We start from the raw sequence: 72,089 nt of genomic DNA, 5'->3' as shown, positions 1-72,089 counted from the left end.
CCGCCATCGCTTCTTCATAGTTCGAAGGTTCACCGTTGTCTAACAACATGATTTCCAAGACAGGGTTACCGTACCACTCTGGTGCGGAACGTGTCCTTGTGGACCTACGAAGTTCAGTAGCAACCTGATCTGAAGTTTCATGATCACCATCATCAACTTCCTCTCTAGTCGGTGCAGGCACCTCAGGAACATTTTCTTGAGCTGCGCCACTTACCGGTTCAAGAGGTAATACTTCATCAAGTTCTACCTTCCTCCCACTTATTTCTTTCGAGAGAAACTCTTTCTCTAGAAGGGACCCATTCTTGGCAACAAATATCTTGCCCTCGGATCTGAGGTAGAAGGTATACCCAATAGTTTCTTTAGGGTATCCTATGAAGATGCATTTTTCCGATTTGGGTTCGAGCTTTTCAGGTTGAAGTTTCTTGACATAAGCATCGCATCCCCAAACTTTTAGAAACGACAGCTTAGGTTTCTTCCCAAACCATAATTCATACGGTGTCGTCGCAACGGATTTCGACGGAGCCCTATTTAAAGTGAATGCGGCAGTCTCTAAAGCATAGCCCCAAATTGATAGCGGTAAATCGGTAAGAGACATCATAGATCGCACCATATCTAATAGAGTGCGATTACGACGTTCGGACACACCATTACGCTGAGGTGTTCCAGGCGGCGTTAGTTGTGAAACTATTCCACATTTTCTTAAGTGTGTGCCAAATTCGTGACTCAAGTATTCTCCCCCACGATCTGATCGCAAGAACTTGATTTTCCTGTCACATTGATTCTCAACCTCACTCTGAAATTCCTTGAACTTTTCAAAGGTCTCAGACTTGTGTTTCATTAAGTAGACATAGCCATATCTACTCAAGTCATCAGTGAGGTGAGAACATAACGATAGCCACCGCGAGCCTCAACACTCATTGGACCGCACACATCAGTATGTATGATTTCCAATAAGTTGGTTGCTCGCTCCATTGTTCCTGAGAACGGAGTCTTGGTCATTTTACCCATGAGGCATGGTTCGCACGTGTCAAATGATTCGTAATCAAGAGACTCTAAAAGTCCATCTGGATGGAGCTTCTTCATGCGTTTGACGCCTATGTGACCAAGGCGGCAGTGCCACAAGTATGTGGGACTATCATTATCAACCTTACATCTTTTGGTATTCACACTATGAATATGTGTAGCATTACGCTCGAGATTCATTAAGAATAAACCATTCACCATCGGAGCATGACCATAAAACATATCTCTCATATAAATAGAACAACCATTATTCTCGGATTTAAATGAGTAGCCATCTCGTATTAAACGAGATCCTGATACAATGTTCATGCTCAAAGCTGGCACTAAATAACAATTATTGAGATTTAAAACTAATCCCGAAGGTAAATGTAGAGGTAGCATGCCGACGGCGATCACATCGACCTTGGAACCATTCCCGACGCGCATCGTCACCTCGTCCTTCGCCAGTCTCCGCTTATTCCGCAGCTCCTGCTTTGAGTTACAAATGTGAGCAATCGCACCGGTATCAAATACCCAGGAGCTACTACGAGTACTGGTAAGGTACACATCAATTACATGTATATCACATATACCTTTTGTGATGCCAGCCTTCTTGTCCGCTAAGTATTTGGGGCAGTTCCGCTTCCAGTGACCACTTCCCTTGCAATAAAAGCACTCAGTCTCGGGCTTGGGTCCATTCTTTGGCTTCTTCCCGGTAGCTTTCTTACCGGGCGCGGCAACTCCCTTGCCGTCCTTCTTGAAGTTCTTCTTACCCTTGCCTTTCTTGAACTTAGTGGTTTTATTCACCAACAACACTTGATGTTCCTTTTTGACTTCCACCTCTGCTGATTTCAGCATTGAATATACCTCAGGAATGGTCTTTTACATCCCCTGCATATTGAAGTTCATCACAAAGCTCTTGTAGCTTGGTGGAAGCGACTGAAGGATTCTGTCAATGACCGCGTCATCCGGGAGATTAACTCCCAGCTGAGTCAAGCAGTTATGCAACCCAGACATTTTGAGTATGTGCTCACTGACAGAACTATTTTCCTCCATCTTACAGCTGAAGAACTTGTCGGAGACTTCATATCTCTCGACCCGGGCATGAGCTTGGAAAACCATTTTCATCTCTTCGAACATCTCATATGCTCCGTGTCGCTCAAAACGCTTTTGGAGCCCCGGTTCTAAGCTGTAAAGCATTCCGCACTGAACGAGAGAGTAATCATCAGCACGTGTCTGCCAAGCGTTCATAATGTCTTGGTTCTGTGGGACGGGAGCGTCACCTAGCGGTGCTTCTAGGACATAATCTTTCTTGGCAGCTATGAGGATGATCCTCAGGTTCCAGACCCAGTCCGTATAGTTGCTGCCATCGTCTTTCAGCTTGGTTTTCTCTAGGAACGCGTTAAAGTTGAGGACAACGTTGGCCATTTGATCTACAAGACATATTGTAAAGATTTTAGACTAAGTTCATGATAATTAAGTTCATCTAATCAAATTATTCAATGAACTCCCACTTAGATAGACATCCCTCCAGTCATCTAAGTATAACATGATCCGAGTTGACTAGGCCGTGTCCGATCATCACGTGAGATGGACTAGTCAACATCGGTGAACATCTTCATGTTGATCGTATCTTCTATACGACTCATGCTCGACCTTTCGGTCTTCTGTGTTCTGAGGCCAGGCCATGTCTGTACATGCTAGGCTCGTCAAGTCAACCTAAGTGTATTTGCGTGTAAATCTGTCTTACACCCGTTGTATGTGAACGTTGGAATCTATCACACCCGATCATCACGTGGTGCTTCGAAACAACGAACTGTCGCAATGGCGCACAGTTAGGGGGAACACTTTCTTGAAATTATTATGAGGGATCATCTTATTTACTACCATCGTTAGTAAACAAGATGCAAAAACATGTAAACATCACATAACATGCAATCAAATAATAGTGACATGATATGGCCAATATCATTTAGCTCCTTTGATCTCCATCTTGGGGCTCCATGATCATCTTGTCACCGGCATGACACCATGATCTCCATCATCGTGTCTCCATGAAGTTGTTCGCCAACTATTACTTCTACTGCTATGGCTAACATGTTTAGCAATAAAGTAAAGTAATTTACATGGCGTTTCTCAATGACATGCAGGTCATACAAAAAATAAAGACAACTCCTATGGCTCCTGCCGGTTGTCATACTCATCACCGTGCAAGTCGTGATTCCTATTACAAGAACATGATCAATCTAATACATCACATATATCATTCATCATTCATCTCAACCTTTGGCCATATCACATCACAAAACACTTGCTGCAAAAACAAATTAGACGTCCTCTAATTGTTGTTGCAAGTTTTTACGTGGCTGCTATAGGTTTCTAGCAAGAACGTTTCTTACCTACGCCAAAACCACAACGTGAATTGCCAATTTCTATTTACCCTTCATAAGGACCCTGTTCATCGAATCCGATCCGACTAAAGTGGGAGAGACAGACACCCGTCAGCCACCTTATGCCCACAACCGGTCTCACGTAAGCGTATGTGTAAGGTTGGTCCGGGACGCTTCATCCCACGATGCCGTCGAATCAAGATAAGACTAGTAACGGCAAGCAAATTGACAATATCGACGCCCACAACTACTTTGTGTTCTACTCGTGCATAGTAACTACGCATAGACCTAGCTCATGATGCCACTATTGGGGAACGTTGCAGAAAACAAAAAAATTTCCTACGTTTCACCAAGATCAATCTATGGAGTCAACTAGCAACGAGAGGAGAGTGCATCTACATACCCTTATAGATCGCGAGCGGAAGCGTTCAAGAGAACGGGGATGATGGAGTCGTACTCGCCGTGATCCAAATCACCGATGACCAAGTGCCGAACGGACGGCACCTCCGCGTTCAACACACGTACGGAGCGGATGACGTCTCCTCCTTCTTGATCCAGCAAGGGGGAAGGAGAGGTTGATGAAGATCCAGCAGCACGACGGCGTGGTGGTGGATGCAGCAGTGATCGCAGCAGGGCTTCGCCGAGCTTCTGCGAGAGGGGGAGGTGTAGCAGGGGAGAGGGAGGCGCCAAGACTTGAGGTGCGGCTGCCCTCCCTCCCCCCTTTATATAGGCCCCCTAGGGGGGGCGGCCCTAGGAGATGGGATCTCCTTGGGGGGCGGCGGCCAAGGGGGTGGAGTGCCCCCCAAGGCAAGTGGAGGCGCCCCCACCCTAGGGTTTCCAACCCTAGGCGCAGGGGGCCCAAAGGGGGGGGCGCACCAGCCCACTATGGGCTGGTTCCCCTACCCACTTCAGCCCATGGGGCCCTCCGGGATGGGTGGCCCCACCCGGTGGACCCCCGGGACCCATCCGGTGGTCCCGGTACAATACCGGTGACCCCGAATCTTTCCCGATGGCCGAAACTACACTTCCTATATATAATTCTTCACCTCCGGACCATTCCGGAACTCCTCGTGACGTCCAGGATCTCATCCGGGACTCCGAACAACTTTCGGATTACTGCATACTCATATCTCTGCAACCCTAGCGTCACCGAACCTTAAGTGTATAGACCCTACGGGTTTGGGAGACACATAGACATGACCGAGACGGCTCTCCGGCCAATAACCGACAGCGGGATCTGGATACCCATGTTGGCTCCCACATGCTCCTCGATGATGTCATCGGATGAACCATGATGTCGAGGACTTAATCAATCCCGTATTCAATTCCCTTTGTCAATCGGTACGTTACTTGCCCGAGACTCGATCGTCGGTATCCCAATACCTTGTTCAGTCTCGTTACTGGCAAGTCACTTTACTCGTACCGTAATGCATGATCCTGTGATCAACCACTTGATCACATTGATCTCATTATGATGATGCATTACCGAGTGGGTCCAGAGATACCTCTTCGTCATACGGAGTGACAAATCCCAGTCTTGATTCGTGCCAACCCAACAGACACTTTCAGAGACACCTGTAATGTACCTTTATAGTCACCCAGTTACGTTGTGACGTTTGGCACGCCCAAAGCACTCCTACGGTATCCGGGAGTTGCACAATCTCATGGTCTAAGGAAATGATACTTGACATTCAGAAAAGCTACAGCAAACGAACTACACGATCTTTGAGCTAAGCTTAGGATTGGGTCTTGTCCATCACATCATTCTCCTAATGATGTGATCCCGTTATCAATGACATCCCCATGTCCATAGCCAGGAAACCATGACTATCTGTTGATCAACGAGCTAGTCAACTAGAGGCTCACTAGGGACACATTGTGGTCTATGTATTCACACATGTATTATGATTTCCGGATAATACAATTATAGCATGAATAATAGACAATTATCATGAACAAGGAAATATAATAATCATTTTATTATTGCCTCTAGGGCATATTTCCAACAGCTGGTGGCTGCTCGGGCGCGCCAGCGCAGGCGGAGAAGGAGACGAAGTGCCGCCACGCGCCGGAGAAGGAGGCTGAGTGCCCTGATCACTCGCTGAAGGAGGAGGCGGTGGAGGAGGCAGAGTGCCCTGACTCGCCGGAGGAGCAGGAGGAGGCGGAGTGCCCTGACTCACCGGAGGAGGAGGAGGAGGCGGAGGCGTCCACTTCGGAAGGTTGATGAGCTCCTTCCGCCATAGGCATGGAGTCTTCAGACAAGAACCCAGCCGAGTCTCCCCGTCACCCGTAGGGTGGTCAAGCTGGAGGTCCTCAAATCCTTCTGTGATTTCATCCACCATCACCCTAGCATATCCTTCTGGAATCGGCCGGCGGTGAAAAGTTGCGCCAGGTTCAGGAGGTGCAACAGAGACAATAGCCGCCTTGACTTTCAATTCAATCCACTGCGTCATAAGGTGGCAATGCTGAGACTCCGTGACAGCATCCACGGGGTAGCTAGCAGGAGCCGTGAAGACAGGCTCCTGAAGCAGCTCCGTGGAAGCCACACTGCTTCTCCGCTGAGATGGCGGGGTAGCTTAGAGTGTAGCTTTGGCAGGTCGCGTGTTGCGAACTACGTCGCGTTCCTCTAGCACTTGTACCCTTGCGTCCAGCGCCTGTAGTTGGGTCAACTCCTTTTTCTTATTCCTCTCCTGGCGTTTGTAACCGCCTGCTCGGGAAATCCAGCCTTCCACGACAGTGAGCCTGGCGTGCCTCGTGTCCGTCCGGGGTGCTCAGGACTCCCAAGGGCCTCTGTGAGCTCGTCGTTCTCTCTGTCAAGAATGAACGTCCCTTGCTGCGCCTTTTCGATATACTCTTGAAGCTTCTCGATGGGTGTGTTCAGCTGCTCGTTGGTCCAAACGCACTTCCCTGTTACAGGGTCCAATTTTCCCCCAACCCTGAAGAACCAAGTCCTACGACGGTCTGGCCAGCGTCGTGTCTCTGGTTCGATCCCTTTATCAATGAGGTCATTCTCAGACTTGTCCCACAACGGTCGGGTTTTCAGGTAGCCACCTGACCCTGTGCGATGGTGATGCTTCTTCTTTGCATCATTTTTCTTGTTTGTCGCTGACATCTTCGCTGCTCTCTCAGATTTATTTTTGGTGACAAATGCGGGCCACTGATCTTTGATCTTCTCAAACCGGCCGATGAATTCTGGAGTCTTGTCTTGGTCGACAAACGATGATTTCAGCTCATTCTTCCACCTCCTAAATAGCTCAACCATCTTCTTAAGAGCATAAGCCTTGATCATTGGCTTTTTAACTGGATTCTCCGGATCCTCCTCTGGCGGGAAGGTGAAATTTTTCTGTAGTGCGGTCCAACGATTAGCTTTCTGCCTATCACTGACATAAGACACCTGAGAGTCTTTGTCCTTAGGCTTCAACCATTGCTCGATGCTGATCGGGATCATGTCCGTCACTAGAACCCCGCATTGAGCATTAAATTTTTGCTTGGTCTGGAGGGGTTCAATCGGTTGGCCATCGCGATCAATTTCGATGATCGTGTACCTTTCATCCGCGCGCAACTTTCTCTCCGGGCCTCGTCTCGTTACCGAAGTGTTGCTCGATCCGGAGGGCTAGAAAAGAAGAAAAAGAAGAGAGTTAATATGTGTACATACCAAAAATAATTAATGCATCAATTAGCTATAGTCAGCACATGCTTAATTAATTAATATATATACCTGGCCGGACTCCATTCGGTCACCAGAGCCGTCATCACGGTGTCCTTCCCCCTCCATTCGGTCACCGGAGCCCTCATCACGGTGTCCTTCCCCCTCCATTCGGTCACCGGAGCCGTCATCACGGTGTCCTTCCCCCTCCATTCGGTCACCGGAGCCGTCATCACAGTGTCCTTCCTCCTCCATTGTTTGATCATCTTCGTAGCCTGCTTCTTCATCCTATCTTTCCAGACCATCAGTGCATGTGTCGTTGAGAAACGACAAGACGGCATCACTTTCATGTGCGATTATCTCCCCCAACACCGCTTCTTTTGCTTCGTCTCAGGGGTGCGGATCCATAGTTTCTGCAAATATTTAAAACATGGCAATTATTATTCAAACATGACAGATGGATATATTAGTGGCAAACGTTGAACTAGCTAGCTAAGCACAATAAGGAATCATATTAGTGGCCTGGCCTCGACGCTTCTCTAGGGTTTGGGGTGGCCTCGACAACGCTTCAAGGGTTTGGGGTGGCCTCGACGACAACGCTCTTTTAACTTGGTAAATTTGGGTGGCCTCAAGAGAGTTTGTCGATCGGGTAGGGGCACGGCGGGAGGGGGTAGGAGACTGGCATCGTTTTTTCTAGGGTTTGGGTGTCCTCGAGAGTTTTGGTCGAGCGAGAGGGTCGGGGGGTGCTCCGGATGTCCCCCCTCACTTTAACAAAGAACTACCTTAAAAAAAGACTTGCTTCGCCGCGAGTCCTTCATTTTTTCCTTTGTTTTTTCTTATATGTTTGTTTTCGTTTTCATTCTACATTTCCGTACATATGAAAAAAAAATAAAGTTTCTATACAAAAGTGCACAATTTTTATGAACAAATTACAACATCTAAATTAACTATACATCTAAATAAATATAACTATGCATCTAAAAATTTCCTAATCTTAAAACTAAACTAAACATAAACTAAAATAATCTAAAAAACATCTAAAAACATCTAAAAATAGCATCTAAAAATCTAATAGCTAGCACGGCGCAGGGGCGGAGGGGCACGGCGCAGGGGCCGACGCCGGCGGGGCAGGGTAGGGGTGTAGGGGTGCGGGAGCAGGCTAGTGCTCACAGGGGGCAGCGGGGCACGATGGGCGGCGCGTCAGGGCCGGCAGGGGCGCGAGGGTCGACGCCGTCGTCGGGGCAGAGGGCGTCAGCAGCGACGGCGACGACGTTGAGCAGCCTGACGGTGTCGGTGGCGGCGGCGACGGCGATGGTGACGTCGAGCAGCCTGACGGCGTTGGTGGCGGCAGCGACAGCAAGGTGGAGCAGGGGTGTCGGGCGGCGACGGCGAGGAGGAGCAGGGGCGTCGGGGGAAGAAGTGATGGATTTGGTCGAAACTGCTAAGTGTTTTTCTTATATACCCAGGGCATTGGTACCGGTTCGTGGCACCAACCGGGACCAATGCCCCCTTTAGTCCCGGTTGGTGCCACCAACCGGGACCAAAGGTCTCTTTTCAGCAGCCCAAAGGGCGGGAAGCGGCGGCCATTGGTCCCGGTTGGTGGCACCAACCGGGACTAAAGGGGGGGGCATTGGTTCCGGTTGGTGCCACAAACCGGTACCAATGCACCCCTTTAGTTCCGGTTGGTGCCACCAACCGGGACCAAAGGCCTTGCACACCGGGGTGGTGATGGGAGTTTAGTCCCACCTCGCTAGTTGAGAGGGGCGGCCATTGATTTATAAGCCCCACTGCTGCACCCCTCTCGAGCTCCTCTCCATTGCAGGTTTACGGGCCTAATTGTGACTGCTATGCCTGATGGGCCTACTGGGCCTTCTGCGGGTCTGAATCCTGGCCCATGGATGGGTTTCTAGTCGTATTCACGCCGTGGTGGCCTAGTAGGTGGCAATTTTTTTATTTTTTCCCAGTTTTTTGTTTTCTTTTTTGTTTTGTTTCTACTTACAACAAAATACTTATTTATTTTATTTTATTTTGTTTATAATTACTTATTTATTTTATTTTATGATAATTCCTTTTGCTATTAAAGTTTCTAACAAAAAAATTCTTTATAAAAATTATTTTTGCTTTTAATGATTTTGAACAGAAAATACTTTTGATAATTTTAGTTGCATCAATTTTATATAATTTTAGTTTCATAAATTTTAGAGGTTGCTTATAATGTTTTGAACAGAAAATACTTTGATAATTTTAGTTTCATAAATTTTACTTATGTTATTAGAGTTTATTTTATTTTATTTTATTTTATTTTATTTTGTTTCTACTTATATATTTTAATAAATTTTATATTATTTTGTTTCAAATTACTTATTTATTTTATTTTACGATAATTCTTTTTGCTATTAAATTTTCATGCATTTACTGATTATTTTGAGCTATAAGACCCTGAAATTGAAAAGCATTTCAAATGAACTCTGAAAAGGTTAAAAGTTGGCATGGTATCATCATTTCACCCACGTAGCATGTGCAAGAAAGTAGATAGTGTTACGGCAAAAACTGGATGCACTTCGTGTACAAAACGAACAATCTCTTTCGGAGTATCAGGGTTTCATACGGAAACTCATCTGTTACAAAGGGATTTCATTTTTTTGAACTTATTTGAACTCCATACTTTTTCTGTGTTCAAAACGCACCATTCAAAGCCACATCATCAATTTTCAACCCTTTCTGACTTCATTTGTTATTTTTCATGCATTTATTGATTTTTTTTTCACCTATAAGACCCTGAAATTGAAAAGCACTACAAATGAACTCTAAAAAGGTTGAAAGTTGGCATGGTATCATCATTTCACCCACACAACATGTGCAAGAAAGTAGAGAGGCTTACGGAAAAAACTGGATGCACTTCGTGTACAAAACGGACAATCTCTTTCGAAGTATCAGGGTTTCATACGGAAACTCGTCTGTTACAAAGGGATTTCATTTTTTTTCAACTTATTTGAACTCCATAGTTTTTCTGTTTTCAAAATGCACCATTCAAAGCCACATCATCAATTTTGAACCCTTTCTGACTTCATTTGTTATTTTTCATGCATTTACTGATTTTTTCAGCTATAAGACCCTGAAATTGAAAAGCACGACAAATGAACTCTGAAAAGGTTGAAAGTTGGCATGGTATCATCATTTCACCCACATAGCATGTGCAAGAAAGTAGAGAGGCTTACGGCAAAAACTGGATGCACTTCGTGTACAAAATGGGCAATCTCTTTCGAAGTATCAGGGTTTCATACGGAAACTCGTATGTTACAAAGGGATTTCATTGTTTTGAACTTATTTGAACTCCATACTTTTTCTGTGTTCAAAATGCACCATTCAAAGCCACATCATCAATTTTGAACCCTTTCTGACTTCATTTGTTATTTTTCATGCATTTATTGATTTTTTCAGCTATTAGACCCTGAAATTGAAAAGCACTACAAATGAACTCTGAAAAGGTTGAAAGTTGGCATAGTATCATCATTTCAACCACATAGCATGTGCAAGAAAGTAGAGAGGGTTACGGCAAAAACTGGATGCACTTCGTGTACAAAACGGACAATCTCTTTCAAAGTATGAGGGTTTCATACGGAAACTCGTATGTTACAAAGTGATTTCATTTTTGTAACTTGTTTGAACTCCATAGTTTTTCTGTGTTCAAAATGCACCATTCAAAGCCACATCATCAATTTAGTACATATAGCTCTCATGAATAGATAAGTGACCAAATTAATAGAAGTTCATCATCACATTAAAAACAAAGTACATACATAGTTCTCATTGAACAACATATAGCTCTCCGGAGCATCTAGTTAAACCATACGTTGAAACTATGTAAAACCCTTTCAATGCAACAACAAATGCGATCATAATCACAACCAAGGTAAAAATTGATCCAATGGCATAATGATACCAAGCCTCGGTATGAATGGCATATTTTCTAATCTTTCTAATATTCAACCGCATTGCATCCATCTTGATCTTGTGATCATCGACGACATCCGCAACATTCAACTCCAATATCATATTCTCCTCCTCATTTTTTATTTTTTTCTTTCTAGTAATTGTTTTCTTCTTCAACTAAATTTAACCTCTCGACAATAGGGTCGGTTGGAATTTCCGGTTCAACTACCTCCTACATAAATAAAATCTATGTCAACTTGATGGGCATAATTTTCATAAACAATAAATGAACCAAATAGTTATGAAAGATAATATATACCACATCCGAATCATAGCCAGGACGAGGGTCGACGGGGGCGGATACCAAAACCATCGCACTATATAATAACAAGAAATAATAAAAGTAAGAAAATTAGACAAGTATCTATCTAAAGTAAGATTTTTTTTCTTTCAGAAGAAGATAAGAACAAGAGGCTCACCATGGTGGTGCAGGCGACGAGATCGGCGCGGGCGATCGACGGCGGTGAAGACGGGGACGGGACGTGACGGACCGCTAAACGTAGACAAATCTCGGGGAAAATGGAGCTTGGAGGTCGAGCTTCGAGAGGAGAAAGCTTAACTAGCGTGGCTCGGGCATTTCATCGAACACCTCATGTGCATAGGAGGTGATCTAGAGCACCCAAATGCCCTCCCCTCGCCGGCCAGAAAAAACAGAGCACTGTGGAGTGCTCTGCTGCGGCGACGGGGTATATATAGGCAACTCATTTGTCCCGGTTCATGGCTGGAACCGGGACTAAAGCCCAGCCTTCTGTCCCGGTTCGAGCCAAGAACCGGGACCAATGTTTGTGGGCCAGGAGCGAGGCCCCACGAACCGGGACAAATGGGTCCATACGAACCGGGACCAATGCCCACGAGGCCCCGGCCGCCCCCCTGGGCTAAAGAACCGGGACGAATGCCCCCATGGGTCCCAGTTTGTGACTGAACCGGGACTAATGGGCTTTCCCTGCCCGAACCAAAGCCATGTTTTCTACTAGTCTCAATATCTTTGGGCATGCGTCAAGTCTGAACATCAACTTCTTCAAATCTGCAGCTATTCTTATTCATGGAGAGGAGACAGATCAAGGGTTAGTGGTTGTTGCTCTACCATGGAAGATGGATGCATTCCCCTACAAATACTTGGGATTAATTACATCTCTCGATTAACAACTTGCAAGATTTGAATGACAATTGATCGTCGATAAAAGTGCTGAAACTGCTGCCGGGTGGTAAAGGGGGTTGATGGAGCGTAGTGGTCGCCTAACGCTGGTTCAATCGGTGATACGCGCTAGGCCAAGTCATCAACTGTCGGTGGCCGAAACTCCTAAGTGGGCGCTTGATCGCGTGGACAAAGGTTGCAAGGCATTTTTCTACACAGCTTCTAAAGAAATTCATGTGTGACAGTGTTTCGTGGCATGGAGCAAAGTTTGTAAGCTGAAAGGCCTTAGGGTTAGAGCATCTCCAGCCGCGGCCCCAACAGGCCCTTCCCAGGCGGTTTTGCCGCGCCGGCGCCCAAAATTTGGTCCAGTCGCGCCCCTAGGAACACGTTTTTCGTCGTCTTGGGCCGAAATCGGCGCCGGCGGCCCTAGGCCGAACCCGATGCGCTGGGGGTGCTCGGGGGCGCTAGGGCGAGGGGTTTTGGCGCGAAAACTCGGCGGGCCCACCGAGTCAGCGGCACGCGCCTCGTCCTTCCCAAAACACCTCGGTTTCCCGCAGTGAATCAATGGCAAGGCTGCCTCTGGTCAGCCTTGCCATTGATTCCTCACGGGCGGGCAGGCGCGGCGACGCCTCCACTTCTGTCACGCGTTCACACGGCCTGGGGCTATATAAACAAAGGCTTCCCTCGCCGCTGGCCACACCAGCCGCTGTCCCTCCCTTCCACCATCGAGCCCAAACCAGCCGCCGTCCCTTCCTTCCACCGCCGAGCTCTGCCGCTCTCCCTTCCCTCCCCTTCCCCTTCTCTCTCCATGGTCGAACGCTTCCCGGTGACGCCGCGGCGGCCCACAGCTTCGGCCGCCGCTCGCTCCAGCAGGGCGAGGCGTGGCTTCTCTTCGAGGCCAACATCCTGTCGCCGCCGAACATGCGCGCCGGGCCGACGGGGTGGAGTCTCAGCAACGGCGGTGTCCCCATCCCCCCGGTGCCCGACGTCGACGCGTGCCCCGGCCTCTTCGCCGCCGAGGTATACCGCGTGCGGTCGTCCCTGACGGAGGAGCACTGCGCCCTCCCTCAGTTCATCGCCGGCAACCACGTGGCATGGGCGGATGATACGTCTCCAACGTATCTATAACTTTTGATTGCTCCATGCTATATTATCTACTGTTTTGGACTATATTGGGCTTTATTTTCCACTTTTATATTATTTTTGGGACTAACCTATTAACCGGAGGCCCAGCCCAGAATTGCTGTTTTTTGCCTATTTTAGTGTTTCGAAGAAACAGAATATCAAACGGAGTCCAAACGGAATAAAACCTTTGAGAACATGATTTTCTCACCGAATGTGATCCAGGAGACTTGGACCCTGATCCAAGGAACAAAAGAGGCGGTCACGAGGGTGGGGGGCGCCCCCCCCCTAGGGCGTGCCCCCTGCCTCGTAGGCCCCTCGTTGCTCCTCCGGCGTACTTCTTCCTCCTATATATACACACGTACCGCCAAACGATCAGAATAGGAGCCAAAAACCTAATCCCACCGCCGCAACTTTCTGTATCCACGAGATCCCATCTTGGGGCCTGTTCCGGAGCTCCGCCAGAAGAGGGCCGTCATCACGGAGGGCTTCTACATCATCCTAGCCTCTCCGATGAAGTGTGAGTAGTTCACCTCAAACCTTCGGGTCCATAGTTAGTAGCTAGATGGCTTCTTCTCTCTCTTTGAATCTCAATACAAATTTCTCCCCCTCTCTTGTGGAGATCTATTCGATGTAATCTTCTTTTTGCGGTGTGTTTGTTGAGATCGATGAATTGTGGGTTTATGATCAAGTCTATCTATGAATAATATTTCAATCTTCTCTGAATTCTTTTATGTATGATTAGTTATCTTTGCAAGTCTCTTTGAATTATCCATTTGGTTTGGCCAACTAGATTGGTAGTTCTTGCCATGGGAGAAGTGCTTAGCTTTGGGTTCGATCTTGCGGTGTCCTTACCCAGTGACAGAAGGGGCAGCAAGGCACGTATTGTATCGTTGCCATCGAGGATAACAAGATGGGGTTTATTTCATATTGCATGAATGTATCTCTCTACATCATGTCATCTTGCTTAAGGCGTTACTCTGTTTTTAACTTAATACTCTAGATGCATGCTGGATAGCGGTCGATGAGTGGAGTAATAGTAGTAGATGCAGAATCGTTTCGATCAACTTGTCTCGGACGTGATGCCTATATACATGATCATACCTAGATTCTCTCATAACTATGCTCAATTTTGTCAATTGCTCAACAGTAATTTGTTCACCCACCATAGAATACTTATGCTCTTGAGAGAAGCCACTAGTGAAACCTATGGCCCCCGGGTCTATTCTCATCATATCAATCTCCATCACTTTAATCTTGCTTTGCTTTTACTTTTTACTTTGCATCTTTATACCAAAAATACCAAAAATATTATATCTATCAGATCTCACTCTCGTTAGTGACCGTGAAGGGTTTGACAACCCCTAATCGCGTTGGTTGCGAGTAGCTATCGTTTTGTGCAGGTACGAGGGACTTGAGCGTGGCCTCCTACTGGATTGATACCTTGGTTCTCAAAAACTGAGGGAAATACTTACGCTACTCTGCTGCATCATCCCTTCCTCTTCGGGGAAAACCAACGCAAGCTCAAGACATAGCAAGAAGGATTTCTGGCGCCGTTGCCGGGGAGTCTACGCAAAAAGTCAACATACCAAGTACCCATCGCAATCCCTATCTCTCACATTACATTATTTTCCATTTGCCTCTCGTTTTCCTCTCCCCCCAATTCACCCTTGTCGTTTTATTCGCCCTCTCTCTCTCTCTATCCTCCCTCTCTATTTGCCTCTTTTTGCCCGCTTGATTTTTTGTTTGCTTGTGTGCTAGTTTGTTTGCTTGTCGTCATGACTAGTCTCATATCTTCTCCGTTGTCTCCCGAGAGTGAAGTTCTAAATTTTAAACAAAGGGAGGGAGAAAATCTAAAAGATGCTTGGTATAGAATTTGCAATGCTTAAAATAGATCTACCAGGAAGCAATCTACCTTAGTTCTTCTCCGCAATTTTTATGTAGGTGTTAATCCTTGGTATAGATATATCCTCGATACCATTACCGGAGGGAACTTCTTGGGTAGCCATACTTTTGATTCTTATAATGCTATGCTAAATTTATTTGGCTCACCACCTCTTTTGGTTAATGGAACCATGTTAACTTTGGAGCATGTTATGAAAAGACTTGAAATTATTGAAAATAAAGTTGCTAGTATTGAATCAATTGAAAATCTAGATAAAAAGATCCACAATCAAATTACTCAATAAGGATCTAAGGTAGGAATGACTTTGAAAAATATTAAGGAAAAAGAACCCATAGTTAATGAGAAAATGAACTTAGATTCTACTAGAATTGATAAACTTGAGGATATCATTACAAACTTGGGAACCACTTTTTCTTCCGTAAAGAATACTCCAAGTCCTACTACTAAAATTGCCAAGCTTATGTATGTTCCTAAAAATAAGGGTGAATCATCTAAGGAAACTGCGGATCTTAAATCTATAAGTATTCATCCCAATCTTTTTGATATCATTAAGGAACCAATTGCTACACATGAATTTTTTGATCTTGTGCCTAAAAGTTTAATAATCACTAGAAAGAAAGAAATTCCTAAGGGAAACAGATGCCTCATCGAAGAATTGCCTACCAAAGATGGCAATACCTAGATCTATCCTCGCTTTTATGCCTAGCTAGGGGCGTTAAACGATAGCGCTTGTTGGGAGGCAACCCAATTTTATTTTTATTCCTTGCTTTTTGCTCCTGCTTAGTAATAAATAAATTATTTAGCCTCTGTTTTGGTTGTGTTTTTTGTGTTTAATTAGTGTTTGTGCCAAGTAGAACCGTTGGGAAGACTTGGGGAAAGTCTTGTTGAACTTGCTGTAAAAAACAGAAACTTTAGCGCTCACGAGAACTGCTGTCATTTTTATTTGAAGAGTGCTATTTAGTTAATTATTTTTGCAGATGATTAATAGATAAATTCCTCACGTCCAGAAATTTATTTTAGAATTGTTTGGGTTCCAGATCTTGCGCTAGCTACAGATTACTACAGACTGTTCTGTTTTTGACAGATTCTGTTTTTCGTGTGTTGTTTGCTTATTTTGATGAATCTATGGCTAGTAAAATAGTTTATAATCCATGGAGAAGTTTGAATACAGTAGGTTTAACACCAATATAAATAAATAATGAGTTCATTACAGTACCTTGAAGTGGTTTTTTGTTTTCTTTCGCTAACGGAGCTCACGAGTTTTCTATTTTGAGTTTTGTGTTGTGAAGTTTTCAAGTTCTGGGCGAATTCTTTTGATGGATCATGGAACAAGGAGTGGCAAGAGTCTAAGCTTGGGGATGCCCATGGCACCCCCAATATAATCCAAGGACACCAAAAAGTCAAATCTTGGGGATGCCCCGGAAGGCATCCCCTCTTTCGTCCACTTCCATCGGTAATTTACTTGGAGCTATATTTTTATTCACCAACATGATATGTGTTTTGCTTGGAGCGTATTGTATTATTTGTGTATTTGTGTCTTAGTATGCCACAATCATCCTTGCTGTACACACCTTTCGAGAGAGCCATACATGAATTAAAATTTGATAGAATACTCTATGTGCTTCACTTATATCTTTTGAGCTAAGTAGTTTTGCTCTATGTGCTTCACTTATATATTTTGAGCTAGATAATTTTGCTCTATGTGCTTCACTTATATCTTTTGAGTTTTATAATTTTGCTCTATGTGCTTCACTTAGATCTTTTAGAGCACGGTGGTAGATTTGTTTTAAAGAAACTATTGATCTCTCATGCTTCACTTACATTATTTTGAGAGTCTCTTAATAGCATGGTAATTTGCTTAATAATAATATGCTTGGTATTCAAGATTTGTGAAACTTTCTTTTGAGTGTGTTGAATACTAAGAAAAGATTGAAGCATGATAATTGTTTTGAGATATGGAGGTGATAATATTAAAGTCATGCTAGTTGAGTAGTTGTGAATTTAAAGAATACTTGTGTTAAAGTTTGTGATTCCCGTAGCATGCACGTATCGTGAACCGTTATGTGATGAAGTCGGAGCATGATTTATTTATTGATTGTCTTCCTTATGAGTGGCGGTCGGGGACGAGTGATGGTCTTTTCCTACCAATCTATCCCCCTAGGAGCATGCGCGTAATACTTTGCTTTGATAACTTCTAGATTTTTGCAATAAGTATATGAGTTCTTTATGACTAATGTTGAGTCCATGGATTATACGCACTCTCACCCTTCCACCCTTGCTAGCCTCTCTAATACCGCGCACCTTTCGACGGTATCATACACCTACCATATACCTTCCTCAAAACAGCCACCATACCTACCTATTATGGCATTTCCATAGCCATTCCGAGATATATTGCCATGCAACTTTCCACCATCTAGTTCATCATGACACACTCCATCATTGTCATATTGCATATCCCGGTACACCGCCGGATGCATTCATATAGAGTCATATTTTGTTCTAAGTATTGAGTTGTAAGAAAAATAAAAGTGTGATGATCATCATTATTAGAGCATTGTCCCAGTGAGGAAAGAATGATGGAGACTATGATTCCCCCATAAGTCGGGATGAGACTCCAGACGAAAAATAAATAAAATAAAAATAAATAAAAGAGGCCAAAGAAGCCCAAATAAAAAGAGGCCATAAAAAAGAGAAAAGGCCCAAACAAAAAAATATAAATAAAAAAATGAGAGAAAAAGAGAGAAGGGACAATGTTACTATCCTTTTACCACACTTGTGCTTAAAAGTAGCACCATGATCTTCATAGTAGAGAGTCTCTCATGTTATCACTTTCATATACTAGTGGGAATTTTTCATTATAGAACTTGGCTTGTATATTCCAATGATGGGCTTCCTCAAATTGCCCTAGGTCTTCATGAGCAAGCAAGTTGGATGCACACCCACTTAGTTTCTTTTTGAGCTTTGATATACTTATAGCTCTAGTGCATCTGTTGCATGGCAATCCCTACTCACTCACATTGATATCTATTGATGGGCATCTCCATAACCCGTTGATATGCCTAGTTGATGTGAGACTATCTTCTCCTTTTTGTCTTCTCCACAACCACCATTCTATTCCACCTATAGTGCTATATCCATGGCTCACGCTCATGTATTGCGTGAAGATTGAAAAAGTTTTGAAAATGTTAGAGTATGAAACAATTGCTTGGCTTGTCATCGGGGTTGTGCATGATTTAAATACTTTGTGTGGTGAAGATGGAGCATAGCCAGACTATATGATTTTGTAGGGATAACTTTCCTTGGCCATGTTATTTTGAGAAGACATAATTGCTTTATTAGTATGCTTGAAGTATTGTTATTTTTTATGTCAATATAAACTTTTGTCTTGAATCTTTCTAATCTGAATATTCATACCACAATTAAGAAGATTTGCATTGAAATTATGCCAAGTAGCACTCCGCATCAAAAATTCTCTTTTTATCACTTACCTACTCAAGGACGAGCAGGAATTAAGCTTGGGGATGCCTGATACGTCTCCAACGTATCTATAATTTTTGATTGCTCCATGCTATATTATCTACTGTTTTGGACTATATTGGGCTTTATTTTCCACTTTTATATTATTTTTGGGACTAACCTATTAACCGGAGGCCCATCCCAGAATTGCTGTTTTTTTGCCTATTTCAGTGTTTCGAAGAAACAGAATATCAAACGGAGTCCAAACGGAATAAAACCTTCGGGAACGTGATTTTCACACCGAACGTGATCTAGGAGACATGGACCCTGCTCCAAGGAACAAAAGAGGCGGTCACGAGGTTGGGGGCGCCCCCCCTAGGGCGCGCCCCCTGCCTTGTGGGCCCCTCGTTGCTCCTTCGGCGTACTTCTTCCTCCTATATATATACACACGTACCCCCAAACAATCAGAACATGAGCCAAAAACCTAATTCCACCGCCGCAACTTTCTGTATCCACGAGATCCCATCTTGGGGCCTGTTCCGGAGCACCGCCGGAAGAGGGCCGTCATCACGGAGGGCTTCTACATCATCCGAGCCTCTCCGATGAAGTGTGAGTAGTTCACCTCAGACCTTCAGGCCCATAGTTAGTAGCTAGATGGCTTCTTCTCTCTCTTTGAATCTCAATACAAAGTTCTCCCCCTCTCTTGTGGAGATCTATTCGATGTAATCTTCTTTTTGCGGTGTGTTTGTTGAGACCGATGATTTGTGGGTTTATGATCAAGTCTATCTATGAATAATATTTGAATCTTCTCTGAATTATTTTATGTATGATTGGTTATCTTTGCAAGTCTCTTCGAATTATCCGTTTGGTTTGGCCAACTAGATTGGTAGTTCTTGCCACGGGAGAAGTGCCTAGCTTTGGGTTCGATCTTGCGGTGTCCTTACCCAGTGACAGAAGGGGCAGCAAGGCACGTATTGTATCGTTGCCATCGAGGATAACAAGATGGGGTTTATTTCATATTGCATGAATTTATCTCTCTACATCATGTCATCTTGCTTAAGGCGTTACTCTGTTTTTAACTTAATACTCTAGATGCATGCTGGATAGCGGTCGATGAGTGGAGTAATAGTAGTAGATGCAGAATCGTTTCGATCTACTTGTCACGGACGTGATGCCTATATACATGATCATGCCTAGATATTCTCATAACTATGCTCAATTTTGTCAATTTCTCAACAGTAATTTGTTCACCCACCGTAGAATACTTATGCTCTTGAGAGAAGCCACTAGTGAAACCTATGGCCCCCGGGTCTATTCTCATCATATCAATCTCCATCACTTTAATCTTGCTTTGCTTTTACTTTTTACTTTGCATCTTTATACCAAAAACACCAAAAATATTATATCTATCAGATCTCACTCTCGTAAGTGACCGTGAACGGATTGACAACCCCTAATCTCGTTGGTTGCGAGTAGCTATCGTTTTGTGCAGGTAGGACTTGAGCGTGGCCTCCTACTGGATTGATACCTTGGTTCTCAAAAACTGCGGGAAATACTTACGCTACTCTGCTGTATCATCCCTTCCTCTTCGGGGAAAACCAACGCAAGCTCAAGACGTAGCAGCGGACTATTTCCAGCGGCGGCAGGCGCATAGGCTGGCGTTGACGAACGGGGCGACGGTGGTCGGCGGCCCGAAGAACAGCGACAGCCGCCGCGTCTAGTGGGGGGTCCCCGGCCGCACCCTACACGAGGTGATCGCACACCTCGAGGGCGTCAACAACCCGCCGCTGGCGTACCCCGCCGCGGTGGCCGTGCCGGACCCTCGCCAGAGCGCCGGGCCGTCGGTGCCCAGGAGGTTCACCGCCTCTTACTCCTCCCACTCTTCCTCCTCCTCCCACTCTTCCGGCTCGCCGGCAATCTTCGGCGTCAAGGCAGAGCCCGCCGCGGAGACGCCGCTTGGCCGGCGCACCCGCAGCGCCAGCATCGTCATCAACGAGGGCGGCCGGCGTGCCACGTCCTCGGCTCCTCCGTGTTTCGTCAAGTTGAAGACGGAGCCGGGGCTCGCCGCCATCAAGCCGGATCCAGGGCTCCCCGTCGTGAAGACGGAGCCCGTCAAGGAGGAGGCGCTCGACGACGAAGCGGCCCTCAAATGGGCGCGCGATGATTGGGTGCATACGGAGAGGGAGAGCCATGAAGGAAATATGCCCTAGAGGCAATAATAAAGTTATTATTTATTTCCTTATATCATGATAAATGTTTATTATTCATGCTAGAATTGTATTAACCGGAAACATGATACATGTGTGAATACATAGACAAACAGAGTGTCACTAGTATGCCTCTACTTGACTAGCTCGTTAATCAAAGATGGTTATGTTTCCTAGCCATAGACATGAGTTGTCATTTGATTAACGGGATCACATCATTAGGAGAATGATGTGATTGACTTGACCCATTCCGTTAGCTTAGCACTTGATCGTTTAGTATGTTGCTATTGCTTTCTTCATGACTTATACATGTTCCTATGACTATGAGATTATGCAACTCCCGTTTACCGGAGGAACACTTTGTGTGTTACCAAACGTCACAATGTAACTGGGTGATTATAATGGTGCTCTACAGGTGTCTCCAAAGGTACTTGTTGGGTTGGCGTATTTCGAGATTAGGATTTGTCACTCCGATTGTCGGAGAGGTATCCCTGGGCCCACTCGGTAATGCACATCACTATAAGCCTTGCAAGCATTGTAACTAATGAGTTAGTTGCGGATGATGTGTTACAGAACGAGTAAAGAGACTTGCTGGTAATGAGATTGAACTAGGTATTAAGATACCGACGATCGAATCTCGGGCAAGTAACATACCGATGACAAAGGGAACAACGTCTGTTGTTATGTGGTTTGACCGATAAAGATCTTCGTAGAATATGTAGGAGCCAATATGAGCATCTAGGTTCCGCTATTGGTTATTGACCGGAGACATGTCTCGTTCATGTCTACATAGTTCTCGAACCCGTAGGGTCCGCACGCTTAAAGTTTCGGTGACGATTGTATTATGAGTTTTTGTGTTTTGATGTACCGAAGGTAGTTCGGAGTCCCGGATGTGATCATGGACATGATGAGGAGTCTCGAAATGGTCGAGACATAAAGATCGATATATTGGACGACTATGTTCGGACACCGAAATGGTTTCGGGGAGTTTCGGACATATACCGGAGTACCGGGGGTTACCGGAACCCTCCGGGGAGTTTAATGGGCCAGGATGGGCCTTACTGGAGAAGAGGAGGGGCGGCTAGGGCAGGCCGCGCGCCCCCTTCCCCTCTAGTCCGAATTGGACAAGGAGGGGGGGCGACGCCCCCCTTTCCTTCTTCTCTCTCCTTCCCTTCCTTTCCCCTCCTCCAACTAGGAAAAGAAGGGAGTCCTACTCCCGGTGGGAGTAGGACTCCTCCCTGGCGCGCCCTCCCCTGGCCGGCCGCCTCCTACCCCTGGTCCTTTATATACGGGGGCAGGGGGCACCTCTAGACAGAACAGTTGATCTCTTGATCTCTTAGCCGTGTGCGGTTCCCCCGTCCACCATATTCCACCTCGATCATATTGTAGCAGTGCTTAGGCGAAGCCCTGCGTCGGTAGCAATATCATCACCGTCATCACACTATCGTGCTGACGGAACTCTCCCGAGAAGCTCTGCTGGATCGGAGTTCGCGGGACGTCATCGAGCTGAACGCGTGCTGAACTCGGAGGTGTCGTACGTTCGGTACTTGGATCGGTCGGATCATGAAGACGTAGGACTACATCAACCACGTTGTGCTAACGCTTCCGCTTCCGGTCTACGAGGGCACGTAGACAACACATCTCCCCTCTTGTTGCTATGCATCACCATGATCCTGTGTGTGCGTATGATTTTTTTTTGAAATTACTACATTCCCCAACAGTGGCATCCGAGCCTGGTTTTATGCGTAGATGTTATATGCACGAGTAGAACAGAAGTGAGTTGTGGGCGATATAAGTCATACTGCTTACCAGCATGTCATACTTTGGTTCGGCAGTATTGTTGGATGAAGCGGCCCAGACCGACATTACGCGTACGCTTACGCGAGACTAGTTCGACCGACGTGCTTTGCACATAGGTGGCTGGCGGGTGTCAGTTTCTCAAACTTTAGTTGAACCGAGTGTGGATACGCCTGGTCCTTGAGAAGGTTAAAACAACACTAACTTGACGAATTATCGTTGTGGTTTTGATGCGTAGGTAAGAACGGTTCTTGCTCAGCCCGTAGCAGCCACGTAAAAACTTGCAACAACAAAGTAGAGGACATCTAACTTGTTTTTGCAGGGCATGTTGTCATTTGATATGGTCAAGGCATGATGCTAAATTTTATTGTATGAGATGATCATGTTTTGTAACCGAGTTATCGGCAACTGGCAGGAGCCATATGGTTGTCGCTTTATTGTATGCAATGCAATCGCCCTATAATTGCTTTACTTTATCACTAAGTGGTAACAATAGTCGTAGAAGCAATAGTTGGCGAGACGACAACGATGCTACGATGGAGATCAAGGTGTCGCGCCGGTGACGATGGTGATCATGATGGTGCTTCGGAGATGGAGATCACAAGCACAAGATGATGATGGCCATATCATATCACTTATAGCATGTGATCTTTATCTTTTATGCATCTTATTTTGCTTAGATCGACGGTAGCATTATAAGATGATCTCTCACTAAATTTCAAGGTATAAGTGTTCTCCCTGAGTATGCACCATTGCGAAAGTTCTTCGTGCTGAGACACCACGTGATGATCGGGTGTGATAAGCTCTGCATTCAAATACAACGGGTGCAAAACAGTTGCACACGCAGAATACTCAGGTTAAACTTGACGAGCCTAGCATATGCAGATATGGCCTCGGAACACTGAGACCGAAAGGTCGAGCGTGAATCATATAGTAGATATGATCAATAAAGTGATGTTCACCATTGAAACTACTCCATCTCACGTGATGATCAGACATGGTTTAGTTGATATGGATCGCGTGATCACTTAGAGGATTAGAGGGATGTCTATCTAAGTGGGAGTTCTTTAAATAATTTGATTAACTGAACTTTAATTTATCATGAACTTAGTACCTGATAGTATTTTGCATGTCTATGTTGTTGTAGATAGATGGCCCGTGCTATTGTTCCGTTGAATTTTAATGCATTCCTTGAGAAAACAAAGTTGAAAGATGATGGTAGCAATTACAAGGACTGGGTCTGTAACTTGAGGATTATTCTCATTTCTGCACAGAAGAATTACGTCCTGGAAGCACCGCTAGGTGCCAAACCTGCTGCAAGAGCAACACCAGATGTTATGAACGTCTGGCAGAGCAAAGCTGATGACTGCTCGATAGTTCAGTGTGCCATGCTTTACGGCTTAGAACCGGGACTTCAACGACGTTTTGAACGTCATGGAGCATATGAGATGTTCTAGGAGTTGAAGTTAACATTTCAAGCAAATGCTCGGATTGAGAGATATGAAGTCTCCAATAAGTTCTATAGCTTCAAAATGGAGGAGAATAGTTCTGTCAGTGAACATATACTCAGAATGTCTGGGTATAACAATCACTTGATTCAACTGGGAGTTAATCTTCCGGATGATAGTGTCATTGACAGAATTCTTCAATCACTGCCACCAAGCTACAAGAGCTTCGTGATGAACTATAATATGCAAGGGATGGATAAGACAATTCTCGAGCTCTTCGCAATGCTAAAGGCTGCGGAGGTAGAAATCAAGAAGGGGCATCAAGTGTTGATGGTCAACAAGACCACTAGTTTCAAGAAAAAGGGCAAAGGGAAGAAGAAGGGGAGCTTCAAGAAGAACAACAAACAAGTCGTTGCTCAAGAGAAGAAACCCAAGTCTGGACCTAAGCCTGAGACTGAGTGCTTCTACTGCAAGCGGATGATACGTCTCCAACGTATCTATACTTTTTGATTGCTCCATGCTATATTATCTTATGTTTTGGACATTATTGGGATTTATTATCCACTTTTATATTATTTTTGGGACTAACCTATTAACCGGAGGCCCAGCCCAGAACTACTGTTTTTTTGCCTATTTTAGGGTTTCGAAGAAAAGGAATATCAAACGGAGTCCAAACAGAATGAAACCTTCGGGAACATGATTTTTGGAACAAACAAGACCCAGGAGACTTGGACCCTACGTCAAGCAACCATCAGGGAGGCCACGAGGTAGGGGGCGCGCCTACCCCTCCCAGGTGCGCCCTCCACCCTCGTGGGCCCCCTGTTGCTCCACCGATGTACTTCTTCCTCCTATATATACCTACGTACCCCCAAACGATCAGATACGGAGCCAAAACCCTAATTCCACCGCCGTAACTTTCTGTATCCACGATATCCCATCTTGGGGCCTGTTCCGGAGCTCCGCCGGAGGGGGCATCGATCACGGAGGGCTTCTACATCAACACCATAGCCTCTCCGATGAAGTGTGAGTAGTTTACCTCAGACCTTCGGGTCCATAGTTATTAGCTAGATGGCTTCTTCTCTCTTTTTGGATCTCAATACAAAGTTCTCCCCCTCTCTTGTGGAGATCTATTCGATGTAATCTTCTTTTGCGGTGTGTTTATTGAGACCGATGAATTGTGGGTTTATGATCAAGTTTATCTATGAACAATATTTGAATCTTCTCTGAATTCTTTTATGTATGGTTGGTTATCTTTGCAAGTCTCTTCGAATTATCAGTTTGGTTTGGCCTACTAGATTGATCTTCCTTGCAATGGGAGAAGTGCTTAGCTTTGGGTTAAATCTTGCGGTGTCCTTTCCCAGTGATAGTAGGGGCAGCAAGGCACGTGTTGTATTGTTGCCATCGAGGATAACAAGATGGGGTTTTCATCATATTGCATGAGTTCATCCCTCTACATCATGTCATCTTGATTAAAGTGTTACTCTGTTCTCTTGAACTTAATACTCTAGATGCATGCTGGATAGTGGTCGATGTGTGGAGTAATAGTAGTAGATGCAGGCAGGAGTCGGTCTACTTGTCTCGGACGTGATGCCTATATACATGATCATACCTAGATTCTCTCATAACTATGCTCAATTTTGTCAATTGATCAACAGTAATTTGTTCACCCACCGTAAAATACTTATGCTCTTGAGAGAAGCCACTAGTGAAACCTATGGCCCCCGGGTCTATCTTCATCATATTAAATCTTCCAATACTTAGTTATTTTCTTTGCTTTTATTTTACTTTGCATCTTTATCATAAAAATACCAAAAATATTATCTTATCATATCTATCAGATCTCACTCTCGTAAGTGACCGTGTAGGGATTGACAACCCCTTATCGCGTTGGTTGCGATGATTTATTTGTTTTGTGTAGGTGCGAGGGACTCGCGCGTAGCCTCCTACTGGATTGATACCTTGGTTCTCAAAAACTGAGGGAAATACTTACGCTACTTTGCTGCACCACCCTCTCCTCTTCAAGGGAAAACCAACGCAAGTGCTCAAGAGGTAGCAAGAAGGGTTTCTGGCGCCGTTGCCGGGGAGGTCTACGCAAAAGTCAACATACCAAGTACCCATCACAAACCCTTATCTCCCGCATTACATTATTTTCCATTTGCCTCTCGTTTTCCTCTCCGCACTTCACCCTTGCCGTTTTATTCGCCCTCTCTCTCTATCCTCCCTCTCTTTCTCTATTTGCCTCTTTTGCCCATTCCCCATTTGCTTGTCGTTATGGCGAGTCCTCTATCTTCTCCGTTGTCTCCCGAGAATGAAGTTGTAAATTTTAAACAAAGGGAGGGAGAAAATCTAAAATACGCTTGGTATAGAATTTGAAATGCTCAAAATAGATCTACCAGGAAGCAATGAACTTCCGTTCTTCTTCGCAATTTTTATGTAGGCACTACTCCTTGGCATAGATATATCCTGGATACCATTACCGGAGGGAACTTCTTGGGTAGCCATACTTTTGATTCTTATAATGCTTTGATAGATTTGTTTGGCTCACCACCTCTTTTGGTTAATGGAACTATGTTAACTTTGGAGCATGTAATGCAAAAACTTGAAATTATTGAAAATAAAGTTGCTACCGTTGAGTTAATTGAAAATTTCGATAAAAAGATCCACAACCAAATTACCCAATATGGATCTAAAGTAGGAGTAACTTTGAAAAATATTAAAGAGAAGGAACCTATAGTTAATGAAAGAATAAATCATGATTCCACTAGATTCGATAAACTTGAGGGTATCATTACCAACTTGGGAACCACTTTTCTTCCGTAAATATACTCCAAGTCCTCCAACTAAAATTGCCAAGATTATGTATATTCCTAAAAATAAAGGTGAATCCTCTAGCAAAGAAACTGCGGATCTCAAATCTATAAGTGTTCATCCTAATCTTTTTGCTATCATTAAGGAACCATTTGCTGCTAATGATTTTTTCGATCTTGTGCCTAAAAGTTTGATAATCAATAAAAAGAAATAAATTCCTAAGGACGATAGATGCCTCATTGAAGAATTACCTACCAAAGATAGCAATACCTAGATCTATCCTTGCTTTTTATGCCTAGCTAGGGGCGTTAAACGATAGCGCTTGTTGGGAGGCAACCCAATTTTATTTTTATTCCTTACTTTTTGCTCATGTTTAGTAATAAATAATTTATATAGGCTCTGTTTTGGTTGTGTTTTTTGTGTTTAATTAGTGTTTGTGCCAAGTAGAACCGTTGGGAAGACTTGGGGAAAGTCTTGGTAATCTTGCTGTAAAAAACAGAAACTTTAGCGCTCACGAGAACTGCTGCCAGTTTTATTTGGAAAGTGCTATTTAGTTAATTCTTTTTGAAGATGATTAATAGATAAAGTCCTCACGTCCAGAAATTTATTTTAGAATTTTTGGGGTTCCAGATCTTCGGCTAGCTACAGATTACTACATACTGTTCTGTTTTTGACAGATTCTGTTTTTCGTGTGTTGTTTTCTTATTTTGATGAATCTATGGCTAGTAAAATAGTTTATAAACCATAGATAAGTTGGAATACAGTAGGTTTAACACCAATATAAATAAAGAATGATTTAATTACAGTACCTTGAAGTGGTCTTTTGTTTTCTTTCGCTAACGGAGCTCACGAGATTTTCTACTTTAAGTTTTGTGTTGTGAAGTTTACAAGTTTTGGGTAAAGATTTGATGGATTATGGAACAAGGAGTGGAAAGAGACTAATCTTGGGGATTCCCATGGCACCCCCAAGATAATCTAAGGACACCTAAAATCCAAAGCTTGGGGATGCCCCGGAAGGCATCCCCTCTTTCGTCTACTTCTATCGGTAACTTTACTTGGAGCTATATTTTTATTCACCACATGATATGTGTTTTGCTTGGAGCGTCTTGTATGATTTGAGTCTTTGCTTTTTAGTTTACCACAATCATCTTTTCTGTACACACCTTTTGAGAGAGACACACATGATTCGGAAATTATTAGAATATTCTATGTGCTTCACTTATATCTTTTGAGTTATATAGTTTTGCTCTAGTGCTTCACTTATATCTTTTAGAGAACGGTGGTAGATTTGTTTTATAGAAACTGTTGATCTCTCATGTTTCACTTAGATTATTTTTAGAGTGTTAAATAGCTTGGTAAATTGCTTAAATAATCCTAATATGCTAGGTATAGAAGATTAATAATAAAATTCTCTTATGAGTGTGTTGAATACTATGAGAAGTTTGATGCTTGATAATTGTTTTGAGATATGGAGATGGTGACATTAGAGTCATGCTAGTTGAGTAGTTGTGAATTTGAGAAATACTTGTGTTAAAGTTTGTGATTCCCGTAGCATGCACGTATGGTGAACCGTTATGTGATGAAGTAGGAGCATGATTTATTTATTGATTGTCTTCCTTATGAGTGGCGGTCGGGGATGAGCGATGGTTGTTTCCTACCAATATATCCCCATAGGAGCATGCGCGTAATAATTTGCTTTGATAACTTGTAGATTTTTGCAATAAGTATATGAGTTCTTTATGACTAATGTTGAGTCCATGGATCATACGCACTCTCACCCTTCCACCATTGCTAGCCTCTCTAATACCACGCACCTTTCGCCGATATCATACGCCCACCATATACCTTCCTCAAAACAGCCACCATACCTACCTATCATGGCATTCCCATAGCCATTCCGAGATATATTGCCATGCAACTTTCCGTTCCGTTTACTATGACACGCTCCATCATTGTCATATTGCTTTGCATGATCATGTAGTTGACATTGTATTTGTGGCAAAGCCACCGTTCATAATTATTTCATACATGTCACTCATGAGTCATTGCATATCCCGGTACACCGCCGGAGGCATTCACATAGAGTCATATTTTGTTCAAAGTATCGAGTTGTAATTCTTGAGTTGTAAGAAAATAAAAGTGTGATGATCATCATTATTAGAGAATTGTCCCAGTGAGGAAAGGATGATGGAGACTATGATTTCCCCACAAGTCGGGATGAGACTCCGGACGAAAAAAAAGAGACCATACAAAAAAGAGAAGGCCCAAATAAAAAAATTAGAGAAAAAGAGAGAAGGGACAATGCTACTATCCTTTTACCACACTTGTGCTTCAAAGTAGCACCATGATCTTCATGATAGAGAGTCTCCTTTGTTATCACTTTCATATACTAGTGGGAATTTTTCATTATAGAACTTGGCTTGCATATTCCAATGATGGGCTTCCTCAAAATGCACTAGGTCTTCGTGAGCAAGCAAGTTGGATGCACACCCACTTAGTTTCTTTTTGAGCTTTCATATACTTATAGCTCTAGTGCATCCGTTGCATGGTAATCCCTACTCACTCACATTGATATCTATTGATGGGCATCTCCATAGCCCGTTGATACGCCTAGTTGATGTGAGACTATCTTCTCCCTTTTTGTCTCCTCCACAACCACCATTCTATTCCACCTAAAGTGATATGTCCATGGCTCACGCTCATGTATTGCGTGAAGATTGAAAAAGTTTGAGAACACCAAAAGTATGAAACAATTGCTTAGCTTGTCATCGGGGTTGTGAATGATGTAAATACTTTGTGTGGTGAAGATAGAGCATAGCCAGACTATATGATTTTGTAGGGATAACTTTCTTTGGCCATGTTATTTTGAGAAGACATAATTGCTTAGTTAGTATGCTTGAAGTATTATTATTTTTATGTCAATATTGAACTTTTGTCTTGAATATTTTGGATCTGAATATTCATACCACAATTAAGAAGAATTACATTGAAAATATGCCAAGTAGCATTCCACATCAAAAATTCTGTTTTTATCATTTACCTACTCGAGGACGAGCAGGAATTAAGCTTGGGGATGCTTGATACGTCTCCAACGTATCTATAATTTTTGATTGCTCCATGCTATATTATCTTCTATTTTGGACATTATTGGGCTTTATTATCCACTTTTATATTATTTTTGGGACTAACCTATTAACCGGAGGCCCAGCCCAGAATTGTTGTTTTTTTGCCTATTTTAGGGTTTCGAAGAAAAGGAATATCAAACGGAGTCCAAACAGAATGAAACCTTCGGGAACGTGATTTTTGGAACGAACAAGACCCAGGAGACTTGGACCCTACGTCAAGCAACCAACACGGAGGCCATGAGGTAGGGGGCACGCCTACCCCCCCAGGCGCACCCTCCACCCTCGTGGGCCCGCTGTTGCTCCACCGACGTACTTCTTCCTCCTATATATACCTACGTACCCCCAAACGATCAGATACGGAGCCAAAACCCTAATTCCACCGCCATAACTTTCTGTATCCACGAGATCCCATCTTGGGGCCTGTTCTGGAGCTCCGCCGGAGGGGGCATCGATCACAGAGGGCTTCTACATCAACATCATAGCCTCTCCGATGAAGCGTGAGTATTTTACCTCAGACCTTCGGGTCCATAGTTATTAGCTAGATGGCTTCTTCTCTCTTTTTGGATCTCAATACAAAGTTCTCCCCCTCTCTTGTGGAGATCTATTCGATGTAATCTTCTTTTGCGGTGTGTTTGTTGAGACCGATGAATTGTGGGTTTATGATCAAGTTTATATATGAACAATATTTGAATCTTCTCTGAATTCTTTTATGTATGATTGGTTATCTTTGCAAGTCTCTTTGAATTATCAGTTTGGTTTGGCCTACTAGATTGGTCTTTCTTGCAATGGGAGAAGTGCTTAGCTTTGGGTTCCATCTTGCGGTGTCCTTTCCCAGTGATAGTAGGGGCAGCAAGGCACGTGTTGTATTGTTGCCATCGAGGATAACAAGATGGGGTTTCCATCATATTGCATGAGTTTATCCCTCTACATCATGTCATCTTGATTAAAGCGTTACTCTGTTCTCTTGAACTTAATACTCTAGATGCATGCTGGATAGCAGTCGATGTGTGGAGTAATAGTAGTAGATGCAGGCAGGAGTCGGTCTTCTTGTCTCGGACGTGATGCCTATATACATGATCATACCTAGATATTCTCATAACTATGCTCAATTTTGTCAATTGCTCAACAGTAATTTGTTCACCCACCGTAAAATACTTATGCTCTTGAGAGAAGACACTAGTGAAACCTATGGCCCCCGAGTCTATCTTCATCATATTAAATCTTCCAATACTTAGTTATTTTCTTTGCTTTTATTTTACTTTGCATCTTTATCATAAAAATACCAAAAATATTATATTATCATATCTATCAGATCTCACTCTCGTAAGTGACCGTGTAGGGATTGACAACCCCTTATCGCGTTGGTTGCGAGGATTTATTTGTTTTGTGTAGCTGTGAGGAACTCGCGCGTAGCCTCCTACTGGATTGATACCTTGGTTCTCAAAAAGTGAGGAAAATACTTACGCTACTTTGCTGCACCACCCTTTCCTCTTCAAGGGAAAACCAACGGAAGTGCTCAAGAGGTAGCAGCAGACTGGTCACTGGAAGCGGAACTGCCCCAAGTATTTGGCGGATAAGAAGGATGGCAAGGTGAACAAAGGTATATGTGATATACATGTTATTGATGTGTACCTTACTAATGCTCACAGTAGCACCTGGGTATTTGATATTGGTTCTGTTGCTAATATTTGCAACTCGAAACAGGGGCTATGGATTAAGCGAAGATTGGCTAAGGATGAGGTGACGATGCGCGTGGGAAATGGTTCCAAAGTCGCTGTGATCGCAGTCGGCACGCTACCTCTACATCTACCTCCGGGATTAGTTTTAGACCTAAATAATTGTTATTTGGTGCCAGCGTTGAGCATGAACATTATATTTGGATCTTGTTTGATATGAGACGGTTATTCATTTAAATCTAAGAATAATGGTTGTTCTATTTATATGAGTAATATCTTTTATGGTCATGCACCCTTGAAAAGTGGTCTATTTATATTAAATCTCGATAGTAGTGATACAGATATTCATAATATTAAAGCCAAAAGATGCAGAGTTGATAATGATAGTGCAACTTATTTGTGGCACTCCCGTTTAGGTCATATTGGTATAAAGCGCATGAAGAAACTCCATACTGATGGACTTTTGGAATCACTTGATTATGAATCACTTGGTACTTGCTAACCATGCCTCATGGGAAAGATGAATAAAACGCCGTTCTACGGAACAATGGAGCGAGCAAAAGATTTGTTGGAGATCATACATACTGATGTATGTGGTCCGATGAATATTGAGGCTTGCGGCGGGTATTGTTATTTTCTCACCTTCACGGATGATTTGAGCAGATATGGGTATATCTACTTAATGAAACATAAGTTTGAAACATTTGAAAAGTTCAAAGAATTTCAGAGTGAAGTGGAAAATCATCGTAACAAGAAAATAAAGTTTCTATGATCTGATCATGGAGGAGAATATTTGAGTTACGAGTTTGGTCTACATTTGAAACAATGCGGAATAGTTTCGCAACTCACGCCACCCGGAACACCACAGCGTAATGGTGTGTCCGAACGTCGTAATCGTACTTTACTAGATATGGTGTGATCTATGATGTCTCTTACTGATCTACCGTTATCATTTTGGGGTTATGCTTTAGAGACGGCTGCATTCACGTTAAATAGGGCACCATCAAAATCCGTTGAGATGACGCCTTATGAACTGTGGTTTGGCAAGAAACCAAAGTTGTCGTTTCTTAAAGTTTGGGGCTGCGATGCTTATGTGAAAAAGCTTCAACCTGATAAGCTCAAACCCAAATCGGAGAAATATGTCTTCATAGGATACCCAAAGGAAACTGTTGGGTACACCTTCTATCACAGATCTGAAGGCAAGACTTTTGTTGCTAAATTTGGATCCTTTCTAGAGAAGGAGTTTCTCTCGAAAGAAGTGAGTGGAAGGAAAGTAGAACTTGATGAGGTAATTGTACCTGCTCCCTTATTGGAAAGTAGTTCATCACAGAAACCGGTTCCTGTGACACCTAGACCGATTAGTGAGGAAGCTAATGATGATGATCATGAAACTTCAGATCAAGTTACTACCGAACCTTGTAGGTCAACCAGAGTGGTACGGTAATCCTGTTCTGGAGGCCATGTTACAAGACCATGACGAACCTACAAACTATGAGGAAGCGATGATGAGCCCAGATTCCACAAAATGGCTTGAGGCCATGAAATCTGAGATGGGATCCATGTATGAGAACAAAGTGTGGACTTTGGTTGACATGCCCGATGATCGACAAGCCATCGAGAATAAATGGATCTTCAAGAAGAAGACAGACGCTGATGGTAATATTACTGTCTACAAAGCTCGACTTGTTGCAAAAGGTTTTCGACAAGTTCAAGGAGTTGACTACAATGAGACCTTCTCACCCATAGCGATGCTTAAGTCCGTCCGAATCATGTTAGCATTTGCCGCATTTTATGATTATGAAATTTGGCAAATGGATGTATAGACTGCATTCTTGAATGGATTTCTAGAAGAAGAGTTGTATATGATGCAACCTGAAGGTTTTATTGATCCAAAGGGTGCTAACAAAGTGTGCAAGCTCCAGCGATCCATTTATGGACTGGTGCAAGCCTCTCGGAGTTGGAATAAACGCTTTGATAGTGTGATCAAAGCATATGGTTTTATACAGACTTTTGGAGAAGCATGTATTTACAAGAAAGTGAGTGGGAGCTCTGTAGCATTTCTAATCTTATATGTGGATGACATATTGTTGATTGGAAATGATATAGAATTTCTGGATAGCATAAAAGGATACTTGAATAAGAGTTTTTCAATGAAGGACCTCGGTGAAGTTGCTTACATATTGGGCATCAAGATCTATAAAGATAGATCAAGACGCTTAATTGGACTTTCACAAAGCACATACCTTGATAAAGTTTTGAAGAAGTTCAAAATGGATCAAGCAAAGAAAGGGTTCTTGCCTGTGTTACAAGGTGTGAAATTGAGTAAGACTCAATGCCCGACCACTGCAGAAGATAGAGAGAAAATGAAAGATGTTCCCTATGCTTCAGCCATAGGCTCTATCATGTATGCAATGCTGTGTACCAGACCTGATGTGTGCCTTGCTATTAGTTTAGTGGGGAGGTACCAAAGTAATCCAGGAGTGGATCACTGGACAGCGATCAAGAACATCCTGAAATACCCGAAAAGGACTAAGGATATGTTTCTCGTTTATGGAGGTGAAAAAGAGCTCATCGTAAATGGTTACGTCGATGCAAGCTTTGACACTGATCCGGACGATTCTAAATCGCAAACCGGATACATGTTTATATTAAATGGTGGAGCTGTCAGTTGGAGCAGTTCAAAACAAAGCGTCGTGGCGGATCGACGTGTGAAGCGGAGTACATTGCTGCTTCAAAAGCAGCAAATGAAGGAGTCTGGATGAAGGAGTTCATATTGGATCTAGGTGTCATACCTAGTGCATCGGGTCCAATGAAAATCTTTTGTGACAATACTGGTGCAATTGCCTCGGCAAAGGAATCCAGATTTCACAAGAGAACCAAGCACATCAAGAGACGCTTCAACTCCATCCGGGATCAAGTCCAGGTGGGAGACATAAAGATTTGCAAGATACATACGGATCTGAATGTTGCAGACCCATTGACTAAGCCTCTGTCACGAGCAAAACATGATCAACACCAAGACTCCATGGGTGTTAGAATCATTACTGCGTAATCTAGATTATTGACTGTAGTGCAAGTGGGAGACTGAAGGAAATATGCCCTAGAGGCAATAATAAAGTTATTATTTATTTCCTTATATCATGATAAATATTTATTATCCATGCTAGAATTGTATTAACCGGAAACATGATACATGTGTGAATACATAGACAAACAGAGTGTCACTAGTATGCCTCTACTTTATTAGCTCGTTAATCAAAGATGGTTATGTTTCCGAGCCGTAGACATGAGTTGTCATTTGATTAACGGGATCACATCATTAGGAGAATAATGTGATTGACTTGAACCATTCCGTTAGCTTAGCACTTGATCGTTTAGTATGTTGCTATTGCTTTTCTTCATGACTTATACATGTTCCTATGACTATGAGATTATGCAGCTCCCGTTTACTGGAGGAACACTTTGTGTGCTACCAAACGTCACAACGTAACTGGGTGATTATAAATTGCTCTACAGATGTCTCCAAAGGTACTTGTTGGGTTGGCATATTTCGAGATTAGGATTTGTCACTCCGATTGTCGGAGAGGTATCTTTGGGCCCACTCGGTAATGCACATCACTATAAGCCTTGCAAGCATTGTAACTAATGAGTTAGTTGCGGGATGATGTATTACGGAACGAGTAAAGAGACTTGCCGGTAACGAGATTGAACTAGGTATTGAGATACCGACGATCGAATCTCGGGCAAGTAACATACCCATGACAAAGGGAACAACGTATGTTGTTATGCGGTTTGACTGATAAAGATCTTCGTAGAATATGTAGGAGCCAATATGAGCATCCAGGTTCCGCTATTGGTTATTGACCGGAGACATGTCTCGGTCATGTCTACATAGTTCTCGAACCCGTAGGGTCCGCACGCTTAAAGTTTCGGTGACGATTGTATTATGAGTTTTTGTGTTTTGATGTACCGAAGGTAGTTCGGAGTCCCGGATGTGATCATGGACATGACGAGGAGTCTCGAAATGGTCGAGACATAAAGATCGATATATTGGACGACTATGTTCGGACACCGGAATGGTTTCGGGGAGTTTCGGACATATACCGGAGTACCGGGGGGTTACCGGAACCCTCTGGGGAGTTTAATGGGCCAAGATGGGCCTTAGTGGAGAAGAGGAGGGGCGGCTAGGGCAGGCCGCGCGCCCCCTCCCCCTCTAGTCTGAATTGGACAAGGAGGGGGGCGGCGCCCCCCTTTCCTTCCTCTCTCTCCTTCCCTTCCTTTCCCCTCCTACTCCAACTAGGAAAAGAAGGGAGTCCTACTCCCGGTGGGAGTAGGAGTCCTCCCTGGCGCGCCCTCCCCTGGCCGGCCGCCTCCTCCCCCCTGGTCCTTTATATACGGGGGCAGGGGCACATCTAGACACAACAGTTGATCTCTTAGCCTTGTGCGGTGCCCCCTCCACCATATTCCACCTCGATCATATCGTAGCGGTGCTTAGGCGAAGCCCTGCGTCGGTAGCAACATCATCACCGTCATCACACCGTCGTACTGATGGAACTCTCCCGTGAAGCTCTGCTGGATCGGAGTTCGCGGGACGTCATCGAGCTGAACGTGTGCTGAACTCGGAGGTGCCGTACGTTCGGTACTTGGATCGGTCGGATCGTGAAGACACATGACTACATCAACCGCGTTGTGATAACGCTTCCGCTTCCGGTCTACAAGGGTACGTAGACAACACTCTTCCCTCTCGTTGATATGCATCACCATGATCCTGTGTGTGCATAGGAAATTTTTTGAAATTACTACGTTCCCCAAAACGCCACAGTCGCCGGGGTACCGCTCAGCCATTGCTCGTCGGCGGGGGAAGAGAGGGGGGAGAGGTGGCTTCTGTGGGGAGACGAGGCGAGAGAAGGCGAGTTGTGGCGACTGTGGCGTTCACCGGCGGAGAGGTCGGTTTTTATAGCTAAAGCGCGGCGGTGAGAATCTGCATGCTAGGCGACACGTGGCGGGAGCAGGCGGGACGTGCGTCGCGGCGCTTTCACTGCGCCGCCCGCGAGGCATCAATGGAGGTTGACCGGCGCGACAGCGCGACAACCTTGGCATTGATTCCCCTGGGAACCGAGGCGATGAGGACGACGAAGCGGCGTGTCGCTGACTCGGCGGGCCCATTGCCGTTCGCGCCAACATTGCTTTCCCCGGTGCCCCCAGGCGCCTCTAGCGCAGCGGGTTCGGTCTGGGTTCGCCGGCGCCAGTTTCGGCCCAAACAGACGAAAAACAGGCTTTTGGAGACGCAACTGGGCCATTTCTTGAAAGTCAGCGGCAAAAAAAAGGCCTAGGGAGGGGGGGGGGGGGGGGAGGGGGAGGGGAGGCTATTGAGGGTGCAGCTGGAGATGCTTAGTGGCATCAATCTGAAGCTACACAACCTAACGTTGTGCCTGCGCTGGTCTTGGCTAAAGTGCATGGATCCTTCCCAGCCTAGGCAGGGCCATGGATCCTACCCATGGCTACCCATCCGGAAATGGTGCCTGCGCCCATGGGTTGCAGGACCTTCATTTCGCATGTTTTCTTATGCGAGAAAGAGGACACCAGTACACCACGGTCCACGGATCATATCTTGATGCAATGTGTGTGTACTAGGTAGGTGTGGTTCGATTGCTTTTATGCGGTGCAGCTGGACTGTTTGTTAATGCCTTCTCGGATGGACAAGCAGCTCAAGGAATGGTGGTGCAAAACGCGAAAAAGGATTCCCGAAGAAAAAGATGCCGGGCTTTGATTCCTTGGAGATGCCGGCTTACTTGTTGGACTGTTTGAAAACAAAGGAACATAAGGGTTTTCAACAACCAATCACAACAACTACCGGTGGTGGACCTCTCACGTTTCATCTTCCAAGAGCTGAGAATGTGGGTGACTGGAAGATGACGAAAAATCGTGGCTATTTGTGAGCAATAGAGTTCAGGTGAAAACTTCCCTTACGTTTTGCTTTTAATAGGCTTGCTTGTTTTGTTTTCAGGTTAGATCCTTCCGATTTATGTTACTCTTTATCGACAGTGATTACTATTCTGCTATGCTGGTTCTATATGGTCTTAGCACGACGACTCCCGACTGTCAACTACAACAAGTTTTGACCGGCTCCGGCGAGAGAAGGGCAATGATGGTGGCGCGCCTTCGGCCCGTTTCAGTGCTTGTAGTTGTCGTCTACAGATCTGGATGTAATTTTTGTTATTTCTGATGTTCGTTGTACTGTTATAATTGAAGATGAATAGATCAGAAGGCTCCTCGCATAAAAAAAAAATTAGGCTTGCTTGTTTTGCTTTCGTGGCTATTTGTGGGCAGTATTGCTTGTTTGCTTCCGTTTCTTTCGTTTCCTCTTCTTCTTGCTTCTCACTTGGGTGGAAGCTTTGTATTATACCCCCTCTTATAAAGCAATGGTACGCTTTTCACGTACTCTAAAGAAAAAAAAAGTGCACCGGTAACGCGGCACGGCGTTCGTCATCATTCATCAACCAGTCGACCGGCAGAATAGCCGCAGAATATCCTGTCTGGCGCTCCTTTTCCTAGGGAAAACCCCCTTGGAGTTCGGTTGGGCTGGTTCGGGCACATCACATGCGTGCGCTCGTCGCCGGCCCTAGCTCACGCGACTAGACGTGGGAGCTGCTGCGGTGGACGGAGACCAAGCTAGACACGAGACGCTTCCGTGCGGGTTCGGTAGGACGCGCACGGCGCGCCCGGTCCGCTGCACCGACGACGTGCATGCTGCAGAGCGACGTCGCCGTCGTCCCGTGCGTGCCGCGCGCGAAGCTGGCGGAACGACACGAGTACTTCGGACACGCAAAATCGCTCATGGATCCGTCGCTTGCTCCGGCAGCTTGCGTGCCAACAACGTACTCTTTCCGTCCGAAAATACTTGTCTTATAAATAGTTGTATCTAAACTTATTTTAGTTATAGATGCATCCATTTTCAATCATTTGTAAGACAAGTATTTTTAAACGGAGAGAATACGTAGCACGTCGCTAACGGAGCAGTTAGCCGGTACAGGCTACCGGAACTCGCTCTCAGGACACGCACGAACGCAATATTTATTGGCTGATCTAGATTAGATAGTGACCACTGGCTAGCTAAGCTAGACGGTTACCTAGTCATCAGCCCAGCATTCTCAGTGCATGCATGCACTACGTATACATACATACGCTGGTACGTACGCTTTCCGAAATCCGAATTGACTATATCGATCTAGTTGTGTGCACACATAATAGTCAGTCGGTACACGTAAACTCGGCCGCCATGCATTGCGATGACTTACTACTACGTATACGATGTGTACGGAAGTAATTAAACCGCGATGAAGGCATGCTTTCGAAAAACATGTAGACGTCTCATGACGAGAATGCACGTGTTTGTTCCTCGTCCGCGTGAGGGTGACCCATGCAAGACCGAGATAAAAGTCTACTCCCTCGGTTTCTAAATATAAGTTTTTTAGAGGTTTCAAACAGACTATAACATACGAATATATATAAATATGTTTTGAAGTGTAGATTAAGTCATTTTGCTCCGTATGTAGTTTCTTGTTGGAATCTCTAAAAAAACTTATTAGAGTATACATATTCCTGCCAGAACATGATTTACTTTCTTCCGGCCAAAACATGGTGGATATTAGTATTATAGTTTTGTCTTAAATCAAACTTTATATTGACCAAGTTTATATAGAAAACTATGAACCTTTACGTACAAATCAAAACCATTAGATTTATCACAAGATATATTTCTATATGATACAAATTCAGTACTGAAAAAGGTCATATTTTTTATAAAGTTGGTCCGAGTGTTTGACTTCACAAAATATCTACTTCCTCCGGTTTTTTCAGTCTGAATATTAGTTGTGTTTGAAATCAAAATTTATGTAACTTCACAAAAATATATAGAAAAAATATTAACACATACAATACCATTAAATTTATCATTGAATATATTTTCACATTATATAGATTTGGTATTGAAATTGCTCATATATTTTTCCTATGAACTTCGTTAAACTTTATAAAGTTTGACTTCAATGAAAGCTATTATGCCGACTAAATTAAAACAAAGGAAGTACTATGCACTATATTATGGTACAGGAGAATAACATAGTTCAAATAATACAAATTTAAACTACTTCTAACTCAAATATAAAGTGATTAGTTTCTTGAAATAAGCAATTATCATTATTGGTTCCTTTGTTGTCTAATTAAGTTTTCGCATAAGTTAAAACTGTCCCATAAGAAACTATTTTTCACATAAGTTAAAACTGTGTCCAGTAAAAAAGCAATTTTCACACAAATTAAAACCAGAACAGTCTCCACTAGCGCAGCATGAAACTAGCCACAATTAAGTGCTTCAATAAAGAAGGGTGTATAATGGTTCAGTAAAAATCTGAGCTCCAATATAAGATGGAAGTATTTCCCTTTTCTTCCAGAACATCTTTTTGGCTATAAAAAGGAGAGAAGGCAAGCTACTGGGAGGGAGTCAACAGGACAGGGAGCTGGTGTCTGCAATATTTACTGAACCGTGCATGTGAAAAGATATTGAACCAAAGAACAGTCAAAAACTTGAATAGCAGCCCACAGCTCAATTTCGACCAGTTATTCTGCTGTCTAACTTTATCCTTTTTGAGCCGTTTTGTTGCTCCTGCTGCCTTGAAGTGGCAGATGAGTCATGTAGAAACGTGCAATTAGCTCCGTTGCGACACCCTCTCGGGCCGTTGAAGTAGGCACATGGTCTTGTTGGCCTTGTTTTCGTATCTCTGTTCACCATAGAAGCACCGTTCATAGCATCAATACCATTAGTTTGGGGAGTTCCAGATTGATGGTACATTCCAAACTGCCTTCCATGCTGTTCAAATGATTCCTGCCTCTCACCACCATGCTGATGGATGAGGGTTTTGTAATAGTTGATAGCCCTTGGCGGAGCACCTGAAAAATTCATAGCTGGACTACTTGAACCCGGTGGATAACTCATAGCTGGATTTGAACCCGGTGCATGACTCATAGCTGGATTTGAGCCCAATGGATGACTCATAGCTGGATTTGAACCCGGTGGATGACTCATAGCTGGATTTGAACCCGGTGGACGACTCATAGGTGGATTTGAACCCGGTGGACGACTCATAGGTGGATTTGAACCTGGTGGATGACTCATAGGTGGATTTGAACCTGGTGGATGACTCATAGGTGGATTTGAACCTGGTCGATGACTCATAGCTGAACTTGAACCCGGTGGAATATTCATAGCTGGACTAGAACCGGGTGGATGATTCATGGGAACTGGAGGATATCCTTGAGGCGGTCGATTCATCATTGGCCGTGGGGCCATTGGAGGTGGCAGGGTGGAATTTGTGTTCTGGAAAGTTGTCATATGATTGGAATATGAGGCAGGGGCAGTCATTGTCATTTGGGGGGGTGGACACGGTGGCACTGGGGCAACAACTGAACTACTGGTAGATTGTTCATTTCTAATTTGGTTGTATTCTTTCATTAACCTCTCAACTTGTACAGGATCACTTAGTATTTTAACAAGTAGATCTCGGTCAACCATACTTCCCTTTTGGTTGCTCTGCATTATTGCAGTGTATGCAGCAGAAGCTGCAGCCAACACATCAGCTTCAACGCCAGTGGATCCACCAGGCTGCTGTTGTGCAGGAGTAATTGGAGTATTTGACACTTGCAGCGCATTGATTTCTGCAGGGCCATAGTTATCGGACTGATGGTAATCGTTTGGTTGATCAAGCAATGGTCCTTCCGACTGATCTGAAGCATCATCATCTTCGACAGGGATCACAGGAACCAATGGGGTTCCGGAGTCATCATAATGAGAGTCTTTCACATCAGGAGAAACAAATGGGCTGGATTGGCACAAAGAGCTTATATGAATAACAAATATGAAGCGTCAAAAAGGAGAATCTGTAGACACATATGAGAAACTTGCTTACTTTGGAGGAATGTTCGATGCACGTGGATAAATAGCCTCAAGCACTCCAAACATTCTCTCATTTTGTACAGCAATCTCCCTGCTTTCTTCTCCAGAGGCAAGGTGCCATTGTGGGTTCAGCAATATCTGAAACCAAGACAATATAAAAAAATGAGACGATATTGAAAATCTAGAAAGTTTGTGCAGCACGACAGTCTAAATCATGAGTCTTACATGTGGTGGGCATTTCCACCTAATAAGAGGAATTTGAGATATGTCAATTTTGAGGTCATTGGCTGGCTGCAGTGACTCAAAACCCGGAGGCAGGGAATCATCTGAACTCGGGCCAGCTGCATGCGTTAAGGATGTTGAACCTTTTGCTTGGAGATTGTCTTGCGGTCTTAATCCAGCTTGAGAAGGGGAATCCTCAGATATGAACAGCCTTACCTGACAGATTAACAAATACATCAGGCGGTGTTTCTTAATATTTACATTTTACAGTGTTTTAGTGACAGGGAACAAAAAATCTACGATAACTCACTGCGTTCGGATATATTATATGCACACGAGCCATAAGATAATTACTATACAAAATCTCTTGTATTGGGAAGAAGGCATACAACTGACTGTATATCCAACTAATCACATACTATTTTACAGACTAAGAAAATTGCCAATGTTTACGGACAAATAATCACATATTATTTGTTCATTGCATAGATGTGATGAATGGTGTCTATAAAATTTAATCGGAATCAGGTAACAGAGAGATGATTTTCTTCTAACTCTTCACAGAATTCCGGTTCATGATTTCACATAATTCTTAAGAAAATTAATAGTAGCACAATCAGGGCACTCTGATCTCAAGAAAATTAATATTAGCACAATCAGGGCACTCTGATCTCAAACAAAACGAAATGAGATTTTGAGGAGCGGTTCCGTGAAATATTAGTGCAGTTTAGAGCTTTTTGTCAATGTAAATCAGGTAAGATAGAAGATGATTTCCTTCACTCATTTAGAACCTATGTTCAGGACTTTATACTATCTATAACAAAAGAAATGTAGCTCAATCAATCAAGGTATTCTAATGTCCAAGAAATTTAAAGGAGATTTTGACAACAGGTTCTTTCATATGTGATAATACCAGATTACCAGTAAAGTTCTATAGGCAGGACAACCGCTTGAGACTTTTATATGGATAAGTAGTGCAAGCTAAGTAATGATGCTAGATACTGAAAATCATATCAACGATTTACACATACTGCAGCAGCAAATGGAAATGATATGACTAGAACAAAAATACATATATGCACATATGCACATTTTTCTGTTATCGCAAGCATATGCTGTAAAGCTGTAACGGATGTGAGTCAAGAAAGATATGCATGACCCAGGGAGTCAATGACTAGACCTAGACTTATCAACCTAAACTTAGCATCATAGTGCATAGCACACATGTAATGAGCGAAAAATCAAGTAATGGCAAGCATGAGTGCAAAGTAACTGACAAGACAATAATCAAGCAATGACAAGTACGAACAAGAAATATTTGGTTTTACAAATATCAAAATGCAATCACTTAGGGATGGTAACTGAGAAGACAAGCTTCCATATAGTAGTTGTATATAATGGTCCCTTGGCTTCAGCTAATAAATGCATTATCTTATTAATAATGGTGTCTCATGCTGAACAGATGAGTAAAGTGAACTTCACCGTTGGTACTTTATAGCATATACAAAGAATTTTGCTGAACCATGTCTCAAATAAATGGCCATCTAATGCCTCTAGCTCCAAAAAAACAATGTGATAAATTATAAGATCTTCACATGGTTTAACAGGACAAACATCGTTCTTTTCCAGAAAACAGGAGAACCTAGTGAATCACTAATTTCTGAATGAACTTAAATTAAAATGGTGCCACCTGTTTGTTTTCTGCATGCTATATTCAATTTTCAATGATTATAAGCTCAGACATATTACCAGTCCTCCAGAACAAATATGCAGCTGGGCTATTGCGTTTATTTTTGTGTAAATCTAGATTCTGTTGCATTCTGAACTTCAAACATGTGCATTAGCACAGGCTATGCATACTGTTTCTGTATTATAACTTAATTTTTGTAGACAGACAGTGATATTATGTCGAAGTGAAGCATGAGATATATTCTGTATTGCGCATCTAAAAATTTAAGGGTAACAACTCCTGCTTAAAAAAATTGCAATGTTAACTCAAGGCTTTTGTCCCTGCTGGAGATCATGAATTGTGAACTATGAAATGATTATCAGCCATCAGTGACAGTGTATTGCATGCATACAAGGGCAGCAGCCTGATGCATGATAGTACACCGACCGATCACTAGTGTTTTTAATAGAGAGAATTTGGATACATGGTATACACTGTAGCTTGAACAGGCTTAGTCAGCAAGAAAAATGTAACTGCACATGCCCGAGTTATGTGAATCCACTAATGATACCACGTGCTATACTGTTGTGCTAGGTGGTAGCAATATTCAGCATAATACTGTGGTAATACTGCTTGATATATGTTGGCATTGGCTCATGAAACAGGACAATGTTGAATTGACACTTAAATCAATCAACTACTCCCTCTGTAAACTAATATAAGAGCGCTTAGATTACTAAAGTAGTGTTCTAAACGCTCTTATATTAGTTTACATCGGGAGTACTCGTTAACCACAGAGAATATTGAAACAAAAGATATACATACATGATAGAGAAGGAAGATTAAATGTGATATAATTTTGTTTAAAGTACGTGCTATATGATACTGTAATACACCAAATTCACAGGTGCTGTCATGTTGTTACTAGATGCAATCCTTTCGTAGTTTGTTTAGTGTTTCACTCATCATTCACATTGGAGTTCCCCTTTGCTTGTCTCCCCCCACATTGTCTGCATCCTGATGCTGTTCGATTAGACATACGCAGAGGTTGTTTAATTAATCGCGTTTTGTTCTGTCGTCTGTTAATCACTCATCATCCAAATTCTGCCACGTTTGCACAACGAAATCCACATCTCATCCTATTCCGCTGCCCTCATTGGATACACAAAAACTGGATGCGTCGTCATCGTTTGTTTTACATATAGTTCCACGCATCTCGCATCTCAAAAGAGAATAAAACAAAAGCATACAACGGGACCGTATCCCACGCAACAACGGATCAAATCATTCATTCAACAAACAAAGCAAATCAGAAAGCCGCAACGACGACGAACGAGCACGCGCGCCGCCGCGAATCCTCTAGCGCGAATCCGTCTCGGCGGGCGGTGGATTGGATTGGGGGGGTGGATTGAAACTAGCATCATCAGGTGTTTGTTGGTGGCAGTACCTTGCAGAGGCTGGGTCCGGTGGCCCACGAAACGCGCCGCGACCGCCGCGACCCCATCGTCGCTACCCCCCGCAACAAAACCGAATCGAATCCGATCTAGACGAGACGAGACGCGCGCGCGGACACCCTACGCCGCAGCGGCGGCAGGGCGATCGACGGAACGGACGGACTCGCGGTCGGGGCCGCCTAGGGTTAGCCCCTGCCTCCTCGTCCCGGCGGCGGCGGCGGCGGATTTGGAGGGGAGAGGGGTGAGGAGTCAGGAGACGGGAGGTGGTGAGGAGGCGAGGAGGAGGAGGGATGTGGTGGTGGCTGGCGTCGGCACCGCTCTGCCCGCTGCCCCTTTTCTTATTTGTCGTCGCGTCGATTTGCGTTTCTTTCTTTTTCCCCCTTGTTTTTCTGCTTATAAGTTCGCGTGCAGCCCCCCACCCCACCGAGCCGAGATCGACGCCTGCCGCGATTTGATTTAATCCGAACGCAAACCGCAGCCCTAACCTAAACCTAACCCGACCCCAAATCCAGGCCGGCCCGGTGTGAATTTACCAGGCTGCCCTCCGCCTATCATCCCGTCCCAAGGGCAAATACGTAACCGTGTTGCCCTTACGATCCTTAACCGGTAGGTCATGCAATACGGCACGTAATTTTACTACTAGTACTAGTAGTATAAAGTTGGTTAGCAGATTGAGCAAAGTCCATGAGGCGTACGGCTGCTTGACAGAAGCAGATTAGTCGGAGGTTAGCGTTTTAAGGAGGCGTACTGGACAGGAACTCCCCCTTTGACAGGGACCTGCTGCTTATGATGATGATAAAAGCGCACAGTTTGGGTGGGTTCCTGCCATCATCACGGTGGCGGCACTGTATTTTCAGTGTGCCCTGTGCCCCCCTGAATTTGATTCGCTGACTTTCGTGCCTTATTTTACTTTATATCCCAGTCTCAGCCTGGGGCTTTCATACATCAACTTTCGAATGCTTTGCTGGTTACAGAGGTAACCCTACGTGGCTTGGCTACATGTAACCTCTACCTGAAGAAACCACAATCCTGTGGGATCGCCGTGAAGCATCTTCAGAGTTCCGAAAGCTGCGATACAGGATTCTGGAAATGCCCAAGCGCTACTAGTGCCCTGCCCGCAGGCTCAACCACGCAGACGTGACACTGATCAGAGCACTTCCAGCCGGCTCTATGAAAAGCCCACTGGGCGCCATCAGCTGCCAGCTTGCTTCATTTCCAGATAACAACCACGTCACGTCGCTGCAACTTGCAACGGCCAAGACAGTGACATCTCGATCCACATTCCAAGTCAACAACAAACAGTCACGGCACATAGCACCGCATAAGCAGTTGGGAGTCCAGCTAGACTCACTTCAGACCATACATCACAAACAGTTATTACAGATCAAGATCACCGGGTTGTATTCTCCTATCAGTACCAAACCATAACACGAATACATCGCTGTTCGTTCGGCAAACAGCAGAAAATGATGCCCAGAGGACCTGGCCAAGAACCTGTCTCGTCCGTCTATCGCTTCTTAAAACCGTATTTCTTGCGCTCATAGAAGAGGTCGGTCTTGGCGCTCCCCAGGTTCACGATCTTGGGGCACCCGTCGCGGTCCTTCTCCTGCTGCGTGCACTCCTTGCAGTAGTAGGCGTCCGAGATGCCGACCCCTCCGCAGATGACGCACCTCCCCTGGAACGAGCCGTAGTTGCACTCGTCGCAGACACGGACGAGGGTGCAGGGGCGCACGTACGAGTCGCAGATGACGCACTTGCCGTCGCACTTCTCACACAGGCGGCCGATGGCGATGCCGGGCTGCTTCCGGCACATGATGAGATCGGGGTGATGCTTCGCCATGGCTGTCGGATGCTGCTAACCTGTGAAAACCAGGTGCACGTTGCTTGTCAGAATCTAGTCATCTTAGGATGTCATCAAAAGAAATTAAATGGTAAAAGCATCCCTAAGAGAAACAGATTGGTTAATGCAGTTGACTGCAGCATTGGATGTAGCAGCTCAAGAAGCAAACTGCTAATGGTTGCACTCACAGAAGAAATAAAGTGGTGAAGCATCCCAACAAAAGGCAAATTGTTAATTAGGTTACTAGAGCTTTTGATGTAGCATCTCGAGGAGAAGCAAGTTGTTGATGCACTTTATTTGTCGAACTTGCAACTGCTGGCAACTTACGTGTAATACCCCCACACCCACCCCCTCCCGGCATAGAAGCAAACAAGATAACATTACATTGAAATTATTTTTACAACTAGTAATTCATCAAGCTCTACATCATCAAGGTGACAAGAACAGATTGCCCTTATTATAAAGAAAAGGAAGTATACCACTAGAATGCTCAACATTGACAAAAATACAGTATGATTTCGAATTCAACCCCATCCGTCCCAATGTCTTCATTTACTGTCATCAGGGTCCCTTCAAACATATCACAATGGGTATGACTGCAAATTCCATCCACCTTTTTCAATATATTCATTTAATGTCATTAGAGTCTCGCCAATCATACAAAACATTCCATCATAAAAGCACAAAGACATGTATGTTTCCTGCTTTCTACAGAAGCCACATCATAGCACACATTTTCACCAACTAGTAGAAATGTATGACAGCAGGAGAACTAAAAGCCCTGAATACCACCCCCACAATACACCCTTTAGGTTCAGAGAGATGTTTTCAATCTTAGATGTACAAAACTTGATGTTGGAAGCTGATCCGAAACATTTCCAACCAGATCAGTTAACTAGTTATTTGAAGTTTCTGGTTGACGAGTTGAAGTCACTAGGGGTGAAAAACTCTTATGCTATCACAAACACAACTATGGGGCCCCTACCACAACTACGAAAACAGATTGAATAGCTCCACTACCATAACTATATCCATATGTTCTGAAATTAATACAGATACCAAAAACTCTTAACTTCAACTATATCCAATACAGATTCGAAAGCTTTCAAAGATAATTAAATGCTGTATTTACTAAAGAAGTAAAAAACTGAATTCGAAGTGTATCTTATCAATTTGATAGGCAGAACATCCTATGGCTTTAACAGCATAATTCCAGTACAAACAAATTTATATATCATGAGCATGGCATTACTTTCCGCTGATAATATGAAAATTAACAACATAAAATTGTTCTAGGACACTAGTATTAACATAAATACAGCATACATATAGGAGATACTAGCGTATAGTATTAATAACTTCACTGATTGCTACTGCAGTTCCCACAAAACAAATTTTACATAGCAATGGTGTTCCAGCCTTCCAGATCAATAATGTAAGTGCAAATCAAATAACATGTATTCCAGTTCAGCCTCCTAGATCACTAGCCAACATGACATAAATGTATTATTACGTGGTAACAATTATAGCCCCCTACATCTCTCGCTAATGAAACCGAAGTTACAGATGACACCGCAGATTTCCCGTGGCAGTGTTTCAATTTGCGGCCATCCAAACCATCTGAAGCTTAGTGTACTGAATCTGGAGAACAGGACCCCTACTCGCCCGGTGCTTAGAGGGCTAGGGTTGGTGCAGAAGAACACGCCCCACCGCCAAGCTCCCGCGGCTGACCTAAGGGGCGACGCGAGGAACATGGACAAGCGTCGCAGCAGAAATCGCCGGAGCGGAGCAAAAAACCTAGGGAATGCATATGTTTCGAGCGGCTGGACGGGACCATGGATGACAGGAGAAGCTCTAGGGTTCGGCCTGCACGTACCTTCGGAAGGACGAGCTCGCTGCGGCGGCGCTCGCACCTTGGCTCCTTGCTCCCCGCAGGCGACGCGCCGAGACACCGAGACGACGTCGACGAGGCTGGCGGAATAGATTTTGGCGGCGGCGACCCGATGCGACTAGAAGCTTGCAGATAAAAGACCAAGAGGTGTGCTACGATGGGGATCGCCGTCCATATCACCCGGCAGGCTGATCGGACGGCTACCAGTGGCCGGTGCGGTCCAGCATATTTGGCTCTACTGGGTTGGGTCCCACCTGTCGGCCTCTCAACACCTTTGGGTCCCCTGTTAACCCGTTCTCCAGTGGCACCGCATCTTCCCCGAGCGCCACCGCCGCCGCAGGGATCCGCGCTGCGTCCCGAGCCAATCGCGCTCTACGGCGGAGAGGCGATGGATTCGGCAGGCGCCTCGAAGCCCGAGGAGGAGGTGGCCGCTTACCAGAGCAGCGAGGCCAATCAGGCGAGGCTGCAGTCCATGCTCGCGGCGCTCCTCGACGACCCCTTACTCGCCGACGTCCCGAGGAAGCCCTCGCTGGCGGACGTGGACACGCTCATCAACCTCGAGCTCGGCAGCGCCATGAGGGTGACCGTCCTCAAGCTGGACAACACCTCGTTCGGTACAATATGGCCCTCTTCGATCCCCGCCCACATTTTTGTCCAAATCCCTTGCCGTGCGTTTATCCCCCATATGAATTCGTGTTCCTCTTGTCGTTGTGGTGATACAGATGTCGCGGTGTTGAACACCGCTACGCTCAAGGATTTGAAGCTGGCTATCAGGAAGAAGATAACTGAGATAGAGCAGGGCCAGATGGGCCATCGTCACATCTCATGGTAAGTAATGGTCAGATTTATTTGTCTGAAACAGTGGAAGGATATCTTCTGACATCCATGTCATCTAATTGATTCATGCTAACATGTGTTGATCTAATTAGTTGATATCCTTCGAAATGCTGCCGATTTGTCTTTGCTATTTGATACTATATCCTATGATGGGCACTAAGGCACTGTTGATCCACCAAAATTTGCTAGTTTAGATGGGTGTGATTATCTAAATAAGCTGAGGGTCACAAGATGTATGGTATTAACCTGAATTCTTAGTTAGCTCGAGATGTTGAGAATCCTAGCTGAAGTCGTGTTTTAGTTTGAGTTTGCACTGACCTACTTGGTATTGAATAACTGAATGTGTGTACATAAGGTTATTCAAGCCTGCTTTAATTAGATTTCCCTGTATTAGTGTCTTTCAGTTAAACTAAAGAGAAGATAATGTTCCAATATTGACTTCTAGAAATAGTTTAAGCTCAGTATAGGAAGAAACTGCTGACTAAATTTGCCTTACGATTATCTCAGAGTGCATGAGCCTGGTATCTGTACACTGTTTACATCAACACCTACAAATTATTCAAGCCTGTTTGAATTAGATTTCCCTGTATTAGTGTCTTTCAGTTAAACTAAAGAGAACAGAATGTTCCAAGATTGACTTCTAGAAATAGTTTAAGCTCAGTATTGAAAGAAACTGCTGGCTAAATTTGCCTTACGATTATCTCAGAGTGCATGAGCCTGTTATCTGCACACTGTTTACATCAACACCTACAAATTATCAAAAATTAAGACCCCATTTTCTGGACTCCAAACTTCTGCTATGTGGTTGTAAGCCCATCTAGGAGTACACTGTTTGCCAGGCAGATATGACAATAGCACTCTTGCAAACAACTCCTGGCATTGACAGTACACTTGATGCTCTTCAAAATGCTGCCAATGTATCTTTGATATTTAATCTCTCCCACGATGGTCAATCAGACACTCATGATCCATGATAGGTGTCATGATCCAAATAAGCTGAGGGTCACAAGATATATGAGACTGAACCGAATTCTGAATTACCTCGAGACATTCAGAATCCAAGCTGGAGCTCACTCTAATTTTTAGTTTGATTAAGCACTGAACTTGACCTGTTTGGTATTGACTAGCTGAATGTGTGTACACAAGGTTAGTCAAACCCATTCGAATTAAGGTCCCTATCTTAACTACTCCCTCCGTAAATAAATATAAGAGTGTTTAGATCACTAAAATAGTGATCTAAACGCTCTTATATTTCTTTACAGAGGGAGTAATCTATTTTAGTTAAGCTAAGGAGAATATAATGTTCGAAGATTGTCGTCTTAAAGTAGTATGAGCTCAACATAGAAAGAATTTTCTCTCTAAGATGTTACACTGGTATTCTATATTCTAAACTAGGATCCCATTTCCGTGACTCCATGAAGCTTCAGTCATGTGGTTATAAGTTTATCTAGGACAGTACATTGTTTGCCTGTCTGATATAACGAGAGCACTCACTGCAAAGAGTTCTTGGCATCAGTATTTGTTAATGCTAAATTGTCAGAAAGTGCTGTTAAAATAAACTGTATTTTTGGGAAGGCTCAACTAATTTATTGCTGTGCAGACAGAACAATTACTAGATGCTGGGAAAGAAATACGAGCTCATATATGAGTTCTGTAATTAAAAAGCTTCAGCTGCATAATTGTAAAAGTAGTTAGAGATCCTACCTTATTGATGTTAGCTATGGTTAATAATATGGCCTTCTAAGTTCCATCACAATGTTAGCTCTTCAGCTGTATAATAGCTGGCAGGCTTGTATAGAATTCCCCAAAAATGCCAACTTTGGTATCCATGTCTTCTTGCATTATGTGGTTCCAAAGCGTCAGGATTTATGTGGTTCTTAGCACAAATTGTATATCTAAGCTGCATCTGCAACATTTTCTGCATTTTTATCATCTGGCTCTACTATTTTATCCATCAATATAATTACTTTTTATCTATTTCTCTATTAAGAACTGACATGCTCCCTCCGTTTCAAAATAAGTGTCGTGGTTTTAGTTCAAACTAAAACCACGACACTTAATTTGAAACGGAGGGACTACTTTTTCATGGCATCTCTCAACCTTTTCTTTGTCAATATTTCCATTTGTTAAGGATACCAAGAATTTCCAAACTCCGCTGTAAGTATTTATGTTTGACCCAGGAAGCATATTTGGGAGAACTACTGCCTGACACATCAGAGTGAGAAGTTGATAGATGACAATTCTGCACTTTCTTCTTACGACATTCGAAATAATTCCAAGGTATATAAAAAATAACATATTTTTTTCATTTCAGTTTGAAAAAAGTCCATTTTACTACCCTGAATAAAGTGGGTGGTTCACTTTACCCCCTGATCTATTTTTCCGCTTCTTTTACCCCCCAAACAAACCCAAACCGGACAAAACACCCCCCGGCTGGTTTTTCTCCACCCGCTGCTGATGTGGCACTAGTCAATGGCGGTTTTGACCTGGGTGGGGCCCCCTTGTCAGGTTTTTTTCTCTCTCTCTCTAATTGAGGCTGGGCCGGCGGCCACTCAGCCCGCACGCAGCCTCTGGCCAGGGCGTGGCGAGGCTGACCGGCTGGAGGAGTGGCGAGAGGGGGGGGGGTGAGCTGGGCGAAGCAGTCAAGGCCAGGCAGTGGCGGGTGCGGGCCGACGCAGTTAGGCACGGGCGGGTACCGGGGTGAGCGCGAGCGGAAGGGGAGGCTCAGTGGGCACAGCAGGGCCGCCGGAACGGGGCCACGAGGGCTGGTGCTGGAGCAGGGCTGTGCGGGCGGGGCGCTGCGGCAGTAGAGCAACGCAGGCGGCCCGGGCACATGCGAGGGAAGAGGAGCGCTGGGCAAGTTCAGCAAGCGCCAGCGCAGCCTCGAGCAGCAGCCGGCGCGGTCGTTCGAGAGCAGCGGCATGGGGAGGCGAGGCCATGGAAGGGCGCGAGCAGGTCGCGGTTGGCAATGGCGAGCGGCCGCAGCGGGAGTCAACAGCAGCGCTAGAGCAGAGTCGGCAGCGGCGCGACAGCGGTCAGTGACAGTAGCCGCAGCAGGCGGGCGCGGTGACATGCACGCGAGGGCGACGGAGAGGCATGGCCAGGGAGGGGTGTGGAGCCGAGCTCCCTGTCACCGCGGTCGTCGGGAGGAGGACCCACGCCTAGGCCGCGGCGGCCGCGGGGTCGCCGGAGGCGTGGCTGGCCACGAGTGGCGTGAGGCGGTGGAGTTCCACGCCGAGGTGCTCGGGCGGCACCTCGCCGACGGCCTCCTCGGGCCGTCCTCCTGCGCGGTCTGCCTCGGCGGGGCCCAGCAGGCGCTCGCGCTGCGGGAGCTCGGCGTGGCCGGGGCTGTCGCCGTCGCGAGGAGGCGCTTCCCGCCGCTCGCAGTCGCCTTCGGTTGGAGAGAGAGAGAAAGAGAGAGGAAAAAAAACCTGACAAGGGGGCCCCACCCAGGTCAAAACCGCCGTTGACTAGTGCCACATCAGCAGTGGGTGGAGAAAAACCAGCCGGGGGGGTGTTTAGTCCGGTTTGGGTTTGTTTGGGGGGTAAAAGAAGCGGAAAAATAGATCAGGGGGTAAAGTGAACCACACACTTTATTCAGGGTAGTAAAATGGACTTTGTTCTTTCAGTTTTCTGGAAGTTTTTACTATGCGTAGCAGCATATGAAACCTCTTTGGGGAACAACCAATCTCTTTATGGTACATGCATATTTTACTTTTTGGATGAAAAAAAATGTATATACTTCTTTCTTAAGTTGGCCTAGTGGAATCTGCATTACCAAATAAGATAGTTGACCTCAAATGCATCCACTTACAGAGATAGTGTTACCAGATCTGTCAGGTAGCAACTAAAGATGTATGAACTGAATAAAGTGTTGTGACTCTGTTTCTGCCCTCTGCCGTACTAGGTTTGTTTCTCACCGCACGTCATGTCGAGAGTACATCAGAAGCATTCTAGGAGAAGGAAACACCGTTTCTTCCACGGGCTTAGCAGGAAGATGTGATCCCACCTCATGATTTCTGATCAGGAGATACCCTTAGCGCCATGGGGGAGTGATTACTTGCGAAATGAAGAATGCTCCAAGATTTAGCTATGGCGACGAAACGGGGTAGAATTTCGCAGAAGCAACCCACCGATTCGCTGATGCCATTCAGGAGTTGCAGAAGATTGTGCATGCTTGGGAAAAGCAGTTACTAGTACGTAGTGCACGAGCACGTCAGCTAATGGGTGTTGTAAATTCGAAGCTACTGGTCTGGTCGTGTAATTTGCCAGTGGGAAGTGCGCTTCACAATATGTAATGCACTTCAGGTTAACAATCTGCAGGCTTTTGCAGGTCCTAGCTCTGGTAAACTACTGCTGCTTCATTTTTCGTCGAGAGGATCAAGTCTTAGGTGGTGTTTGGTTCTCTGGTCATAGGACTTTTTCTAGTCCCAACTAAAAAATCTCTAGTCCCTAAAAAGTCCTTTCCTGTTTATTTTTAGAGACTAAAAAGTTTTTAGTCCCTTCCAAGAGTTTATTAAATGACCATATTGCCACTAGTATATAGAAAAATAACAATCAAACAACATCATGGGGTAGCGCGTCAATGGGTGCATGTAGGGGTATTGTTGAAAAAATCACAAAAAAGAGTCTTCTTCATTTAGTACCAAATGCTTTAGTCCCTAAAAAGTCCCTCCCGTTTGGTAAAAAAGTCTTTAAAAGAGACTTTTTCTAGTCCCTACATAAAAAAGTCCCTAGAAACAAAGATCCCCTTACTCTGCTCGTTTTTACTCAAGCCATGCCCATGGCGCATAGTAATTGCAGCCCTTAGTGTTCTACACCTGCCAATTAAGCAAAAAAATCATCATGCAAACATGACAATGGTTAAAAAAAACATGGTTGGAAAGATCAAAATTTCAAGCCATGTGCCCAAAACCAACAGACCAGCCTGACCCAAGTCAGGACCAAAATGTGTTGACTGGAAACTGATTCTTTTCTTGGAACCGACATTCCCCCAGCAGCTCAACCGGTGTGGTCCCAGGGCACGCACACAGCCACACACATCGCCCTACCTGAAACGCTGAAATGATAAAACTGCATGCATGACTGTAATGGGCATATATAGACAGAGAAAAGTATGCCCCAGCCCACAGTAGAGAAATTTCAAGAGGTGATCAGACAGGAGGATAGCTTTTTCCTCTATCTGGAAGGGCACCAAAGGGAGAGACAAGGTTGACACCAATGGTGCCACCTCCTCCTGTGACAAGCGCGCTACTACTCACACACACGCTTTGGACTTTGGCTACAACCAAGTAAGCAACCAAACAGTAGCAAACTCACCACACACACACACTGGTTGCTGCACCATGCACTGCCCATTGCATTTGTCATGCGGTGCAGGGTGCACTACCAGTTCGAGGCTTAGGGACCACACTACCATCGAACCCTACAAGTTCCAGACATGGACATGCTTCCACATATGCTTCTAACTGTAAGTAACTAGTGGTACTAGCTAGTAGATGGATAGATAGATAGGATCATGCATAGGACAATGACGGGAGCACTAGGCTCTCACATGTAAGGGGCGCGGAGAGTGAGCTCCAGGGAGGTGCCGGCGTCCTGGATGGGCATCATCATCATCATCTGCTGCTGGTTGCCGCTGCTGTTGTAAAAGCTGTGCTGCTGCTCGTGCTGTTCTTGCAGCAGCTGATGATGGACGACTGCCATGGCGTTGGCGTTGCTGGCGGCGGCAGCTTCCCACCACTGCGAGCTGTTGGGCTGGAGATGGTAGCTGCTGCCGTTGAAGTCGTCGGCGCTTTCTTGCCGGCCTCCGCCGGTCGGGAAGAGCGGGAGCTCCCGCGGCGGGGGCATTGGCGGCGTCTGGTTGGTGGAGAAAGGGAAGCTCGCAGCTGGCCACGGCGTAGGTGCTGCTGCGGCGGCGCCGCCGTGGTTGCCCGCTCCCGCCGTGCTCCTCGCGCCCATGTAGTCCTGCCGTGCGTCGATCCAACAGGCCAGATGTACATTAGCTGATTACCATGCATGCATGTGCAAATTAAAATTCGATCTACCGATCGATCGCAATGTGGCAGTGCGTGTGTGTGTAAATCCAGCTTGATTGGTTACCTGCAGGGTGCTGTCTCCCCAGCAAGTAGTAGTAGTGGCGCTCGCATCTGGATGGACAGCCGCGCCTCTACCGGCGCAGCTGCCGGCGCCGTACAAGCCGGCCGCCGCACCTGCACGCACGTCGCGAGTGTTGTTATAGTTGGGACTCGAGGCAAAGCGACGCGAGACAAGAATCAGGTCAAGTGCAGCGCGCGCGCGCGAGAGAGAGAGAGAGAGAGGACGTGATGTGCGAGTAAGTACCGGAGGGGGAGAGGGCGAGGACGTCGGCGGCGGTGGCGGTGGCGAGGGGGGAGCCGTTGACGTCGACGCCGAGGCGCTTCTTCTGGCGCTCGCGGGCCTTGTGGTTCTGGAACCAGTAGAAGACGTTCTTGCCCTCGATCCGGCCGTACTGCCGGAGCCGGGCCGCGATCCGCTGGATCTGCTCCGCCGTGGGCGACCGGATGCCGCAGTCGTAGTAGAGGTCCTTGAGGATCTTGACCTGCTCCGGCGTGGGCGTCCACCGCGCGCCGCTCGGCCGGACGGGCGCGGTCGTCGTCGTCGCACCAGCACCGGCAGCAGCGACGGCATTGCCACCCGCCGCGCCGCTGGCCTGGTGGTGCTGGTGCTGCAGCTGTCTCCACATGACGCTCTGCTTGTCCATGGCAGCAAGAAGAAGGCAGGTGGTGCTGTTGCTAGCCTGCTGCTACTAGTACCGCTGTGATGACGATCGGTGGGAAGAAGGAGGAGGGCGATGGGTGCTGGAAGGAGGGGGAGGGGCGTGGGAGGATCACGTGAGAGGTCGGGTATATATGGTGCCATGGCGCCATGGAGGTAGCACAGCTGCGCCTGCTGAGCTGAGCTAGGTATAGGAGGCTAGGAAGGGAGCTAGCTAGGAGGAATAGGAGTGTAGGTAGGGGTGATATAGGTTGGGGCCGGCTTGGTTTGGTTCCCCGAGAGAGGAAGGGGGAGAGGGGATCATGGTGATATCTTTTGGAGAGGGACAAGTGAAGTTGACACACGTACGGGGGGCATGTCATGTGGGGACGATGGGGTATGGAGCGCAGACGCCCCCGCATATGGCAACTGCTTCCTCCTCGCCTACCTCTCTCATTCTCTCTTCTACTCTCTCTCCCTCTCACACACAGTCGATACACACAGAGAGAGAGAGAGGGAGGGCATCGACCGATATGATCAATGGCGCATTGTGCGTGTTCATACAAGCAAGCATGGGCCGATCGAGTTCGAGTTTTGCATGTAGTACTTGTAGTATTTTTTGTTTTGGGGGGACAGGCCAGAATAAGTGTGATGGATGGATGTGAGCGTTGATGTGTGCGGGGTTCCTTGTCTGCCGCTTTCAATTTTGCTGGTGTTTGTTCTGGCCGTCTTGACTGCCTGGCTGAACCAAAGGGTTTCCATCCATCGATCGGTCGGTGTCGTTCGTCGTCTGGATTGAGAAAAGGGTTGAGATCAGTCAGTCACAGAGAAAGAATTCATGACTACAGGTTACCCTCGATCAGGGTTAGGCCCTCTCTTCGCCGTTGTCCACCATATCAAGGATCGGCTACATGGTCATCTTTCAGCTGCTGACTCCCAACACCCTGAAGGTGGTCGTCTTCAACGATGACGGCATTGAAGTGGTGACTAAGTGCAAGAAGCATGGAGACACCTTCGTCGTGAACGTCTAGAAGAGCTCTCTGTTGCGCGTGTTGGTTTAGTTTTTCTTTTTACAAAAAGGACCAGATCTATTATAAAAATTCATTGGAAATACAAAACACATAAAAGATAATAAAAATTACATCGAGGTCCATGGACCATCGAACGACCATTGTTGCTGCCAGAATGAGCCATGCACGCGCCCCTATCGCCGCTCCCATACTAGAGCCGGCCTGACTTTATTGATGACACCCGGGAAGTCTTTGTGCACGTGCTCCTAAGGACTAGCGCCCCGGAACCGTAGTCGTCGTCGTTGAACCCTTGAGTAGATCTGACGAACCTGATGCCAAATATTACCGTTGCGTACACACGACGAGAAACCCTAACGTCGCCGCCCCGAGGAGCTGGCAGGAATATACGACGGAGCTCCGTCTAATCCGTCTCAGCAGACGAACTTGAGGAGGATCAAAGCCCAGAAGACCAACTCGAAGAAGAAGTGCCGCCACCCGACCAAACGCCTCCCCTGCAAGGACTAAAACCCTACATGTCTACTAGCTGGATCTAAGGCACCAAAAATCTCCTCCCCGCCACCGGCCGTCGAAGCGGTAGGTGGAGGAAAGCGAATCCACGGGCTCACCGGTGGAGATCGAGGGAAAGAAGGCTTTCTCTAGTCGTTTTGTGAGAGGGGAAAGAAAAGCTCTATCTTTATGGCTTCTAGAGATGCTACATAGCTTGCTGGTTTGGTTTCCTTTAAGACTACGTCGTACTGGTTTGGTTGAAAGCTACTTGTTTAAGTGTCATATACTATGTTGAAATCTGCTTGGTTTGGTTTAAGATTATGTATTTGGTTTGTTCTACCTGCTAGTGTGCTGGTAACCTCGTGCCATCATGCCATCGTGGCTACAGTACGCGAGAGGATATTCTTTTTCTGAATGAAAAGCGTGTAGCTAGGGATCTTGTGCCGTGATTGATTCGTGGAAAAGTAGGAGTACGTCCGTGGCCTGTAGCATCGAACGAACCGAGCGGGCGGGCGGGCGCGCGAGTACACCTTTTCCGGTACCGATGCATGCGCGCGCGCCTACGTACGGTGTCGTTCACTGTAGCGCACGAGAGTGAGCCACCACCACTACGGTTTCTGTGCATGCATTCATTCATCGTGGCAGAAACCAAAATTAACGCCTGCTATTTCGTCTTTGATTTACTATGAGGTGTTTGTTTTCAGAGACTTTTTTGTGTATGAACTAGAAAAAGTCCCTTTTAAAGAGTTTTTTATCAAACGGAAGAACTTCTTAAGGACTAAACTAAATATTTGGGACTAAATGAAGAAGACTTTCGAGGAGTTAATTACTCCATCAATATTTGGGACTAATTGATGGAGTAATTGATACATAAATTCGCATACGTGCTCCCTTCCGGTTCCAACTCACTAGTCAGTCGGTGCCATTTTAGCGTGCATGATGCATGGATCCAGTCTAAATGTTGTTTATCATTGTTATTTTATGTTGTCGGGGGTGTGTTTTGAGTATGCAAAATGGCATGTTTACACCCATCACCCTGCCTACGCATGCGGCAAAAGTATCTGATACTACTAGCGATTTGAAAATAGAACTGAAACTATATATATACTTGAGTTGTATATGCATGTCCCGATCTTTATTTACCTTAGCCCTACTAGTAGCGCACACGCAAGCACTAGCAAAAGCATGCGCGCCGCCCCCATCACAGTGACTCGCACAGTACTCCACGCATGAACCCTGGTAGGCTCTAGCAATGCCTGTCTGACAATCAGTTGGGTCACACTACATATTAACTCGGACGGAAGCCATGTGATCGATCGATCGGTCAGCAGTCACATAACTTTGGCATGCAGGATCGCCACGGAATCGGCAAGAACCAGCGAGTCTGTCAAGAGAAGCACGCAGCTAGACTCAGATCCAAAGAATGAGATCCGTCTCATAGCCAGCCATGATAGCCTTTTGCACGTACTGCTAGTACGCACAGCAGCAGCAGCAGCAGCAGTGCGACCAGTATACAACATTTTGTGTCCATGCCAAGCATGTACTACCTGTACTCCTCCTCCTCCTCCTCCGTAGAGTAAAGCCACGCGCACCGCGCATGCAGGAGGGGCCGCTTCATTCCACACAGCTACGTAGAGTAGCCGTGAACATGTACGTGCAGCCCTGGCTGCCTACCCTGTGATATATATCTTCTCAGTGATGCAACCCTGATCTCCTCTCCCTCCCTCTCTCTATCTTTAGCTAGGGATCTGAGCAAAGCAGGAGCATGATTACCCTAGAGGAGCTCCTCTCTTTCTCTCTCTCTCTCTCTCTCTTCCCCTTTCTACACCTGTGCCTATCTGTCCCTGAAATACATAGGCCCTTCCTGTTGAAGGCCCTGTTCCCTTCTCTCTCTCACACACACAGCCCTCTCTTCTGCCTGCATTGAATGTTTGGGGGCCTGCAAGGGCTTGTGTGACTCCAGTGGAAGCCATCGAGTGCTTCTCGTTTTGTATGATAGGGAGAGGAGTGGGTCGCTGCTCCATGGCCGGGGCCAGGCAAAACGGCCACTGCAAAAGCTGAAAGGGACTCGGAGAGGTTGACAGCAGCTTCCATATATAGATCTGGGTAGAATCAGTTGGTTAACTCTGGCTAAAGAGGTTAGTTAGTAGTACTCTCCGTACCTGTACTACTCCACTCAGAGTGCAGAAAAGTTAGCTCTACCAAACCCCCAAACTTGGATCATATACTCTAGAATTTTCTTTTGCTTGTATGTAATCATATGCTAGAATCGGCTATCAAGATATTTGTTAGAACTTAGTATAATTTAAAGAACTATATGGAGATTTTTTTTGAATATTTGATACAGGTAAACACATTCTCACATGTATACATCATAAATTAACCGTGGAGGTATGAGATTTTATCATGCTTTATTTTCCTCACATACACAAAGATTATATGGAAAAAATATTTAAAGGTGGAGTATTGAAAAGGAATAAAAGACTAACTAAGTTTTGTTACATAATACAATTTACATTTATTGATAAAAATGATATATAGTTTATTAATTATAAGTAATTTGATAATTATATTTATTGTAAAATAAACTCTACAAGTATAAAAGTTTGATATAAATAAAAGCTATTTACAAGTACATATTTTCAAATTATGTTTATCAAAAATGATGTTTGTAGCAATCACAATTTAACAAACCTCCACTTTACTAATGCTTCATGTTTTGTTTGGCATTCGGTTTTTCCCAGTAGCTCTTACCGATTGTCATAAAAAGTTATACATAAAATTAGGCTTAACAGATTAACAATTAGAGATAATTACATGTGTGCTTCTTATTCTATTTTGTTTACCTTGTGTTTTATTAAATAATAATGTAAGTACTAACATACTTAAGGCATAACCTTTTTTTCAATTGTACAAAAATTAATTTTATCCTTAATTGTACTAATACAAAATTATTATTATATTTTTTATAAAAAAGGATAACTTGATCTCTGTTTATTTCTGATCCTAGTTGGATCTATCACATTTGCATGTATGGAGAAACATTAAAAATATGCAATATTTAGTTACATATACTAAACCTAAACCCGCAAAAACCTAATCCCTAAAAACATAAACCCTAATTAATTATGTAGAATATGCTTAGTTAATATTCCTTTGTTTGTTTAGTCCGGTATATAGGACCCCATGTATTTTGAATCTAACTTTGACCATGGATTTAATCAGGATAAATATGAGTAATGATTCATACAATTTAAATATATTTAAAAAGGAAACATGAATTTTTAGGGGAAAATGGGAACATGATGATACAAATTTTTGTATGTATAACTCATATTAGTTGATTGGTGACCAAACTTCAACTCAAAATATGAGTGGTAAATAGTCCACCGAATTGTTTAAACTAATGGAGATGGCCAGGTGGTATACTTTAACACACCAACCAGTAAAGTTAGGCTCTATTAGCCTTTTGATTTGGGATCGACGTGGATTGCAATACTTTTATTAAATATTGTTTTGGTTGGGTCTTGAATTTTAAATCTCTCTAACACTGATATATGGCATTAAAACTGATTGTTTGTCGTGTCGGGCCAGTTTTGGGGAGGGGCTTCAACCGAAGCCCAGCCCAAAAAATGTTCTTTTCTCATGCTAGAGTTGGCTCAAAACAAGCCTGAACCCTAAAAGCCCGACACAAATGCTTGTTCTAGTACTTAACTAAAAGCACGCCCCCCCCCCCCCCAAACCAGGAAAATAGAAGCCCTGCTCGAATCATCTTTTGGTCTGCAGACCAAGGCCCGAGCTTGGCCCACTCTGGATTTTTCGGGTTGGGCTGCCCATGCCCATGTCCATATAAGGAATTCTACGCACCAAACCATGTATATACTACTCCTTCCGTCACAATTATAAGATGTTCCAATGTTTTTTCATTCGGATGTATATAGACGCATTTTAGTGTCCTATTTCACTCATTTTTGTTTGTATGTAGTCCATGATAAAATACCGAAAATGTCTTATAATTGTGAATGGAGGGAGTAGAATACAAACTGATAGTAGCATAGTGCAGCAAGTATGTTTGACCACATAGTAAATCGGATGTCATTTATGGTTGAAGACTCTCTCAGAAAACAGTAGATGTAACTCAAGTATAATTTTGGATATTTTCATTTTCTACCGGGCTTACTACTCGCATATCATTAATCGCTCAACAAAATATAAAAAGTTCTTACAAGCAGTGGTTATTTTGGGGGGTTTATCTTTTGGTGGTACACTACAGGAATCAGCTACTTTGCCGTCCGCCACGGCGGACGGCAAAGGCATGAACGGCGGACGGCAAAGGCCTTTGCCGTCAGCCGCGGACGGCAAAAGGCTCCGGCAATGTAGGCTTCGGTAAACAGCTACTTTGCCGTCTGCTACTGATGGCAAAGTCTTTGCCGTCCGCCGCAGACGGCAAAGAGAGCTCGGCAGACGGCAAAGAAGGCGGACGGCAATAATTGCACTGTCAGTCCGTTAAGTGGCTAACGGCAGGCCTTTGCCGTCCGCCGCTGACGGCAAACTTTCTAGTGTCTTTGCCGTCCGCCGTGTGATGTCATCTACACGTCACTACATGGCATGTTCTTTGCCGTCTGCCACTGATGGCAAAGTCTTTGCCGTCTGCTACTGTAGGCAAACTGGCCAAATGGGTCAGCTCCCAGGAAGCACAGCTGGATGCCACGTGTCTTCTTTGCCGTCCGCGGCAGACGGCAAAGAGCTCGTTGCCGTCGGTGGCAGACGGCAAAGAGCCTGCATATTGGCTCTTTTATCTGTTTTTTATTAAATCCAACAATTTTCATCACAAATATAGATGACATATATAGATATATTTCAAAAGGCCATTACAGAGCAAACATATAAGATATCCAACCATATATATTACATGCATCCAACACATAACTTCATCATAGTTCCATCATACATAACAAGTTCAACATAGAGGCATCCAACCATATATATTACAATAGTTTCATCCAACGATACATGCATAGTTCAACGATACAAAAAGAAACAGAGAAAGGGATAAGGAGCACTCCATCTATGCAAGCTTTCGTCAAGTGAATGAACTCTACAAAATGAAAAATAAGAAAGTTAGAACAAGAAGAGTAGAACAAGAAGAAGAGTAGAACAAGAAGAAGACTAGAACAAGAAGAGTAGAACAAGAAGAAGACTAGAACAAGAAGAGTATGTCATTTATGAGCTAACTTACGTGAAATGGATCATATATGAGCTAACTAAGTTGAAATGGGTCGTTTATGAGCTAGCTAAGGTGAAATGGATCATTTATGAGCTAACTTAGTTGAAATGGGTCGTTTATGAGCTAGCTAAGGTGAAATGGATCATTTTTGAGGTAACTAAGGTGAAATGGATCGTTTTTTAGCTAACTTAGGTGAAATGGATCATTTATGAGCTAACTTAGTTGAAATGGATCGTTTTTGAGCTAACTTAGGTGAAATGGATCATTTATGAGCTAATTTAGTTGAAATGGATCTTTTTGAGCTAACTTAGGTGAAATGGATCATTTAAGAGCTAATTTAGGTGAAATGGATCATTTTTAGGTAACCTAGGTGAAATGGATCGTTTATGAGCTAAATTAGTTGAAATGGATCGTTTATGAGATAACCTAGGTAAGATTGGTCATTTTGGAGTTAACCTAGGTGAAATGGGTCATTTTAAAGCTAACGTTGGTAAAATGGATCATTTAGGAGCTAATCTAGGTAAAATGGGTCATTTTTGAGCTAACTTGGATGAACTGGATCATTTATAAGCTAACCTAGGTAAAATGGGTCATTTTAGAGCTAACTTAGGTAAAATGGATCGTCTATAAGCTAAATAAGCTAATTATGCAATTTTTGACATAAGTAAGCTAAGTACAGATCGTTTTAGAGCTAACTTAGGTAAAATGGATGGTTTTGGAGGTCAGTAAGCTTATTAAGTCATTTTGGAGGTGAAGAAGCTAAGTCTAGGTCATTATGGTAAGCATTGGAGGAAATAAAGCTAAGTCTAGGTCTTTATGCATGTGTTAAGCAAAACACTAGATAAACTTACCAAGATGTAGGAGGTGTAGGAGCGGGGTGGCTCGTATCGGTAGCTGGAGAAGGATCGTGCGATGCTTGTCTGGAGTTACGCTGCACCAAAGATCATTTCCAATGTCTTGTTAGCATGATGACACTCAAATGTTAAGACTAGCAAGTAATGTCCATTCAATAAAACTCACCGTGGTCCCAGGAGCAATCACTGGCATCGGCGGAGCGGTCTGACCTGTCTTCTCGCACACAGACTGCACATTTGGTTTTGACGACTCAGTCATACTAGTTAGTAATGAGACAAACACTACATGAATGTTTTGGCTAATCTGCAGAACAAACTTACCACAAGGAGCTCGTACATGGCCCTTGCCTGCATGTCATTCCGTGCCCTCTCCTCCTCCATCATCTTTGTCGTCCTCTCCTCCAACTCCCGCTGCCTCTCCGCCGCCTCCGCCAGAAGTTTCTCCGTTCTATCTCTCTCACTCTGTATAGCAGCCTGCAACACCACTCACATGACCATTTGTAATCATTGATGGAAGCGCACAGAATGTAATGGAGAAAGATAACTGAGTACGTATCACTAACCTTGATGGCGAGTTGCACTGGCCGTTCACGAGGCCTTATCTCAGGAGCGGAGCTCGACTGGCGCGCCTTGATCTCCGGGAGAGTGCTAGGACAACGGATAAGTCCATCTCCAATGGCTATGGAGCCATGGGACCTCCCGCCACCAGATATCATCAACAGCTCTGGATCAATGGGACCCTGGCTCGGGTTAAAGTCCTCCCCTTTCCTCGCCTTCCCCTCATCTCTATATCTCATGAGCTTGTTGTGGGAGGAGATGTTGGTGAAGTTGTTTGCATCATCGAGGTCAGACTGAGAGAAAGCCTTGACTTTCTTGAAAGAGGCAGTGTGGGCCATGGCATACAGGTCGTACACCTCTGGCACCTTATCCGCCTTATTGTAGCGTGCCTGAAAGAGAGAAACAATGAAAATTAGTAATTAAAGGGCTCAAGCTAGCATGATGAATGAATTGCATGAATCATGAAGCAAACCACATACCCAGTTGCGCCCGAACTGATATAAGTTGGAGCTGCCTTGATGGTGTGGCACACCTTCCATTTGGGCACGTTTTGTCCTTGGCCTCGTTGTGGAGGGCTAGCCATTGTGAGCACCACTCATCGACCAACACCTCCCAACAATCCATCCGATCCGCACACCATCTCGGAGGCGCCTAAGTTAGCAAATAGAAACTTGAGCGCTACGGCTAAGAATTACTAAATGAAGGAACTTAAGTAGAGAAGGCCTTAAGAATTACCTTCATGTACTGCTCCTTACTCAGGAACTTATCGCGGCACGCCGGCTTGGTCTTCTTGATACCACGCAAGGCGTAGTAGTCTCGAACAGCCTGCACCCGAGCCTCGTGCCGTAAGTTCTGGAGTAGGCGCTTGCAGACGTTCTCGATAACATGTGCCGCGTCCTCCTCGTATCCCTCCTCACACCTGTAGAATGTCTGCAATCAAATGAGACAATATTGATTAGTACAATTAATAACTAGCTAGTTGAAGATTTTTAAATGTGTAAAGGAGAAATTACCCAGAACTTTCTGATCACCATGTCTGCCCTCGTGTCGCACACGACACCGTCGATAATCTCATCCGGCGGGGCCGGGGCAGCCACGTAGTGCTCCCAGCTCAATCCAAGCTCTGGAAGCCGACCCTCACCAGGCAACGTGACAAACCCCGGGAAGTTTTGCCGGCAAAGAACTCCAAGGACGGAGTTGGGCCGGCGGACACTATGATGGTGGTCCCAACCCCTGCAGCATGACAAGGCCAACGCATTAGTTATTTGAAAAAACGTGAATGCACAAGGTACAAAAATATTAAATGCACTTACGTACCTCTCCCCATCAGGGAAAATCAACCACCTCTGCTCGCGGGTCACCGGCACGGACGGGAGCCGTGTAGCACCACGCTGGTAGACGGTGCCCCCCTCCTCCTCAAGATCAGTCGGCTCCCCATCATCAGCATGGCCACTCGGCTCCTCGGGCTGATCCGGCCAGGTACCCCATCCGGACGTGTGCTCCTCCGGGGTCACGTGGGCCGAACTCTCGTGGGCCGAAGGCCAGTCGACCCGAGGCTCGTGGGCCCAAGACCCGTGGACCGGAGGCTCGTGGACCGGAGTCCGTGTAGCCTCCTCCTCGGACGAGTCCACCCTAGCAGTCACGTGCTCGGGTGAAACAGCGGGGGTGGCGGCGAGGAAGGCGCCGTAGCCCTACCTCCTCTCCCACGACCACGTGCCCCACCTCCTCTCTTCCTACCTCGAGTCGTCCCTGCTGGGCACCGCGGTCGACGAAGAAGGGCCCGGCGGTGTGGCCATACTGTCCAGCAACGCTCGGCGGAGAGGTGCGTCTGGAATGGAAGACCTCAGACCACGCTCCCGACCAGCGCCCACCATCTTTCAACACCTGCCATGACAAACAGTAAACGAAATTAGTACAACATAAAAAAAGACCGACATGAATAATAATATGTGTATCACTTAAGTGTATCATCAAGTACACATAAAAAATGTAATACCTGTCATTATATCTCAACGAACGAAGGGGCAGAGCTCGTCAAACGCACGGCGAGGTCGTCGAACACCAAACCTCGCAGCGATGAAACAACTGCACATTTAAAACTACACGATCAACACAATTATATATGATGTTTTTCATAACAAAATCGAAAAATATATGACCTAACTAATAATTCACAAATATATGACCCCGTCGGCCTCTGGAAGGCCAAAGAACACCTTTTCGGGAGGTGTCGGTGGTCGGGGTGTCCTGTCGGTGTCGGGGTGCCGTGGTCGGGGTCGGGGTGCTGTTTCGGGGTGGGGGTCGGGGGTGTCGTGTCGATGTCGGGGTAGTGCGTGTCGGTGTCGGGGTGTTGTTTCGGGGTCGGGGTGTGGTGTCGGGGTCAGGGTGTCGGGTCAGGCTCGGGGTCGGGGTGTCGGGTCAGGCTCGGGGGGTCGGGGTGTCGGGTCAGGTTCGGGGTGTCGGGGTCGGGGTCGGGGTCGGGGTGTCGGGGTCGGGGTCGGGGTCGGGGTCGGAGTCGGGGTGTCGGGGTCGGGGTCTCGGGGTCGGGGTGTCGTGTCAGGGTGCCGGGTCGGGGTCAGGGTACCGTGTCGGGTCGGGTTTTTTTCTTCTTTTCTTCTTCTTCCTCCTTTCTTTTCCTCTTCTTCTTTCTTCTTCCTTTTTTCTTCTTCTTTCTCTTTCTTTTCCTCTTCTTCTTCTTCTCCTTTCCTTTTTCCTCTTCTTCTTCTCCTCCTCTCCTCTTTTTTCTTCTTCTTCTTCCTCCTTTCCTTTTTCCTCTTCTTCTTCTCCTCCTCTCCTCTTTTTTCTTCTTCTTCTTCTCTTTTTTCTTCTCCTCCTCCTCTTCTTCTTCTTCTCCTGATCTCCTCTTTTTCTCTTTTTCTTCTTTCCTAAAACTAAACTAAACCTAAAACTAAAACTAAAAAAACAGAAAAAGAAAAAAACTAAATCTAAACCTAAAACTAAACTAAAACTAAACCTATAAACCTAAAACTAATCCTAAAACTAAAACTAAATCTAAACTAAACATAAACCTAAAACTAAAAAAACAGAAAAAAGGAAAAAAAAAAAAGGAAGAAGAGGCTCACCTGCAGGGTGGAGGAGGGGGCGGTGCGGCCTGGGGCGACGGAGGAGCGGGGCGGGGCGGCCTGGGGCGGGGGGCGGGGGGGGGGCGGCGGCGGGGGGGGCGCCGGGGCGGCGGCGGGGCGGGGGGGCGCCGGGGCGGCGGCGGGGGGCGCTGGGGCGGCGGCGGGGCGTGGTGCGACGGGGCGGTGGAGGTGGGAGAGAGAGAGGAGGGTGTGGGGCGCGGCCCCGTTAACGTTACATGGGGCCTCCCTCTTTGCCGTCCGCCAACCTTTGCCGTCCGCCTCCTTGCTCTTTGCCGTCCGCTAGAGGACGGCAAAGAGGGGGGCCCGTCAGGTTTTTTTTTGCAGCTCATCAGTGGGGCCCCTCCCTCTTTGCCGTCCGCTAGCCGACGGCAAAGAATCTTTGCCGTCCGCTAGCAGACGGCAAAGAACTGGCTGATGGCAAACTAGCTGATTCCAGTAGTGGTAATGTGACTTAAAATATGATGTAATTGAATGTTCCCACCCGAGATATGTAATGAATATAAAACCAAATAATTAAGAGGCGTCAAATTTGAATGCAAGTTTGATCTATGTGTTGGGCTAAGTCCCTCCACATGGAGGTGTGTTGGCAGCCCAACATCAGCCCATAAGTCCAACACATGTCAGCCGTTGATCCTCGCTGCATCCAACGGTTGAGAGTGCTTCCAAGTGAAGTGAAGCAAGGAGAAAACCCTAGCCACTCCACCCCTGCTGGTGGTGGCTGCCATTCGTGTGAGAGTGAGAGTGAGAGCACACAAGAGAAAACACAACCTGAGAGAGAGGAATAAGAAGCAGAGGCTCTGTCCAGATTTGCTGCATTTGACTAGACAGTGTTCAAGCTGGTGATTGGAGGCTCAAACGTGCTTGGATCGATCCCAAACTTGGTGAGCTCGTTCCTTACTTTGAGCACTTCGATCTGATTAGCTGGTTTGAGGATTGGGTCAGTGGAGCATCAGATTTGAGAGTGTTTTTGCCAGCTCTGACTGCTGCAGTTTCAGAACAGAGTAGTTTTGGGAGACGAACAGTTTGGGTAGGCAAATGATGTCCGATTGAGCTGAAATTCGGAGGGGATGTCAAGAACTCATGTGTCTACTTGTCTGCCAAATTTGGTGTTGTTTGGTTCAGCGGTTCAAGAGCAGTTTGCAAAACACTGAAGGGTACAGAAGCTGTGTAAACTCTGCTTTGCTGAAATCTTGCCTCTTGTGGTTGTTGTTGCTGTTGCTGGTTTGCAACGTGGAGAGTGTGTTGTAAATCTCTCTAAAGGTTCTAGAGCATACTTTGTACTCATCATTCTCATAGTGAAGTTGCGTGGACCGGTCGGTCCACAGCCGTGGTTTTTTACTCCTCAAGTTGAGAAGGTTTTTCCACGTTAAATCCGTCACATGTGCATGTTGTTTGTATTATTCCGCTGCTTACTTGTTGGTTGAAGCTATCCTCACAGTTCATCACAAGTGGAGGGGGTTGTGTACTGTGCATATTTGCCGTGTCGGTGAATTTGTGCAGCGCATTGTTGCTTTCCAGCCCCAACAAAGTGGCATCAGAGCCTTGGTTTGCTTGTGCAAATTGCTGAGTTTCTTGTGGTGAAAGATGGAAGTGAATACCAACAGGATGATATCTTTGAATGGTACAAATTATCAAGCATGGAAGGGCAAGATGGAGGACTTGTTGTATGTGAAAGAATACTGGAATCTAGTGTTCTCCACTGAGATGTCGGAGGGCATTGAGGAAGGTCAGTGGAAGGTACTTCATCGCCAAGCTTGTGGGTTCATTCGGTAATGGGTCGATGACAATGTTTTGAACCATATCATTGATGAGACACATGCACGCACCTTATGGCAGAAATTGGAAGAGTTGTTTGCCCGAAAAGAAGGTACAAACAAGATGTTCTTGATCAAACAATTGATGTGCTTGAGGTACAAAGAGGGCACTCTAATTGCAGATCATGTGAATACATTCCAAGGCATTATAAATCAGCTTTCTTCAATGGGAATAATATTTGAAGATGAAGTGAGAGCTTTGCTGCTACTAGGCTCATTACCGGACAGCTAGGAGACCTTTAAGGTCACGGTTTGCAATTCAGCACCTAATGGAGTTGTCACTTGGAATCTTGTGAAAACCAGGATACTAAATGAAGAGTCCAGAAAGTGTTGGGGAACGTAGCATAAATTCAAAATTTTCCTACGTGTCACCAAGATCTATCTATGGAGAAACTAGCAACGAGGGGAAGGAGAGTGCATCTACATACCCTTGTAGATCGCTAAGCGGAAGCTTTCAAGAGAACAGGGTTGATGGAGTCGTACTCGTCGTGATCCAAATCACCGATGATCCTAGTGCCGAACGGACGGCACCTCCGCGTTCAACACACGTACAGCCCGACGATGTCTCCCACGCCTTGATCCAGCAAGGAGAGAGGGAAAGGTTGAGGAAGACTCCATCCAGCAGCAGCACAACGGCGTGGTGGTGGTGGAGGAGTGTGGCAATCCTGCAGGGCTTCGCCAAGCACCACGGGATATGAGGAGAAAGAGAGGGAGGGCTGCACCAACGAGAGAGATCGAATCGCGTGTATTGGGCAGCCCCTAGGCCTCATATATATAGGGGAAGGGGAGGAGGGTGCGCCCCCTCTAGGGTTCCCACCCCTAGAGGGGCGGCAGCCCTAGATGGGTCTTGGGGTGGCGGCCAAGAGGGGGAGAGGGGGGGCGCCCCCTAGGGTGGGCCTTAGGGCCCATCTAAGCCTAGGGTTTCCCCTTCTCCTCCTTTGCTGCGCCTTGGGCCTTGTGGGAGGCGCACCAGCCCACTCAGGAGCTGGTCCCTCACTACTCTTGGCCCACGCAAGCCTCCGGGACTGGTGGCCCCACTTGGTGGACCCCCGGGACCCTCCCGGTGGTCCCGGTACGTTACCGATAAACCCCGAAACTTTTCCAGTGACCAAAACAGGACTTCCCATATATAAATCTTTACCTCCGGACCATTCCGGAACTCCTCGTGACGTCCGGGATCTCATCCGGGACTCCGAACAACATTCGGTAACCACATACAAACTTCCTTTATAACCCTAGCATCATCGAACCTTAAGTGTGTAGACCCTACGGGTTTGGGAGACATGCAGACATGACCGAGACGTTCTCCGGTCAATAACCAACAGCGGGATCTGGATACCCATGTTGGCTCCCACATGTTCCACGATGATCTCATTGGATGAACCACGATGTCAAGGACTTAATCAATCCCGTATACAATTCCCTTTGTCTAGCGGTACGATACTTGCCCGAGATTCGATCGTCGGTATCCCGATACCTTATTCAATCTCGTTACCGGCAAGTCTCTTTACTCGTTCCATAACACATCATCCCGTGATAAACTCCTTGATCACATTGTGCACATTATGATGATGTCCTACCGAGTGGGCCCAGAGATACCTCTTCGTTTACACGGAGTGACAAATTCCAGTCTCGATTCGTGCCAACCCAAAGACACATTCGGAGATACCTGTAGTGTACCTTTATAGCCACCCAGTTACGTTGTGACGTTTGGCACACCCAAAGCACTCCTACGGTATCCGGGAGTTGCACAATCTCATGGTCTAAGGAAATGATACTTGACATTAGAAAAGCTTTAGCATACGAACTACATGATCTTGTGCTAGGCTTAGGATTGGGTCTTTGTCCATCACATCATTCTCCTAATGATGTGATCCCGTTATCAATGACATCCAATGTCCATGGTCAGGAAACCGTAACCATCTATTGATCAACGAGCTAGTCAACTAGAGGCTTACTAGGGACATGGTGTTGTCTATGTATCCACACATGTATTTGAGTTTCCTATCAATACAATTCTAGCATGGATAATAAACGATTATCATGAACAAGGAAATATAATAATAATCAATTTATTATTGCCTCTAGGGCATATTTCCAACAGAAAGTTGGCTGAAACTAGTTCTTCCTCACATTCAGATGTGCTGGTCACTCAGTCCAGGGGGAGAAGTAAGAGTAGAGGTCCACGTAAAGGGGCAGAAAGAGATAGGAGCAAATCAAAAAGTAAGTATGCTGATTATGAGTGTCATCACTGCCATCAGAAGGGCCACATTAAGTGGCAATGTGACAAGTGGAAGAAAGACAAAAAGAAAAAGAAGAAGCAAGATCAGAAGCAAGTTGACAGTGATAGTGACATAGAGGGCAATCGAGTTACTGCAGTAGAAGAGGACATCATGCTTGTTATGCATGAAGAAAATGAGGGCAGATTTGGTTTCACTATTGAGGAGAAGATCACTGTTGTTTCTGATGAAACCGTCAACCTTGTGGATGGTGACGAGGTGATTTGGATACCGGACAGCGGTGCTACCATTCATGCTACATCTCGCAGAGAGCTCTTCACTAACTGTATATCAGGTGATTTTGGTGTTGTGAAGATGGGGAACAATGATAGAGCAACCATCATTGGAAAAGGAGATGTGCATTTGGAGACCGCAAATGGTACAAGGTTAGTCCTCAAATCTGTGAGACATGTTGAGGCACTTCG

The 72,089-nt window shown here is 45.2% G+C and overlaps 3 protein-coding genes across 3 annotated transcripts; 1 reads left to right on the top strand and 2 right to left on the bottom strand.

Moving 5' to 3' along the window:
• Window positions 1–40,061: 40,061 nt before the first annotated feature.
• On the bottom strand, window positions 40,062–45,371 carry LOC125539901 (zinc finger CCCH domain-containing protein 30). The gene is made up of 4 exons (XM_048703438.1): window positions 45,002–45,371; window positions 41,889–42,101; window positions 41,677–41,801; window positions 40,062–41,589 (listed from the first exon to the last, which is right to left on the bottom strand). The coding sequence occupies exons 1-4, from the start codon at window positions 45,056–45,058 to the stop codon at window positions 40,317–40,319; spliced, it is 1,668 nt and encodes a 555-aa protein (XP_048559395.1). The 5' UTR covers window positions 45,059–45,371; the 3' UTR covers window positions 40,062–40,316.
• Window positions 45,372–46,320: 949 nt separating this feature from the next.
• On the bottom strand, window positions 46,321–48,874 carry LOC125539903 (PHD finger-like domain-containing protein 5A). The gene is made up of 2 exons (XM_048703441.1): window positions 48,725–48,874; window positions 46,321–46,868 (listed from the first exon to the last, which is right to left on the bottom strand). The coding sequence occupies exon 2, from the start codon at window positions 46,846–46,848 to the stop codon at window positions 46,516–46,518; it is 333 nt and encodes a 110-aa protein (XP_048559398.1). The 5' UTR covers window positions 46,849–46,868; window positions 48,725–48,874; the 3' UTR covers window positions 46,321–46,515.
• Window positions 48,875–49,005: 131 nt separating this feature from the next.
• Window positions 49,006–53,945, top strand: LOC125539902 (U11/U12 small nuclear ribonucleoprotein 25 kDa protein-like). The gene is made up of 4 exons (XM_048703440.1): window positions 49,006–49,353; window positions 49,462–49,567; window positions 51,757–51,856; window positions 53,484–53,945. The coding sequence occupies exons 1-4, from the start codon at window positions 49,128–49,130 to the stop codon at window positions 53,577–53,579; spliced, it is 528 nt and encodes a 175-aa protein (XP_048559397.1). The 5' UTR covers window positions 49,006–49,127; the 3' UTR covers window positions 53,580–53,945.
• Window positions 53,946–72,089: the final 18,144 nt, after the last annotated feature.

Source organism: Triticum urartu, chromosome 2, assembly GCF_003073215.2.
Source record: "Triticum urartu cultivar G1812 chromosome 2, Tu2.1, whole genome shotgun sequence".
Classification (NCBI taxonomy): Eukaryota; Viridiplantae; Streptophyta; class Magnoliopsida; order Poales; family Poaceae; genus Triticum; species Triticum urartu.
The sequence above is the reverse complement of the archived record's forward strand: the minus strand, read 5'-3'. Positions and strand labels throughout refer to the sequence as shown.

What these genes read in the sequence shown, in the direction of transcription:
- LOC125539903 (XM_048703441.1), bottom strand. Translation starts at nt 46,848, where the DNA reads ATGGCGAAGCATCACCCCGATCTCATCATGTGCCGGAAGCAGCCCGGC.
- LOC125539902 (XM_048703440.1), top strand. Translation starts at nt 49,128, where the DNA reads ATGGATTCGGCAGGCGCCTCGAAGCCCGAGGAGGAGGTGGCCGCTTAC. An exon ending in GGCCATCGTCACATCTCATG is followed by an intron (nt 49,568 to 51,756) that starts GTAAGTAATGGT and finishes TGTTTGACCCAG; the next exon opens with GAAGCATATTTGGGAGAACT. An exon ending in ACATTCGAAATAATTCCAAG is followed by an intron (nt 51,857 to 53,483) that starts GTATATAAAAAA and finishes CTGCCGTACTAG; the next exon opens with GTTTGTTTCTCACCGCACGT.
- LOC125539901 (XM_048703438.1), bottom strand. Translation starts at nt 45,058, where the DNA reads ATGGGGTCGCGGCGGTCGCGGCGCGTTTCGTGGGCCACCGGACCCAGC. An exon ending in CCGGACCCAGCCTCTGCAAG is followed by an intron (nt 42,102 to 45,001) that starts GTACTGCCACCA and finishes TTAATCTGTCAG; the next exon opens with GTAAGGCTGTTCATATCTGA. An exon ending in GCATCGAACATTCCTCCAAA is followed by an intron (nt 41,590 to 41,676) that starts GTAAGCAAGTTT and finishes GTGCCAATCCAG; the next exon opens with CCCATTTGTTTCTCCTGATG.